Source organism: Tinamus guttatus, unplaced genomic scaffold, assembly GCF_059628265.1.
Source record: "Tinamus guttatus ecotype Peru unplaced genomic scaffold, ASM5962826v1 Tinamus_guttatus_pri_ptg000602l, whole genome shotgun sequence".
Classification (NCBI taxonomy): Eukaryota; Metazoa; Chordata; class Aves; order Tinamiformes; family Tinamidae; genus Tinamus; species Tinamus guttatus.
Window position 1 is genome coordinate 5961093 of NW_028289136.1, and position 72089 is coordinate 6033181.

A 72089-nucleotide genomic window follows, 5' to 3' on the forward strand; every position below is an offset into this window, starting at 1 on the left:
TCTATTCAGTATTTCAGGTATCCACAGTGATGCTTATCCAGATAAAGTCCTTGAAGAGCTTCGTGCTCTTTAAAACACAGAGAAAGGTATTCCAGGCTCCAACACCTTCTTGTATAAGACTCAACATGATCTGCTGCAGTAACAGTATGAGAAGGAAAATTGATGGAAGGAGACATTTCTGTGCCTCTCTTTCACAGCATGAAGCAGGAAACACTGGTAGGAAAAGGAAGATGACCCTATCCTTAGACTTGCCCTTCCTAAATCCATCTGCAAAGCGGGTAGTAGGAGGGTACCCCCACACTGCCCAGGACTTACAGTTACTTTTATTTTCCTGGGAGAGTAAAATGATGTCCTCTTGAATACTAAGGAGGAGATCAGATGTGAATAACACATGGCTGTTGTTTGCACCAGATCTTCTCATACCAAACCATATCTGTCATTTTGTGAAGAGAGACTGTAGCTCCTAACTCCCAAGAACTGTGCCACATGCAGTCTACTTTCTTGGGGCAGTGCCTGGATGATGGCATAGGGAAGATACTGTTTTAACTCCAAAGCTGTGACAGGTTTCTGTGAGGATGCCTTTGAGGAACACAGGGAAACGGTTTCTCGACAAATTATTCCATTTCATCCATCTCTCAGCACTGCAAGCCTCACAGAGATGTTTCAACACCAATTTGAAAGACCAAGTCAGAAAGTCAGAACTGGTCTGGCCACGGTGATGGTCTGGAGTCATATTTGGTGTGCAACTACTTGATCTCTGATGGGAATCAATGGCTGATGAAGCTGGAGCCATGGGAAGTCAAGATCAACCCATCAGAGCCAAGATCCTTGCAGACCTGCAGGGTTGATACTTCCAGGTTACTAATTTCTCAGAGTTTGAAAGACTTTTTTTTTTTTTTTTTTTTTTTGTGGGGGGATGAGAGGGTGCAATGGATGAGTTTTGGCCTTGAGTGATAGAAACCAGCATTTTGACCCACTCCACGCCAACCCAGACTGGCAAATGAATGCAGACCATATGCAAGGCGGGTACTTCACAGAGTAACAGGTACTGTGGTGAGGTGCAACAAAACCTGCTGCCCAGAGAAGATACCTCCTTCCAGTTGTCAGTACCATCATGCCCATGTAGCCCTCAGACCTGAAGTCAAGGAATCACCTGTAGTCCAAAACTGTGGACTAGACACTGCCCTTGTCTCTGACCCTGCTGGGTACCTACCTCTGCCCAGTCTCAGCATGGATCTGATCCAGATCCGACCACTGTTCGCTCAGTGCCCTACCAGCTGCTATTTTTCTATTATTGCTGCCCTTCTCAAAATTTTGGCCCACTAAGTGACACAGAGAGGGCCCTTAGCAAATCTAAGCCCAGGGGAATGGCTGACACAATGAATGGCAGAGCTTCCCTCTGGAAGGACTTCAAAGTTAGCTGAAATTTGGGCCAATAGAAACTTTAACAAGACAAAAAAATCAACAAAGAGAGGGGTAGGTTTCTGCACCAGGACCAGAAAAAGCCTGTGCATCAATGCTGGCTTGGAACTGACTCACTGAGTGGCAGATCTGACAAAAAAAAATTCCTGAGGCCATGGGGAGACCAGTTTGAATATGAGACAGCATAATGAGAGAAACAGCTACACTTAGGAGGTGAATGTCTGGAGGATCCAGGAAAAATGTAATATCGCTCTTTTTGCATTGTAAAGGCTATTCCTGCAATATTGTAAAATAATTGTTTTGAATCCCCCAGGCTAAAGAGGGATGCAAGGAATCTGGCTGTAGTCTTGGGGAGAACTACCAAGAACATGGCATGAGTGACGTGGGCTGATTTAGCCTGGTGAGGAAGGGACATCCATCCAGAAGCATACCAAAGTATCTGAGGGACAGCTGCAAAACTGACAGAGCCAAGCTCTTCTCAGGAGTGCCACAAGATATAATAAGGTCAATGACATAAATTGTGGTTAGGAGATGCAGGTTGCACAATAGGAGAAAGATTTATTCCCTGAGAAGGCAGTACAGTCCTGGCTGGGTCACTGGTGAGGAGCTGGAATCTCCATTGTTGAAGGATTTTAAGGCTCAGCCAAAACCTCAGCTGACCTGATCTAGTGCTGGCAGTAGCCTTGATTGGAGTGGGAGCTGCGGCTGGAAGACTTTCCTCTGCAACCACCCAGCCTCTTCCCCATCCAACATTTCCATGATTCCATGAAGCCCTGAAAAATTTCTTCCAGCCCCAGGCAGATGGATCTGGCTCCTCAGAAATTCACATGTTTGCCAGACCTGACTGTTGTTCTTCCCTTTTTCTCCAGTGATTCCGTGGCATCCAAGATTTCCATTTTGGTTTACAGGGCTCTCCACAATAACTACCAGCCTGTCCTGCCTGCTGCCCATCCACAACTGTTGGAGGCAACAACACAGCATGCAGTCAGTCTGAGAGACTTATTGTTATCAGCTTAGGAGATGTAGGTCTGCAGGGAATTTTATTCAGCAGTGAGACAGTTTCGCACCCAAAGAGACAAGATTTTTATCAATTCTCTTAAATGGTCACCAGAAGAGCTGAGCTGCAGCCCTTGGACCTCTTGTCTCTGGTCATCCCAGCTCATGTAAATCCCATCAGGGACTGCGGCAGTGCCATGCTGACCCCCATCAGCTAAGGCTCTGCTTCTTCAGCCACAGATATACCTGCAAAGCTTAATTTCTCTCATTTTCTCACATTCGTTTTCCGCATGGAACACGCTGTTGATTTCTCTTGTAGTTTTGAAATGGACCCTAGGTAAAGACCATCCCAAATGGTTGACAGGGCCACAGCTGGCTGCTGCTATCTGAAGATGACTCATGGTCTCCTGGGTCAGCACTTAGGTGTGTGAGCAGTTTTGATCTGTTTTTCCTTCCTCTCTTTGAGGGCATGCTGCTCTTGGCCTGCCGTAGCATATCACACTGTGCAGCAGCAGGTAATAGGGACTTAGCAAGGTGTTAGCCTGGATGTGCTTGTTGCAGAAGAAGGGATTAATATCTGAGGGCTTATCTGAGACTCCTGGAGACTCCCAGTTTGAAATGCAAGTGTATTTACCCTGGGTTTTATCCTTTGTTTTCCCTCTGTCGACATCTCCATTAGATCTGATTCCTTAAGAGAATCACATGGTTGATGTGAATCTAGCTAAGAGGTATTGACTTTTCTTTTTCCTTCTATAGTTAGATGAATTGTTGGTGTTGCTGGTTATTCCATAGCTATGGAACTGATTGTGCCAATACCCACTAGGAGGATAAGAAAAAGAGGTTTTACTTTCTTATTTCTGGACTTCACTGAAGAGGTAAAGCATGTGATTAGCAGAGGAGCTACTCTGGTTGGGTTAACTGAGTTTGAGCAAAACAGCTGCTCCATGTGGTTTAAATGATCATTGGAAACAGTCGTATTGAGGGTTATCGCTTTGAAAGATAATTAAAGGATATTAAAAAACTAGGCATGGGCTGAATCTGGCTACATTCAGCTTCAGTCTCCAGCAGTCTTGGGAAATGGAAGAACTGGAGGAAGAGATAACACCAGAACTATATGACCTGTGTTGTAGTTCACCATCCAAGTTGATGCTTCACTAGCAAATATTTGAGAGTTCAGCTGTTCAGATAAAGTTGTAAAACTTTTTTCAAATTGCCAAAGGTGTTAGCAGCTTGAAGAAAGAGAGAGCTATGGGTCAGAAGCTAAAAGAGAGCTATGGGTCAGAGAATGTTCTTGGACTGTTTTCAAGGATTTTGTGAAAACTTGTATAAAGAAAATAAAAGCTTTATTTTATGCTCAAGCTTTATTTTAGGGAGAAATGCCATTTTTCAGATCTGTCAGCAACAGAAAAAAAGCTCAAATGAGGTTATTTAGTTGAGGGCAAGTCTGCAAGATACCACAGAGTAACTCATCATGCAAAATAGCAGCCAACCATCATGAGTCAATTAGCGCATTTGAAAGCCAGGTTACCATTCACTGTGAACAGAGCTAGCCAAAACCCATCCTTCTTTGCCAAAAATTCAGTGTTTTTCCTTGTTAGTTTTCAGACACACTGGATTGATGCCTTTATCTTATTTTATCTTATTTTATTATTTTATTTTATTTTATTTTATTTTATTATTTCATTTCATTTCATTTCATTTCATTTTTCCCTAAGTATCTAAGGAATTGGAAGCTTCCTGAACTCTACCAATGCTGGTGGATTTACTGTTCTCCTCAAATCGAGGCCATCGATGAAACTTTCATTTTCATTGATCTGTCGTGGCTGGTTTCCAAACCCCTCTGTGAGGGCCAGAGTTAACAGAGTATGGATCAAACACGTGGCTTTCAGCTGGGATAGACCTGCCTGATGTCTTTATTCCTATTTAAGACATCTGGCAATTTCTAAGGCCTCCAGACATAAATTCAGACAAAGATGAAGTTTGTTGAACCCGAGATATTGCAAGAAAAACATTTTAGACTCGATGTGCAAGTGTTTTATTTGTTTATTTTAGTTGAAGTTGCATGAGATATTCATTCTGCCTCCTCTACAACCTAACCTTAACTTGTCTATTAAAAATTCAGCCTCACTAAGCCTCGTATAAAAAAAATCCTGAACAAGATTAAGTCAATTCATAACCAGATTCTAAAAAGCTTGGAAATGTCCCCTGGAAGAGCAGCAGGGGTCTATATACTGTATAATGACCTTCTGGGCATGAGGCTGTCAAATTAAACATGCAGTTTTAGGTGCCTAAATAAATATCCAGTATTATGAGACTCTTCCCTGCCAGTTCAAATATTGACTACCCAAACTGCCGGCAATGTCATGTATTCCACTGATGCCAGTGCATGAGACTTCAGATTTTACAGGCTACAAAATTAGCATTCAAGAATATCAAATAAATCAGGCCGTTTTGGGAAAGAGGTAAATGCATGTGAACCTGTCTCTATGGGATTCTTCAGGACTGATAAAGAGGTGCTCTGATGCAAAGTGGATAAGGTTTTTTTGGAGAAAAAAGGGATTCCACGTGGCAGACTGCATCTTGAGAACAGGATAATATGACATAATAGGACACTTCCTCGCACAAAACCCAGTACAGTCAAAAACATGGGACATCAAACTCTTCCAGTACTGTACAGCCAAGAAATTGATGTCAGATTGGGTTGGCATCAAGCTAACCCAAGGTGCTGCATAGGAGAAAAAAGGGAATTGTAAAGAATTAAAGGATGAAGGTTAACTAATGCTATTCATTGAGTTCTGAGAGATAATAAATCTGTCATTCTGGCTTTTGATAATTTTATTTGATGCAGTCACAAGTCATTTGACAAGGAAATCAAATCTGATTAATAGATACTTTAAAATAAAGTAGTAGAGGAGGATGCCTCATTTCATAGGTGTTTTCTAGGGGAGTCTTTTGGGATCTTATTTGTTCTAGTAATGTTCAATAACTCTCTCAGATTATCTGAGAGAATCAGGAAAATCATTATTCATGGTCCAGACCTCTCATTAAGAGGACACCATTGAAAGCATCTGCTAAACTATAGCTAAAAATGTTTGCATAAATCTGGAGACAACAAATTTATGTCACATTTCCAAGGCAGAGGTTTGCATTAAGGAAAGCAGAGATGGGGTTGAAAAAGAAAAAAGAATGTTGCAACTGAAAATTGTATTGCAGGAGGAAATAAAACAGGCGATAAAAGGTGATATCTCTTCATTCAGCATTAGAGGATGAGATTCACTAATGTGTCTTTTATCAGAGAGAGAAACAAGTAAAACTGGAAACGGGTATCAAAAGAGTTACGGGGTGAAATCCTGAAAGTATGCTCAATGGCAAGAGCCTCAAGGAGCTGTTTATTTGCTTTACTCTGAAGATGGCTAGGATGTGAGCTAATCATGGTGTGCAAATATCTCCAGGGTGGTGATATTTGTTTTGCTTCCTGGCTTTTTTGTTTCCCAGGCAAAGCTGGAACGAGAGCCCCTTGCAGGAAGCCGAAGCCAGACACACTACACTATATTAGTGGATATTTTTGATGCTGAGGGTAATTAATGGTTGAAATAACATACGTGAGACTGATGGGTCCTCCAAGGCTTGGAACTTTTAATTAAGGTTCAGAGACTAAAGGAATGCTGCTGTGCTGTTTTCCCTGGATTATCTCTGTAAGAGATAGCAAAACTTTTCTGGAGGAGCTAAGGTTTTCCCCAGTCTCTGCTGCATGTTGACGGCTTCTAGAGAGATCAGCTTTATTCCTCTGCATCTGTGGGAATAATCCACTAAAAAATGCGTTGTATTTCCAATATGCGTGAAGAGCGGGACCTGGGAGGTGCTTTGGCCAGGTTGATGCAGGAGGTTAGACGAAAGATTAGAGCACCCCCTTCTGCTCTGAAAAATTAAAGCAAAGCGATCCAGCTGTGGTTTGAATTCATGTGTTTTGAATGTGAATGCACGTGGTCTTCATGCAGGGTTTTGAATCCCTGCATCTGCCACTCATAAAGGCAGGTGTAAGGAACTGATCTCGTACTGGAGAAAAAAATACAAGGATCAGAGGCGTGCATTAACATTAAACTTTAATGTTAATTCCAGCTAGTTGGATTACCTTAACAATTTTTTGTCTCACCTCTTTAACTTGTTTCTCTTTTACTGAGACAGACCAGGCAGTGCCAGAACCTGAGTTTTTTTCTGCAAAGATGTGAGTGTTATCCCTAGTCCTGCACGGAACAAGTAGCGTAAGCATGGGATGGATGTGGCAGAGCTACCTGGGATAATCCGGCTTTTCACAGCTGATAACAGGAAGGCAGATTTCTGCCACTGCTATCTCTTCTATTACCTGAGGGTCCTTTCAAAGGCAAACAAGAATCAGAATACAAAGGAAAAAGTGATAAAGGTTTTTAACCCATTTGGTTATGGAAAAAATTTTTAATTGTTAAGGCTCAGAGAGATTATGTTAGTAAAAAGACTTCTGCATCGATTATTTTTTAAACTTTCATTGCTGAGTGGCTGACTCATATTTTTTTTCAACACAGGAGATTTTAATGCTATAAATATCTCCCAGAAATGAGTCACTGGTGTATTGCAGCTACCCTGGCAGGCCTTGATAATATTGACGACCCTGAGTGACACTGAGCCATGCAGAACTGAAAGCAATGAGACAACAGTTAGTGCATGATACAGAGATATAGGTATATAGAGATATCTTTGTGTATATATATATATGAATTAAACTTGCAAGTTCTATTTAAGAGAAAAAAGCAGTCTCTAAGCTTCAAAGACTTATTTAATTTTACGCTTTTATCAAAAGGCAGTGTCCACCGAATGTTCGTATATAAGAAAAAAAAAATCCCTCAGTCCCTCTTTGTAAATCAATGTAATTTTTTTCCTCTAACATGCTCGTAGTATCCAAAGAAGCATTCTGGATTTAAACCTGAAGTTAACACAGCCCTTAAGTGTCTTCTAAATGTTAAATACCTTGGCCATCAATCTTCAAAGAAGCACATATTGGGAACCTTCCTGAATTTGGGCCATGCAAGCAAATGAGTGAACCTGCAGAGAGCTGTATCTGAAAGACTTTGTGGCTTCCCATTGTCATTAGTCATGAAGAGGGAACTGCTGCTGGAAACTCCAAAGAGATGTGTATAAGTTATACAAAGTTAATACAGCTAAATGTTGAATTACAAATGTTTCCCTCTTTATCACAAGTGCTGGTCCTACAATACCAGCTAAATTATTGCAAGGAGCTTCTTAGGTAGGACAGTCATGGCAAAATTCAAGGTCTGTCCAAGATGACAGTTTTAGTGCAAGGTCCTCTGAGAAGGGGGTGTCCAGGAATGTGGAGAGTCTAGCCATAGAGAGAGATCCAAATGACCCAGGAAAAAAATAAATTAAGAAAAGTGTTTTGACTTAAATGTATGAAGTTCTGTATCTGTGGTTATGAGGACAAGAAAATATCAGGCTGGCTAAAAAACATCAGTAGGATGGTGAAGCTGGAACCAAAATATTCTGCTTATTCTAAACCTAAACTGTCCTTTGGCTCTGCTGCTTACAAGGCAGAACAGGAGCTATCCCTCCTGTGGGTGCACAGAGACATAAGGAGCTGTTCTGCAGGGGCAGATCTCAGGAGCTAAGTCCCACTAATCCAAGGGCAGAGCTTTAAGGTGCCATCCTCATAATTACTAAGTTAGACGTGAATAATTCTCCGCATTGAGACAGTTTGGAGGGAGGCAGCCTCGGAGCTCTGCAGGACCTTCATCAAGGGACACAGAGCTCAGGTAGAAGGAACTTTAGTGGTGATGGGTTTACAGTTTGACTTGATGATCTTAAAGGTCTTTTCCAACCACAATGATTCTATGATTCTAACTCAGGCTTTGAAACCCTAGAGAAGAAGGATGGTGCTCACCAAAGGGGGCATGGTAAGATTCTGACGTGGTGTGGAGGGTGTCAAAACGCTCACCTATTTGGGATGGCCCATGCAAACCACAAATTCAAGGAGGAGCAGGCATCACCTCTTCCTGCAGCAAGACCCACACGCCGCAAGAGTGACTGCCACCCATGAGAAGCTGCTCATCTGGTGGGTGGCTCCTTCTGGAGGACCCTCTCCATCACACTACAGTAGCTGCAGGTGCTTTGATAGCATGTGCTGTGCTCCAGGGCTCTGCATTTTGTGTCTCAGTGGCTGGTGATGACGGATCAAAATACTTCTTCGGTAACGGAGAGGTAAGCTGTTATGGGGTCTGCTACTTTCAGAGTGCAAATCTACTTGGATCAGCAAGTTTTTAAAGCCACAGAGTGACACTGGGTGGCATGGAGACTGTTGTGGGCTTGTGGTTTCAGCTCCTGGCTGTGAAGGGTGAAGTTGTTTCCAACAAATCCATGGCTGTTAGTCATTAACCAACAATGTTTTAGACCACAAGTGAACCCCAAACTTTTTCCACTAGATGAGAGTTAATGTTCCTCTATCTCAATTCGAAACCTTCAAATTCCTTCTTTTCCTTCATTTTGCAGTTGTATGTTTATCTACTTCTGTTCATTTTGCCAGGTATAAAAGGCTCTGTTAAGTGAGATAAATTTGTCCCGAAAAAGCTTCCCAAAACATTTTAGAATCATCTGTATACATATATATATGTAAATCTCTATGTATGTGTATAAATGTGTGCATAAATATTTGTATATTTGGCTTCTGATTCATGCTCACTGAGCGCGTTGGTTAGCAGAAGTTGCTGTCTTGGTGTATTTCCCCTTTTTATCTTCTTCTTTGTTGTTGTTCCATGCGGAGGTGTGTGCGGCTTGGGATTCATCCTTTTAAAGAACTAAAAATATCTTTTATCAATAGGTTGTGTTTACTGCTGTAAACAAAGAGGAGTCGCTTTTCACTCTCTGGCTTCAGAACATATTTAAAGGCACTTAAAAATGACTGTTTATCTGCGTCTGAATTTCAGGATTATTTTAAGTGGATATGAATAGTTATAACACTTGCCTATGTGGTGCAACAGTTGATATAGAGCCTATAGATGCGTTTATGCAGGTTCTTGGCACTGCATATGCTTGCACCTTGAGAAGGAAATTGTTGTGTAATTTGGGCTGACTCAGCTGTACCTGCATGTAGTGAACACATACATGCATTCAAATGTATATGTATGATTACAGGATGGCAAATGTAATCTGCTTTTCTCCCAGCAAGGGGTTGTGCACTGCTTGGCTTCCTGAAGAACTCAGCTTCTATCTACTCATCTGTAAAACAATGTCGTTCCTCCTACTGTGTCCTAAAACCTTGTTCTGCATTCTGTCAAGGCACATTGAATTACGTAAATGCAATGCTGGAGATCCATTCAAGACATTTCTCTGGGATCTCCGGTGGCTGCTGTTGGGAATAATCATACTTTGCTCTCCAGCTCATTGCTCTGTTTTCCAAATCGGACTGCTCGGGCCCTGGAGCTGTGACCCCTTCTTTTCCAAAGCCTTTCCGCATGAGGCTGCCAGGTTAGCAGTGGGACGGATAAGCAAAGATCCTTCACTAAATCTTGGCCAGAGGCTGGATTTTGTAATCCTGCAAGAAGAATGTGAGACACCTAGAGCTCTGACAAGATTCATGAAGCTTGGAAAGATTTCTTCAGCTTTCATAGGCCCTCTGAACCCTGGATTCTGTGAGGTGGCTACACTTTTAGGGGAAAACTGGAACAAACCTATCTTCTCATGGATGTGCATCAATTATAAACTGGATTCTACCATCCACCACCCTACATTTGCAAGGACCTTGCCCTCTCCAACCAGAGTTTTGTTCACAGTAATGAAATATTTTCACTGGGCCCATGTTGGCATTATTTCTTCCAATGAGGATATTTGGATGGACACGGCCAAAAAGTTAGCAAGTGCGCTCAGGAACCAGGGGCTTCCTGTTGGTATTGTAACTTCCATGGGTAAAGGGGAAAAAGACATTGAAGATGCTTGGCAAAAAATTGAAAAAGTTGGTGGCATCAAAGGTAAGTGTTTTGAATCTCATTCTCCTTTTTCCTCCTGAGTAGGCACTGCATCGTTATCCAAGGGGCAAAGCAGTAGCTGTTGTGGAAAGACCATTATATAGACATGAACCAGAATTAACCCAAGATGATGCCCAAGCTAAAATTTAATATGCAGAGGCAGGTCGAATAGGTGCAGCTCAGGCACTGAAAATGACTATGTGGAGACTGTTTGGGTCAGATCTTTCACTGGGGGATCAGTGACACTGTCTGTGGTCCTTGTGTTTCAGTTGTACTCCTGTGCATGCATTCCGTGCTCATTGGAGGAGAAGAACAGGCCGCCTTGCTCACAAAAGCTCAGGAAATGGGACTAACCGATGGAAGATACGTCCTCATTCCCTACGACACTTTACTTTACAGCCTTACATACCAAAACAATTCATTCTACACTTTTGATAACAATAGCAAGCTCCAAGAGGCGTATGATGCTGTGCTCACTATCACACTGGAATCTGGAGAAAGGACCTTTTATGATGCCTTCAGGGAAGCTAAAGAAAGTGGTGAAATATTCAGGGATTTGGAAGCCACCCAGGTAAAACCTCTTTCTTGTGGGCCTATTTGGGAGGTGGTAGTTGGAGACATGGGTCATTGTTTTATAAAGGTAGAAGTAATAGTAATACAAGTATAGTTAATTAGTAAATAGTAACAGAGAAAGCATAGGGGAGAAACAACTCAGACTGTGTTTGTACTTTGCAATAAATATGGTGAAGGTTGAATTTGGTCTGCATTCATCTGGAAAATATCTTTTTCCTGAATATCAGGTGATTTAACTTAGATTCACTTAAGCTGCAGAACCATTTGGAGGATTCAAGAGACTGAAATGGGGCTGTCACATTTTCCTTGCTAAGTGCTAACTGAATTAAGACCAAGCTAGAGAGGTCTGCTCTGCTGTGGATTAAGTTAGGGGATTTTTTTAAGCACCAGAATAAGAGGTCCACGTGCCTGAGAAACAGTGGGGAAGCTACAAACAAAATACTGTATGCTTCTAGAGAGAGATGCTTAGGAATATTACCATCTCATTCTTAGTGCTATAGTCAAAATTATTATTTCAAATGTGCCATCGCAATTGTCTAAATGTCACCAGTAGCCTATAAAAAGCACAGTCAACTTCTACTTTGTCAACATTACAAGAACTGGAGAATCTGTCACACCAGTGAGGGGTTGCAGGATTCAGCTGAGCTAAACTCATCACACTATTATCACTGAAAAATTATAAGTACTTTGAAAGTACAATTCATCAGATCTGCATTCAAAGTCTACTTTACAAGAGGATGAATCATACCTTAAAACACCTTTTTTTTTTTTTTTAACCCCTTCACTATAAAGAGAGCTCAGGTTAACTATACTGAACATAGAATTCAGTGTCTCAATCTGGTGATGAATCCAACCATAGAATTCAACAGTATAGAAAGAAGCAAAGCAAGGTGAAAAAGCTCTGAGACCCAAAGAGAAATTTCTCTGTTTCTGCTTCTCAAATTTTATGTTTTATGAATAAGCAACACCCTGACTGACCACATGGGCGTGACATTTTTTCCTACCTGGCAAGAGAAAGAAAGTCTCTTGTTGTGATCTTCTCTTCATGGAAGATTTTTTAGCCTATGGCTTTGGGGCAGAGTGTGATAAAGAGCAGCTCAACTACACAACCAGCTGTTGGCTCTTGCTATAAGAAAGTAAATTTGTATCTTTTTGAAAATATTTTGAGAGTGCATTTTTGACAGCAACCATAGGAAAAGATGGTTATTCAAGTTCACCCATGTATTTGGGTCCATTCAGAGCTACCTTCAATATAAGGTTCTCCAAACCCATTATTCCGTGAGCCTTAATGCCAGTGTTCAGATACCTTCATCTTGATATCTCCAATATTTAAGCCAACCGGCTTAAAGGTTCCACTCCTTGATTGAATGTATAAAGTGAAACCAAAATATCCAAGTACTCCAGCAAAACCTAGTATCAATGTATCAGCCTACCCTACTACAAGGTATTGTAGTCTGACAAGCTTGGAGAACAAAACCAGCATTTCAGTTCTTGAGTTTACAGCCTCCCAAGTGGTACAATCTTGGCCTCAGTTGACAAAGTAGAGGTTGGCAGCAGTACGTCATGGCCTCAATTTCTCTTATATTTTCAGGTTTCTCCACTTTTTGGAACCATCTATGATGCCATCTACTTCATGGCAATGGCTATTGACAGTGCTCGAAGGAAAGGGTCCTGGACGTCAGGAAGTAACATAGCCATGCACACAAAAAACTTCAGTTTCCCAGGATTTAGCCTTTGGATAGAGACAGATGACTCAGGAAACCGGCTGAGCAACTACGTGATACTGGACACAGAGGGCCAAGGGAACCAGATCTTCCCAACCCACTTGCTGGACATGTCCTCGGACTCTGTGAAGTCCTTAGGCCGGGCCATCCACTTTCCTAGCAGAGGTCCCCCCAAGGCAGATTCTGACTGTTGGTTTGACCCAGATGTTCTCTGCACTGGAGGTAAGAAAGACAAAAAAAAAAAAAAAAAAAAAAGGAGGGGGTTAAATGAAGTAGGACATAGACCTACCATTTGCTTTATCTCTTTTTTCTTACCTCAGACAATTGCCTCTTAAATTAGAGCTTCTCAAACAGAAAAACCTAAATCTGAGAAATTCATATAAAGATGACCTGTCCTCATGTTGTTCATTGTGGCAATCATTTACTGTGATCCCATTGTTGATCCACAAGACTGACATTGTTTTTTTACCTAATAACCCACTAAGACTGTTGGTAGCGTTGTGTTCGAGAAAGAACTTTCTCGTATACCAATGTATCCCTGTTTTTTTGAGAGAGAAGAGTAACAGGAAGATTTATGTTGAAGATACCTGAAGAGAACTGCACAACTACAGACATTTTCACCATCTCTGCTGCTTCTTCACACAGTTAATTAGGAAGCTTTAAGGACCATTTGGAAAAAAAAAAATGTTAACCAAAATAATTTCAGCTACAGTACTTCACAGAAGTCAAAAAACTAGGAGGAGTGATAGCTGTGTATGCTGAGTTTGTGAGAGCCCTGGTTTTACTTATGGCCTTTAATCTGAGGAAATTAGGTGCTCTTTTAAAGACATCAGAGAGGTCCAGATCTCAGGAGAGGACACTTAACCTCCACTTGATTTATTTACTTATAATACTACCAAATTACTCCTTCTGCTGTGGGATATTCCCTGAAGTTTCACAAATTCTCACATTCACCTTAAAATATTCCCTAATGAATTTAAAACAATCCCCAAGGCCCCTTAATTATGCCATAATAAGTTGAATATTTCCCATGATAATTGTCCCTCCTTGCTAGCTGTGAATTCTGGTCGAATTTTCTCAAGATTGTCCCTCCTTGCTAGCTGTGAATTCTGGTCGAATTTTCTCAAGGCTTTGAGTGATTCCTGCAATGACCCATCTATCAGTGACGAGTGCTCTGGTCTTAGTTATTGCCTTTATCTCCTATTTCCTTATGCTCGTGCATCTGAAAAGAATACCAATTTCTGAAAATTCCTACAGCTTTCACTGAAAAACTCTAGGTCTTGTGCTTGTGCAGCAGCATGTAATTTAAGAACAGGACTGACTGAGATTGATAAGCCCTTTATAAATCCAAATTTCCCCATACTTGTTTGTCTTTAAGGATTTCTGAAGGCAAAAAGAATTAAATAAAATAAACAGAAGAGACACAGGGCAGAGAAAGCTAACATTTCCCATCAGAACTGAGCCCATCCATCCATGTCAGCTTCCCTTATCTCTCTAGCAAAGAAACTCATGAGCAAAGTGTCCGTTCCCAGCACCTTCTGCCAGCGAGCGAGTGAGGAAGACATCAGCCTTCCCCTGCTACCCCTGGGTCTGCTCTTTTCAGTGTTAGAAAACTGTAACAGGGAATGAGAAATTCCAGATGGGCTGGTGACTCACACTGGCAGGCAGTAGGGTACCGCATGATTAACCTTTTTCAGTGTTTCATTTCCTTGAGAGGGTCAAATGTTCAAAAGTTATGAACTTTGCAGAAGCTGTCTCTACAGCTTAATTTTTCCTTGTAATCCAGTCCTTATTTACTTGATGAAAAACTATTTTTCCACAAGTCCAGGGTTCTGATTCTGTTGTACTAAAAAAGGGGCATGTAAATAAATAATTAAAATATTTGCTTTCTCACATAGATAAAAAGTCAGTAAGTAATGTCTATACACAAATTAATATTACATAGGAAGCAGCCTTCTACTGTCCTCATAGCTGCATGTTTGATTTTGCAGTCCAGTGTTCTATTAAAGAGATTTTTCAATATTATTGCCTAAATAAAAGGGACCTTCTAGTTCACTGATAATTTTTTCTCCTGCTTTGTACAGGGATTGAACCTACAGTCATGATCCTGGGGCTAATGCTGGTCTTTGCTCTGGTTCTATGTGCTGTGGGCCTGACTTACATTATCAGGTGAGAATTGCAGAATATATTTGATTTATTGCTATTTTTAGCTTCTGTGGGGGCCTTGCATTTTAACTGACATTTGGGCCATATAACTATAACAAGTTCGTTTGTGGGTTTTGCCCGTCAGCTCCCTTTATTTATAGAGGTGGCTTGAGCACTCTGGACGGACATCAGGCAATATCTCATTGAATCTAGCAATCCCTGAAGGAGTCAATTTACCCTTAAACATGTTCAAGTTTGGAAGGACATTGCAGTTAACTATTGAAAGGATTAACTGGATGATGACTGTGAAGTGTTAGGAAGGTGACTATCACTTTGGAAATGCTGAGTGTGCCAGGACAGGAATCTGCTTTGAGAACACAGGGATGGAGACTGAGTAGGCTGCCACATTATATGTCTATTTTGTTGCTCCAGATCATTCTTTTCCTGGATTTCTCTCTCACCTGTTGACTAGTATGATCATGCTTTCCATAGTGCACCTAGCTTGATCCTCCTTCATTTCCCCATGTATTGGAGAGAAGGAGAAAAAAAAATCTCTGGAGAGGGTTCAGAGCAGTTAATTAGGATGCCTCATTATTATCAAGTTGATTCACTCTCTGTTTTGCACCAAAGTCCAGGTGCTGGTCATCCATGTTGCAAATAAATTGTTCTGGACATGGGATCTGCTCTGGAGCAAAGGAAGCAGTCTCCTGGGGAGGGGACAGTTTGCATATGTCACACACATGTCCTGACTCTACACCTGAGGTAGGCATGAGCCAGTGTGCTCTGGTGGGCAAAGAGCTATGATGTGCAATTTGGCAAGGATGGCATAGCTGTTGCCTAAATTAGGCTTCTGCTCTGAGTGGTCCCCAGAGGATTTCTGCAGAGGAATCTCTCGCTCATTTTTACTTTAAGAAATTGGAAAGTGTCTTAATAATTCTCTCAGATACCTAAGACACATAACTACACCTAGGTGGAATATGTATGTGTCAGAGACAGAGCAGCTGTGTGGACCGTGCTGTCATCCAGAAGGGCAAATCCTCTTTCCCAACACCCAGGCATATAAAACACTGATTTTATCGGTTGTAGTGTCAGTATGTGAAAGCTGGGCTCCATTCTTTGCCATTCAGTGTGAGCCTGGTTATTCCGTGGAAACAGTCATCATCCACAGGTGGTGCTCAGGGCATATCAGCAGGCAAGAAGCTCAGTGTCCAGTCATCTCTAATCTTGATAGCCAAAGCAGTGTACATGCCTTGCTTGGATTATATGCCTAATTTTAAATGGCCACAGTAAAATGATATTAATCCTGTTTTAAATCAGATGAATGGTGCTTGAGAAATGCCCACTTCGCTGTCTGGAAAGGGGGCCAAGGTGTTTCCTAGTTCAGGAGATATCTACACAGTGCACAACTGAAATTATAAGGCATATTGATCCAGAAGCAGTATGTTCAATAGGGTAAGGTTTAAATTCTCCAAGTATCCTGAATCGTTCCATCCTATTCTGCCTGTGAAATCATCCCTAAATCTGTTTTATCTCCAATCCTGAATTATCCTTCAAAACCCAGATGATATAAGGCCACCCAGCATGCAACACCCCAACCATCTACCCGACTGAGACACAGCTGCTTCTGATGGTTTATAATTGTGTTTGTCTCCATTTATCAGTACTTTATACTTTGGACAACAGCCCCCCCAATTGCATAAATTAAAGAAAAATCTACTCTATGTGCAAGTTGTTTCACAAGTCCCAGATGCTTGGGAAGTTCCAGTTGTGAATAAAAATATCACTATCTGCAGGAACAACAACAACAACAAAGTCTAAAGTGACTCAGATAATGATTTATCTTAGGGAAGGACATATCTAGAACTAAATTTAAACCACAGTGTGGACTGACTTCTGATGTCAGATCTTTGGTCTTAGCTCTGCCAAGGATCTGCTGCATAACCCTAAATGAGTCACTTCTGCCCCTGTGATTCTCTTTTGGGAAGAGGAAACTTTCCTCTTCCTGGAGGAAGAGGATGGGATTGCCTAAGTAAGGTTTTTTCGGGAAGACAAGCAAAAGGGACAGAAGTGATGAATTTTGGCATGGAGCTGAGTTGGGTGCTTTGGGACAAAGTGATTAGGGCAATGAAGCTGGTGAAGGGACTGGAGCACAGACCTTGCAAGGAGTGGCTGAGGGGGCTGGGGTTACTTAGTTTGGAGAAGAGGAGATTCAAGGGAGACCTTATCGCTCTCTACAACTACCTGAAAGAAGATTGTAGTGAAGTGGGGGTCGGTCTCTTCACCAGAATAACTACAAGAGGAAATGACCTCAAGTTGCTCCAGGGGAAGTTCAGGTTAGACATTAGGAAGAACTTCTACATGGAAAGAGGAGTCAAGTATTGGAATAGGCTGCCCAGGGAGGTGGTGGAGTCACCGCCCCGGCAGCGTTCAAGAAGTGTGTAGATGAGGCACTTAAGGACATGGTTTAGCAGCCATAGTGTTGAAGGGCTTATGGTTGGACTTGATGGTCTTGAAGGTCTTTTCTAACCATATTGATTCTATGATTCTATGGTTAGAGAATGATTGTAGTCACCAATGGTGATTCTTGTAGGTATGTGCTCGGAGCTCCCTCTGATTTCTAGAGCTGTCCATGCCTTCTAAAATACCCAATGTGGAGCAGTATCTGCAATGGAAAAGTGAATCATTCTGACCTGTGGGCATTTTGCAAAATGAATTCATTCCACAATAAGGTTAGCAAAAGGAATCCAGTTGCCAACAGGATCAAATTTGTCTTTTGGGGGGATCTTATTGGCAAAAGTCTTATCTGTCTGCAGATCAGACCTTTTGTGGAGTGTACATAAGGGTTCATTGACCAAAGAAGTGACATCTGCATCTCTGGGCAGGGAGGGGAGTGGTGTTTCCTTTTCCGCTTCTGTTTCTTCCTAATGAATATTTGAGGTCCTGTGGGTACAGTGTGCATTGTGTTACAGCTTGGCATCATTGAAATAGAGTGGGTTTGAAAGGACAGTGTGTGACTTCTCTCTCTTCTCTGAGACATAAAATAGCCACTCAGTGTAGACTAGTTTAAAATGAGCCCAAACCAGAAAAAAAAAAAAGGCATCAAAAATAAGATTTAATGTCTGGGATGTTTCACAGTGATTTGAGCAAAGGGGGTGTAAGCCTGGCTGAACTAGCCCAACAACATGTGGTGACCTGTGTCCTGGCACATCCAATTTATGCTTGCAACCAGATTGACTCCGTGAGACCCCTTGAGATTATAGCTTTTGTTGTCTGTGAATTGGCTGAGATAACTCTTAGTTTTATGCAGAGGATATCAATCCAAGTAGGGCATCATGTCTATTCTACTGCTTTTACTCGTATCCAACTCTATTGCCTCGCCACTTGTGACATCTACTAATACCAGGTGGAAGACATATGTTGGGGATTCATATATGCTGTAAAAGCTGAAAATGATAACTTACACTCTATGAATCCTTCAGACATAGTATCCTGAACAGCCAGTTGTTCAAGGGGCCTAACAAGATATTGCTGACCCTAGATGACCTGGTCTTTATCAACCCAGAACTGAATAAAAAGGTAAGTCCTCTCACTCTTGCCATTAATCTGGTAGAAGCAGGACATTCAAAAGTGGAGTTGCTGTATGATAATTTCATATCCATGAAGGTCATTCACTTCTCCGTGCCTCAGTTTCCCTGTCTATCAGATAGTTCCCCATGTGCTGGGTGGTTCTGGGTCTTTGATTAGATGCACTCCCAGTGTCAGAGCTGTTACGCCGATGTAAAATGTTGTTCTTGGTTGTGTTTATTCTAAAACAGCCATGGCCTTTCTTTGTTCCTGAGGTTGGATGGCATAACATAGCTCGTGTCCACAGAGACAAGCTATCTTACCCTGTAAAACAAAGTGTCTGCATGTGAATCACTTACTGGTCACAGTTCCTGGCTTGTGCTAACTCCTGACCAGAACTGGAGATTGCTTGGGGGAGCATTAATTGGCACAAGCCAGGACCAGGCCCCAGATCATGCTAACAATAGGCCCTGCTGTGGGACAGTCCCACTGATGAAGATACAGATTTTCTCTCCATTTTAGAGGAGAGTCTTCCAAGTGCCTTGCTCAGGTCTGTATCTTCCGATGCCTGCCCTGAGCATTACATTTCCAGCATATAACGTATGGCTGTAGTGTTTCAAGATACTACACAGGATCAGAGTTACGAGCACTGCAGAGGCTTGATGCATTGAGAGAGGTGATATGGAGAGGCTGGGAGGTGTGGGAAACCCTTCTAGAGTGGGTGAAAACTACAGCCTGGAGCTGGTTTACATCCAGAGGTGCTGATTACCTTCCATGTGCTTTCCTTGCCTTCCAGAGGCTGACTTTGGATAGTCTGACTGATGCAAACAGCGTAGTCGAGGGCAGAAGCCTGAAATCTGTAAACCACTCCTTTTCCTTGAAAAGTGCAGCCGCCACTCACGAAACCTCCAACGTGGCTTTTTATGAGGTAGGCAGGAACCCAGTGCAGCCTCCCACTGCTCTGGGTGCTCGAAAAGAAAAATCTTGGGCTGCAGCACTGTAGGTCCCAGCGTCTGAATACTGTTGGTGGTCCCCATGGGTGGAAGTAGGTTATTCCCAAGCATGGATGTATCAGTATTTAAAGGGAGTCCTCATTATTTCAAGTCATATGAGGTGTGGGTATTCAACAGGTAGCACCTCCATCCATATGTGTTGTTCCCAACTCTGGTCATTGTTAGAAATGCCATCATCTAAAGGAATCATGAGGCGCATTTCTTACCAGACACAGTTTTTAGGTAATGACATCTCTAAAAATGACCTTTCTTACAAGACATGGTCAAAGTACTGCACAGAATTAGGGACATCGGATTTGGTTGCCTTTTGTGTCAATAGAGTTTATGGAGTTTAAGCAAAAGTAGTAGTTGAATCCCTCCCTTCCTCATTCCCTCTTCCCCACCCCATGCACACCTTTTTTTTTAAAAAAAAAAGCATGGAGATTTTTCCAAAAAGTTACAAATGAAACTGGATCATTAATGCCACAAAAAAATTTGAGAGAGACACTTTATCAATTTAGCACTGTTTGTCGGATATCAATAACCACCTTCCCATCATGATGTTTTGATCCAGCTGAAGGTCTTGCTTGACTCTATTATTGGAGGGTTTCCTGTTGGTGTTCTCATTTGGGTGCAATATGAAAAAAATCTACTGCCATGAACATTGCAAATTTCCAGTTGCTCTCAGAGTCGAGGATCTGCAAGTCAAATCTAGGTTCATAAGTTATCTGCTCTTCAAAGACCTGCTCTGTCATTCACCCACCTGTGTTGTGAACAGGGAGACTGGGTATGGCTGAAAAAATTTGAGACGGGAGCAATTCACACTCTGCGGCAAAGTTCCACCAGCATCTTGAGGAAGGTAGGAACAAGGGCTGACTGGGCATGCGGAGGGAAGGTAATTTTGGGGCTTGTGCGATTATAGGGGATTTTTATTCTCCTTGTCTCCTGTTTGTCCACTGAGTCATGCATCGTTGCTGTTAATAATTCCTGTCTGGTGAAATCTGATGGAATGGACCATGCGCATTTACGAACGACAAGCCTGCCAGTGACCAATGTTTCAAGTGCAGCAGTTTACAAAATCCTGCTGTGGACCTGATACTTCAAAGGTTGTGCAACACCAAATGTGCAGTGAACCCTCTAAGTGACTGTCCTCAAAAGCACAGTGGCTTGGAGCAAATAATCCTTGGTTGTACCAGAAAAGGATAATAGACGAGTAACTATTTTCATGCATTATTTGTTGATGGCTTAGCAGTGTCACAAAAACATGGCTGTGCCTTTCTCGGAATTTTACTTTGTTACCAGCTAAGATGCCTGTTGGAAGCTTGATTCTGTCTTACTGTTATTACTAAATGAGAAGTCAACACATTTATTTTCCAGATTCAAGAACCATTAGTAATTGGCAGCTATTGCTAACATTATAGTGGCATTTCTGCACATATAAATACAGGAGTTTGCCAGGGCATTTCTCCAAAGCCACCATTAAGAGATGGATCCATGCAGAGGTGGGGTTACTTTGCAGACTGGACCTAGAACAAGACTCTCTAGGAGTCTTGGAGCAAGACTTTACATGAACTGAGTCTTCCCCAGCTAAGCCATTTTGCCCCAGTCAAGGATCCAATCCAACTTGTCTAAAAAAATGCAATTTTCTGTTGAGCTTTCTTCTGCTATCTTGCTTTCTTTGTCTTACCAGTTAGAGTAAGGAGAGCAAAGCTTAAAAAAAAAAAAAGGCAGCAAAAGAGCATAGGAGAGCTAAATGGAAATGGTAAAGAGGTTGTTTATTTCTCCATCCTTGTGTCAACATGAAAGACTGTTGAGGAATAGAGAAATTATAAGAGCATCTGACGTATAAAGAAGCTGCCAAGCAGATGTCTGGCTGACTTGGTCTCCTATGATTCATTGTCTTGTTTCAGATGAAAGATCTGCGTCATGAAAATGTGAATCCATTCCTGGGCTTTTTCTCTGACTGTGGCCTCTTTGCCATAGTAACAGAGTACTGCTCCCGAGGAAGCCTGGAAGACTTACTGAGAAATGAAGATATGAAACTGGATTGGATGTTCAAGTCCTCTCTTCTGATGGATCTAATTAAAGTAAATCCATTGCTTATGATAAGGGCTGGCCTGCATGTGATTTTTGTATTGATACAGCTATTTCAGCTAAGGTGGTGGAATTTTTATAGTTATGCTGGAGTAACCAATGTGAATGTAATTATACTGGTGTACATGGGTCTTTAATCGAGATCTCTTATTCCTGTTCTGTTACTATCTGAGAGAAGCTCCATTTAGATGGTAAGACTACATCCATCTGGCAGGCTGAGAAGTGAAAATTATATATTGAGCTGGAAATGTCTGCCTGGAACAGTTAAAGTGGTGACAAATACCTATTTTCCAAAGACCCAGTTTAATCACAGTTTAAACTGGGTCCAAAGACCCAATTTTCCCACTGTAATCACACCCAGTGTGTTTTGATACTGTGATAGTGAATTGCCAGTCGGGGGACACAGGGGCAGGTGACTTGCAGAGGGTCTTCCAGAACCATTCCTACAAGCCATGAACCACCTCCTGCCCTTTCCTGAGTGAAGGAGATCAGGATCCAGCCATCAATAGCTCCGTGGCCTCTGTTTGCATTTGACATGGTGACAACACCATGTTTGCTGCCAAAGATGAAAATTTGGTGTTTCTGAATACTGGTGGTTAATATGCTTCCTAAAGAGCAGCATCAATCTTTTCTATATTTCACAGGGGATTAGATATTTGCATCATCGAGATTTCGCCCATGGACGCCTCAAGTCTCGCAACTGTGTTGTGGACGGCCGGTTTGTGCTGAAGATCACTGATTATGGGTACAATGAGCTCTTAGAAACACAGAGATGCCCATATGTTCAGCCACCCCCAGAAGGTAGGTCCCATGAGGAAGAATCTGTGGGAAGTACTTTTTCATGGATTAAAGATATTTGTCCTGATATAACTGTGGGCCAGTGACCATATGAGGAACTATGTGCTCAATCTTACAGCATCCAGTTACTGATATATATGTATTGTTATAAGAAAGGATACGCAAGGTTTTTTTTTCAGACTTCCTGCAAATGAAGCCAACAGCAGAGTGTCAGAATGATGGAAAGAGATTTTACTGTAAGCAGAAACAGAGCTTAAGACTGTCAGAGTTGGAGAAGGATTTAACTGTACCTTAAATCAAAACAAACCTGAATTTCTCTGATCAGTGGAATTGATTTGATATCCTTAGGTGAAGGTTTAGGTTAAGTTAAATGCAGAGAGTTGTGTTTTCTAAAGCTAATTGGTCTGCCTAAGAGGTGCAAGTCTCTTCGAAATACAGTCTCTGCTTGCTGTTCCCTAAAAGCTGCCACATGGCATTTCCACCATTTAGGGAAAAGATCTCATGGGAAAACATTTGGAGACTTTGCTGGATTTCTTTCACCTAGTCATTGTCTTGGGGTTACTCTGTTGTCCCAGCTCATCCTTGAAACCTCATTTTGTGATGGGAACAGAAGTTTGGTACTCTCATATTTTCACTGTGTCCCAACTATGGGAATTGCCAGAAGGCCTCGCTGCTTCTCCTTTACAAAAGATAGATATATTGTAGTACCTGAGAGGATCCTTATTTCCATGAGCCAGAATGCACAGTTACCAGGGTAACAATATTGTTGTCCCAAGAAATTCATTTCTTGATGATTCAGCATATGTTTTACAATTGCATTTTTCATCACTCGAGCTATTAGTATTATGAAGATTGATTGTACTTCAGACTGCTACATATTGCTGTTACAAAAGCTGCTTTAATCTGAAAGAAACTTAATGAAAAATATTTTATTAATTATTGCTTTGTAAAACAGCAACAATAAGAAACCCCTTTTAAGGCTAGCATTTTGTGTGGCTGGTGTCTTCAAACAAAATAGAAGTAAAAGTTCTGATGGTGGTGAGGTCTTATGTGAGTCTCAAAGTTCAGGGTTGGCATCACAATATACAATGTTTTGATATAACATTTGGTACAACATTTTAAAAAAATAAAGCGAAATTTGGAAAACTTAAATTTCTTGTCATGATAGAAGTTTAATATTTCTAACACATCCTAAGAGAAAAAAGACCTAATCCAGTAAACAGTGAAGTATGTTTTAGCCTTTATTCAAATGACTGAAATGAAGAACTAAGAGGATCTTTATGAATGGCAGTAGTTTGAGCCCAAGTGGAAGAAATGTAATGCTCATGAGTGTTTTAGAATTGCTCTGGACAGCTCCTGAGTTACTGAGGGACCCAGACATGCGCAGAAAAGGCACCTTCAAAGGAGACATCTACAGCTTTGCAATTATCCTGCAAGAAGTGGTTGTTCGGGGTCCACCATACTGCACGTCTGATCTCACAGCTGAAGGTAGGAAACTATTTTAGCTAATTTGTAAAGCTCTATACATGGTGTGCACGGAAGGACTTGTCTACTCCTTGGGTAAAATAATGGGATGGAAATGAGGTACCAAACACTTGACCTTTCTCAGTGAGAAAAAGCTGTTTTCAACAAAACTTCAATAATGACCGTTGAAAAGGGCAGTCCTGATCGCAGCCTCTGTATGTGACTCAATCACTGCTGTCAATGGGATTGCAATTCTGCATCCCTCCTGCCTCATTAGATGCTGTGAGTCTCAGCTGATTTGTCTCGTGCTTCTTCAGAGCTTGTCTGCAGTTAAGTTGCTGCAGTGCACCCAGTCCTGCCCCAAAATTTTGACTTTTCATCTCAGTATGGGGTGAAATCTGATGGCAGAATTTCCCACAGCTTGGAAATTCATTTGCTTCCTGTCCATCAACCCTTATTTGTATGTCATGATGTAGATGAGATTTTGGTGCTGGATTATGTACTGCTAGTGGCTTTTTCCTGCTTTTTCCATCTGTGTAGTCTGCATGCAGAGTCTTACTGCATTTGCAGCATTCATGTGTGGGCAAAGTTGCCTTGTCCATTTCTGCTTTTTGAAATTATTTCTAAATCCCTCTGTGACTCATTAAGTAAGATGGGCCTTCAGGGTACAAGCAAAGTGGTGTCTCCTTTCATTATTTGCTAATTGTTATTTTTGCATTAATTACTTAGCCATTTACAGAAGTTCACTCTCCTCAACACAGATCACAGTGGTACGTCATGGCTCTGGTGACTTTTGTGGCAGATGGCTTGTATCTGAAATAGCAAATAGCTAAACTGCTCAGGAACAGCTTGTGGTGGAACTCCTGTGAGGTCAAACCATGCTGTGATTGAGTAGGAAAACCAAACATGCTGCAGTCAGGGCAAAGACTCACTGAGTAGGGAGAGGGTGAGAAAAGTAAAAGAAAAGAGCTGGTTTCAGTGAATGCTCATTCACGCTTCAGACTGGGCAGTTCCTGGGTGCTGTTTGGCCATTCAGTATTTGCTGGTCCATCACCTGCAACCATGGGACTCTGACCCTGCTACTCTAGCAATAGGATAACAGTGATGATTATGATGTAGCCAGCTCTTTAATTTGGACCTGGTCCAGTGTGGATCCAGTGTGTTTTGGCAGATATCCTCCCACCTAGTCCCTCCAGAGAACCTCCCGCAGATGTTAAGTGCAGCATGCTCTAGTTTCCCGATGTGATTAAAATGATGAAATTTCTACTCATTGCTTCCTAATCCTCAAAGAGCTTTCACTCATGGTGTGAACTTTAAAACTGTCTGAGGAAGACATTTGCCTTTGGCTGCTTTTGGAAATATTTGGGCCGAATTCTTTGTATAATTCATTTGGTGGAGACTGGTAGGATGGGCCAAGGAGAGCTTTAAAGCAAACTGTCTGCACTGAAAACCTTTGGGTACTCAGAATAACAGCTGTGGAAATGCAGGCTTTGTGGAAGAAAAAAGGCAAAATTTGCTACTCGGCACTACACAGGATAAAACCTGTGAAAGAGAAAATCATGCCTTTTTTTTGAGAATAGAAATACATTTTTACTTTTTTTTTTCTCAGTGGCAGTTGACTCTTTAACCTTCTCTGCTCTCTGAAGGTAACTCTTCTCAGTCAAAATTGCAGTCACCCAGACTTAAAGGCAACAACAACACCCCACTACCTCTTTCAAAACATCCCCAAAGTTTCAGGCTCTGATATAACACAAGCTCTGACAGAGAATAACCTTAGCAGGGCAAAGGAAGTGGCAACCAGTAACTTGGGATATGAAAGGAAGTGCCAGGGCGTGGAAGATGGAAATTGCATGAGGGGCTATGGCAAAAAAGTCTCCTCCAGGATGTATTTCACAAAAATACTTAAACTGAAATCAGTGCTCAAGTCAGAGTACTGCATTTTCAGCAGAGGAGACTTTGATTGGTCAATAGCTCCAGCTAAGGAGATAGAAGTTGCCAGGAATTTGCAGGTGCTGGAGCTTGGGCTGGTTCCCAAATCTCTTTAGCCATCTCCTCCATAAGGTAGTCACTGTCCTGGCTCTGCTGCATGATAAATTTCAGCCTGTCATGGGCTCATGGGTTGGGGTCAGACATCACAATCCCCCATCCATGATTCAGCTGTTGAAGAAACCCTCAGCTCTTTTGCCAGAGGTCTGTTTTATCCAGAAACTGCAGATAAAAGGACTAACTTTTCAGTTCTCTGGGCCTGCCTAGTTCTTTATTAGTCTGCCTTCACCCGCGGGTAAGGAGTCACTTCCCAGACATTGTTTTGAATCTGTGTCCTCCCCTTTAAAATATTTTCCACAGTTTCCATTCCCTCAGCCTCCTACATAGTGGTTCCCATTTAGCAAAGGGTCAGTGGCCAGTATCCTTCCTGTCTGGGCACAGCCTTAACCCTCTCCTCTCTTAGAGGACCACACATCCTCAAATAGAGAGGCAGACGTGATTTTATTAATCTGCAATCTCACACATCCATCCATCATGCAAGCTTCCCCTATCCTGCCACATTGTTGCTCATAACTTTGCTTTCCAGGGAGAGGAAGGCAAATTGGTCTCTCTTTCTTAACTCCTTTGAGGCTCTTGGCAGATATGACTTTTGCAACGGTGGAAAGCAGAACCTGTCCAAGTTCATTGGACACAGATGCAAAAAATAGTCTATGGTGAACAGGGAAGAAAAAGTCCATGTCCTTTACCCTCAGTGAGAGCCCCATTTCTCAGCATGTTGTGCATTCTTCTTTTTGTCACAGAAATTATAAGGAAAGTGAAGAAACCCCCTCCCCTGTGCCGCCCAATCATAGCCCCTGAGATGGCCCCCATGGAGTGCATCCAGGTGATGAAGCAATGCTGGGGTGAAGCCCCTGAGCGACGGCCCAGCTTTGAGGAGATATTTCACAAGGTCAGTGAACAGACCAGCAGGTGCGACGCTGTGTTCCCACCTGGCAGCCAAATGCTAGGACAGTCTCAACAAACGGTTGGAGCAGGCGTCTCAGAGCTCTAGTTTTCTCCCTGCTGTTGGCACATTTTGTGCTCTTAGGTATCTAGATACCTGTCTTCATTGGCCAGCTCTAGCCTGTCACACGCTCTGTGCTGAATTTTTGGACTTCAGTGGCAATGCACCTGTCCCAATGGTATCACGGAGATCAAAAAGCTGCAAACTCTGATGGCACCTCTGGGGCAAAATATTGTTTGATCTTTTAACACCTGTCAGAAAAATGTTTTTATTTCCTCTTAGTCACATTGTCAGAGAGATTTGCAAAATCCCAAACTGACAGCAAACTGAATGAGATTAATGACCCTTGATGCGAAGGAGTGGCTGCTAGACCAGGGCTCTTTAGCCTGGAAAAGAGGTAGCTGAGGACAGATATGAAAAAACAATTTGAAATCATGAGTGCTACAGAGAAGGTGATTAGGGAACAATAGTTTATCATTTCTCATAAGACAGGAACTAGGGACATCAAATTAAACGAGCAAAATGAGTCAGAGGAAACAGAGGGGGATATTTCCTCACATGGTGCATATGTAAATTGCAGAACATGTTTGCCACAGGATGTTTCCAAGTGTTTAAAAGGCAATTAGACAAATTAATGAAAGGAAAATTCACCAAGGGCTGTTAAACACAAAATACAACATTTGGCTTAGGAAGCCTTTGAACTGCAAATTGGTGGAGGCTGGGAGCATATCCAAGGGAAATATGACTGTACATGAGGCCTGTTTGAACATCTTCCCTAGACATCTGTTACTGGCCACTCTTATGGACAGGAACTGGCAAAATAAACCATGGATGTGGTCCAGGAATGCTGTTTCTATGTTCTTAAAATGTCAAACTAGATAATCCACTTCTGCCCTTCAATTCAATTCAACTATAATTAATTGTACATCTATTCAGCTCCTTTGTTGAGTCTGAGGCAGCATCTGAAGCCACAATTTGTCCAAATGGCCCAGATTCAGCTAAAGAAGAGAGTGCATAACACAACATGGAGTCTGGGAGGAGGCGGGTAGCAGACACATATAGTCCTGCATACCAAGGTGGCTTTAAGACCAGTAAGACAAAAGCAGGTTGCAAATATTGCCTATGCCCTGCCCTGGTATTTATAGATCTAAATGCAATGGGTCTCTGGTCACAGATAATGAAGTTATCATGGGGTAAAAGAGGGTACAAACTACCAGCATTCTAACACTTCCTAACAGCTCCCACAGGTCATGTCATCCTATGGGAGATGGAGAGGTGATGTGTAGCTTAACACTCACTGGAAGGTCATAGAGGACTTCTGTAATCAGTGATGCAAATTCAGACTCTAGTATGCCTGTTTATTTATTATTGTAATTTTTTCCCTTGACAAAGGCAATCTTTAGTATTCTCCCTTTAAAATTAGTCTTTGCTTTTTGTTTCTTTCCAAATCCATAGTACTACAAGGGTTTAATGAGTTGGGGAAATAACTCTCCATTTTGATTTTCCAGTTCAAAACCATCAACAAAGGCAAAAAAACCAATATCATTGACTCAATGCTAAGAATGCTTGAGCAATACTCAAGCAACCTGGAAGATTTAATCAGAGAGCGGACTGAAGAGCTAGAGATTGAAAAACAGAAGACAGAGAAACTCCTGTCACAGATGCTTCCCCCGTAAGTACTGATACTTTAGATGGTAAAAAAAAAAAAAAAAAAAAAAAAAAACTTGTGTGATTGTGGAGCCAAATTGGAGACCAGATTTTCAATTTTTGGCAAGTACCTTCCAATCAAAGCGAGGACCTTTGCTTTCATTAACATTTCTTTGAGCCCTATAAACCCTTCCATTTACTGGAATGTCTTTTGGGCATAGTTGGAGGAGAGCATTTGAGCTCTTGAGTATTCTGTGACAAGAACCTTTGCCATATTGTCCTCACTTTCTTCACTTTGCCATTTCAGATCCGTGGCCGAAGCCCTCAAGACTGGTGGCACTGTGGAGCCAGAGTATTTTGACCAGGTCACCATCTACTTCAGTGACATTGTGGGCTTCACAACTATCTCTGCCCTCAGCGAACCCATTGAAGTGGTTGATCTCCTGAATGACCTTTACACTCTGTTTGATGCTGTTCTTGGCAACCATGATGTTTATAAGGTGAGAAGCACATAGCCATGGGGAACAAATCATCCCTGAGACAAAGACACCTGCAGCTTTATTTCACTACTCTTTCCCATATTTTTCTTTTTTTTTTTTCTCTTTTAACTTTTTTTGGTAATAAAGTCATGTTTTTTGCCAGGTGGAGACAATTGGCGATGCCTACATGGTTGCCTCAGGGCTCCCAAAACGAAATGGAAACAAACACGCTGCTGAAATAGCCAACATGTCCCTGGACATCCTCAGCTCAGTAGGAAGCTTCAAGATGAGGCATATGCCTGACATTCCCATCAGGATACGGATAGGGCTGCACACAGGTAAGCAACAGCACTCATCCATGCCTGAACATCAACAAACTTCACAACTGTTATTTCCATCTTCAAGTGCTTTCCCCCCACCAACCGCGAAAAAAGCACCCTTAGATGATGCTTAAAATCTTCTATAGCAACAAGAGCATTAGAATGGAAGCACAAACTTTAAACATGAAAATGGCTCCGTATCATTAGCAAGGGGAAATCACGTATTCTGTCAGAGTCAGAAGCTGCATCAGAAGCATTAGTCGTAAGGGTTAAGTTGTAAGAATAATTCTTTAATTTGCTATTAAAGGTTCACCTGGGTGATATGAAGACATCCAGTGATATAGATATGTCTTGAAATAGAAAAGCATAGAAAAACATTCATATAAATTGAGACAATGAGAAGGTTTGTTACAGGTAGGACATAACTAGAAGAATACATGGTACAGCTGTAAAAACAAACAAACAAAAACCTTGTGTATGTTATAAGGGAAGTAAACTTTCTCTTTTCTTAAACTGGAAATCAGAAGCTATTCAATGAGTGGCAATTGAAGAGGCAATTCTTTTTTTAGGCAAAGTATAATTAAACTCCAAAGGGGGAAAAAATTAGTAAGTAGTCACAAGTCATCATATAACTGAGTATATGACTGGGAATTTATGGTGCTATTATAGAGTCAATATTTTAAGGAAATATAAACTTTCATAATTTTAGATCACAATCACCCACTAATACATTTTTCCCAGACATTCATTACCAGACTTCTTGCATCTTCTTCTGAAGTATCAGGTATTGATCATTGCTGGAAGGTGGATGATTAAGAATACAGAGAAGTTTCATATGCTATTACAGCTTTTATTTTATTTTATTTATTTTATTTTATTTTGTTTTGTTTATTTTTTACTCCTACTGGTTGACTACAAATGCTCCCCTTTCTACAGAATTGGCACTTCACATACTTTAGAAGCAAAGTCAGTGTTCTGATCCCTACTGGCTATAGAGAAAGAAAAGTAGAGACAAGCCAGTGTCTCCCCCAGAAAGCCCCCAGAAGAGCTGTGACATGAGCAGGGCTAAAATCAATACTTTTATCTTCTAGACCACATGATTTCTTAGTTAGGGAGTTAGGTATGAAAAGTAACATTGCTACTATTTTATTTGCAATTTGGGGGTCTCAGCTGATGCTTCGCAGAAGTGTGAAGCTTAAAGAAGTGATTGCAGGAGCACTGTGAGTTTCATGCACTGGTAGCAAACAGACCAGGATGAGGCCCCAATTCATCTTACCCAGAGCAGGAGTCTCTAGAGCACCAGCCGTACATATTCAACATGGAAAGAGAAGAATTTGGCACACAACATCTACTGCCGCAGTTTGGAGTTCCCAGTGTAAGACGGACGTGGAGCTTCTAGAGAGGGTCCAGCGGAGAGTGACAAAGATAATTAAGGGACTGGAAAATCTATCGTATGAGGAAAGACTAAGCGAGCTGGGCCTGTTTAGCCTGGAGAAGATTGAAGGGGGATCTTATCGATATGTACAAACACCTGAGTGGAGAATGCAAAGACGATGGGGCCAAACTCTTCTCGGTGGTGGCCAGTGACAGGACAAGAGGTAACAGGTACAAGTTGAAACCCGGGCAGCTCCATGTCCATGTGAGGAAGAACTTCCTTGGTGTGAGGGTGCCGGAGCCCTGGCACAGGCTGCCCAGAGAGGCTGTGGAGTCTCCTGCTCTGGAGATCTCCAACCCGCCTGGATGCGCCCGGGTGCCCCGTGCTCTGGGTGTCCCTGCTGGAGCAGGGGGGTTGGAATAGATGATCTGTAGAGGTCCCTTCCAACCTCAACCATTCTGTGATTCTTCCTCCTGATAGCAGTTTTGCAACATGCCTTTCATTAGAGTTTAGTTATGTTTTTTTCTTCTTTTTATGAAGTCTGGGTGTCTGGAAAGCACTTTTTCTATTGGGCAGCTTGTGAGAGGAAGAGGGGGAGCAGTTGGTGTTATCTTTTTAAAAACCCAGAAGCCAGATCTTGTTTTGCACAGATCTGGCAACACTTCTTCTGTCACGGGAGCTGGAAGAAATATGTGTTCCAAGGCAAACTAGCTTTCTGAGCAAGTGCACTAAAAACAGAGTTCAATTAACCCTAAACCCCATTGCTCCTGGGGAAAGAAACCTGGAGAGGGAATCACCAGCACCATGGAGAAACACATGGTGAGAGGAGGTCTTGGCTAACATTTTCACTGGCTTGGGAAGGACAGAGAATGGGTGTGAACCGTCATTTTTGTGGTCCCGCTGCCTTCTGGAAGCCAGTGCTGAAGAAAATCTTGTGATCACCTTCTTGCACTCTCAGAAAATGCCCCTGTGATGTGGACTGCTCCACCCACATCTCTCCTGGGTCCTACCATCCACCCCAACCCAGAGCTGGAACCTTCTGCTCATGGGCCACTTGTGGCAATGCATGGGTAAGATCAGGGTAACAAGCAGGTCAGTTGTCTGTTTTCCCTTTTTTAAAAAATTTCTGGATTCTGGGCTCTCATTTCTTGGCTCGACTACCCATCCAGAGAAGCTCAGCTGACTCAGCTCCCTCCATGCTGGGCTGTAGCAGGACAGCAAGAGGACGAGCTTTTCTGCGGAGGCTTAGTTGGCCCAGCTTTTCGGTCAGGACCTTTGGCAGGATGCCTCATGCTCCGGTCGAGCTTATTAACCTCCTCAGCATCATCAATGGCTCTTTCTCCATCATGGCTCATTGACTGACCCCCTCAACCGCTGGCCAGAAGAACTTTAAAAACAAACTGGAGAACTTGTGCAATTAAACAACGAGGCCAACATGTTCTCATCGCAGAGTCTCTGATTTCCTCTGAAAAAAAAATGATACTGTGGGAGATTTATTGCTGGAAGTTTTTTGTTAGTCCTTGTGAAGGCTGTCTAGACGAGGGGGAACACACACAGGCAGTGCAGGCAGCAAATGAATTAACTCTCTGGCACATCTGATGAAGACCAATCCTTTGGCTGTCCTTAGGTTTTTAAAGGCTGCTTTTAGGCTGAAGAGGAGCTTTCTGCAACTGAAAGGCAAGCTAGGAAGCGATGCTCTAGGAAAACCTAAGGATGCCTTTCCAAGAACGGGAGCTTCAGGGAAATGATCATGTGGTTGATTGACTTGACTGATGAGGAAACTCAGATTTAGGTTTCCACTTGGAGGTGTTTGCAGGAGTGTTAGGGACCTGTACTCCCTGTGCAGTCAGCAGGGGGGTGGCATAGGGTAATAAACAGACCCTAGAGATCCATTTCGGTTGCAGGGACCTGCTTGAAGTCGAGCTGAATGTCTCTTATGGCTCCATTGACTGCGCTGACATGGTCTCCACTGGCTACAGTGGGAGCTCAGCTACCTGAATTTATGCTTCCTAAAACAGAATAAATTCCCTGTGTGTGGTGAGGGCTGATTTCTTTTAACAAGAACTATTTATTTATGTCTTTACAGCATATAGCCCAGAAGGAGCTTTGATCCTTACTGAGATTCCTGAGTGCTTGAATCATGTTATTGTCACAGGATAAAGCAAACCTATGCTATACTAATCAATACTGTTGCAGAGAAAGCTCTTGCTGAAGTATGCATTAAAAGGCCTGCAATGAGACCCTTTATTTATGCACGTCACACATTAATGATCAGTTAGGTAAGCCTTAGGTCCTTGACCTAGGAGTATCAACAGTGCCTTTAGGCTTGTGCTAGAGAGGTGCCTCTGGACTGCCAAAATTAGACCTTGCAAAAATTTCCTTTAATGCTTAGTTCCTCTTCTGAACTTGAACCAAAACAGAGTGTATTAAAAAGGTGGGAATGAAGTTAAAAGGGACATGGCCTTGCAGTGACTTAACCAAAATTGTACTCTGTGTTAGCAGCAGTGTTCCCACATGCTATGTTCAGATCACATAAGCTGTTTAAGTCCTTTCAATACTTTAGGTATTAGCATGGTAGTTTCTCTTTTTTCCCTAAGCTTTAAGCAAGTGAGGCCTCAACAGACAGGAGTTAAAACTGCTCTTTCCTCTCATTTCCATCCTCTATAAATTGGGTTAAAATAGTGCTACTTTGGCTTTCCAGAAATGACTTTTCAAGAATTACAGAAAAAGGAGCTCTTTCAAAGTTCTTCATGTTTTTCAACTTTGTAGGAATCACGCATTTTAAAGTGTTTTTTATTGAATGAATAGATGGGTTAGATTGAGAGCTTAAATTCATGTGTCTGTGTATGAGCCTTAATAGAGTTTTATTAACATTAAGATACCGAATCACCCCCATAGTCCAACCTCCCATCTGAAAATGCTCTGAAAAATCAATTCTGTGACTAGGTTAAAATCATAGCAAAATTATTGCTTTGTTACATTGTCATCAATACTCAGTAGCAAATGAGTAGCTGACTAAATTAGGTTGCAATTATTTTAAAAATAATAATATACACCATCTTGTATTACCAAAAATCTTATCTACTTTCAAATACTATTGATGATTTACTACATTCACATCTCCTGTAATCTTTCATGAGAAAAGATTTCCCTGAGATCAGTTTCATGATTCTCTGGGAGAATATTTAGCAAAACTGAAGAGTTGCATGCAGAGCCCAAAAGACTTAGGACATAAAAACATTCAATGAAAAACACAGAAGTCTGTCTTTCTGCAGGCAGCCTCACCTCTCCTTACATTTCTGAAAGCACTCTATTTTCTCTTTCTTTTTTTTTCATTATTTTGCAAGCTAGACTTTTTAATACGTACATGATGAAATATAGCATCTCATCTTTCAGAACACAGTCCAAAATTTCATTGATCCAAATGCCCTAGATGACAGTTGTTTGTGCTGCTTGGCTGTCACATGTTAAATTTGAGCCGTGCGTGTGCGTGTTCGTTGAATCCTGCGTGCGTACCTCTCCCTGAGAACTTGGCACGAGTTCTTCAGGAGCTACTTTGGAAGGGAGTGGATCTTGACTAAAGAATGAGAGAGAGGAAAAATAAACAATATTTGGCCAGTTTGTGGTGTCTTTCCCAGTGTGCTCCCAGCATCTTCTGACATTCAGTGCTGACTCTAAACCCTAGTTCACTGGGACATGGGGCACGTCACAGGATAAGAACTTCAATTTTTCTAGGTGCAAAAAGAATCACAGAATCATAGAATGCTTAAGGTTGGAAGGTACCTCTAGAGGTCATCTAGTCCAACCCCCTGCACATGCAGGGTCACCTAGAGCACGTGGCACAGGACTGCGTCCAAGCGGGTTTGGAAGATCTCCAGAGAAGGAGACTCCACAACCTCTCTGGGCAGCCTGTTCCAGGCCTCTGACACCCTCACTGAAGAGGTCAGAGCCGGCTGATTAAGATGACATTTCAAAAGTGCTTGAGCTTCTGATGACTGTGAATGAATTCCTCCCAGATGAGAAAGTCTCAGATATATAAGCCAGCAAAGTCTCTCCTTGTGTTAGGCATAAAACACCTCTGTGCCCTCCAGAGCAAAGTTAGTCTTTGGTGACTGTAACCAACACAAAAGTCAGGAATTTCTTTAAAGATCCTTCTTTTGTATTCTGAAGTAGTTTTTGAATATCAGAGGAGAGGATGAGATTTGCCTATCAGTGAACTCTTTGATTTGCATAGTGCTATTGGTTGGGTTATACAGACGGTGTCTCCTTCCAGGGCCTTGCGTGGCAGGCGTGGTAGGTCTCACCATGCCACGATACTGCCTCTTCGGAGACACGGTGAACACGGCATCTCGGATGGAGTCCACGGGCCTGCGTGAGTATCTGTGACAGCATGTGGGAGTGGGTTACAACAAACTTCTCCAGAATGGTGAAGAGCTGTCTTTAGTTACAGACATTGCAATGGAAAGAGCAGTGGTGAAAGGGCTTTTCTCCCACAGCGCAGTCTTTAAGACAGGGAGATCATTCCATTTTACTTCTCTTTTCCATGCAGTATCATCTCAAACAAACATTTGTTCTGATCCTGAGATGCAAATGGACTGACTTGATGTGATTCACATTCTGCATGCCAACCACAACCTCCTGATCTGGATCCCATTAATCACAATTAAGTTTGGAATATGTCTTCGATGTTCAAGCCTTCAGTATCAGGAGATTTCTAGAGGCATTATGTCTCATGTTTTAACACTTGCTCATCTCCGGCCTCCTACTTGACATTTTTAACAACCCTAAGAAGTGGGCCAATCTGTCTAGTTCACAAGTCACAGGAAGTCTACACTATTTAAAGTTCAAATCTTGACAGCTTGTCAGGCCAGAAATATGTTGTAGCATATAGACCATACCAGTATTTTTATCAATCTGTCATATAACTCTCACATTTCTAGTTCCAGTGACTTCAATTGGATACATTAGATTAACAATTAGGCTAATCATTAATCAAGAAATATTGTCTTTCTTGTGATTATAACTGACATTTTAGGAAACATGTATTGAGTTTAGAAAGCTATGGAAAGGAGTAAATGCTTTGATGGTGGGTTCCTAATGGCAGGCCAGATGCTTGAAGATTCTTTAGATTTAGATCTCTGGAAATGTGAAGTCCCACTGAAACTGGAAATATCAGGAGTATTGCAGACACAAAAACATCTTTTCATGTTAATAAAAATATAAATAGATATAGATATATAGAACTATACAGGTGCAACATTTATATAGATAAATGTTAATAGATATATAAATGGATCTCAGTAATAGGAAGATCAGGAAATGTAGTTCAAGACTGCGTGGTCCTCCTCTCCACATTCAAACTACTTTCTTCTTTCTGATCATTCTTCAAAATATATTTGGTTCATCAGAGAACCTTCAAGGGGAAAGAAAATGAAGATGTGATAAATCTGAAAGATCTATATACACAACCACAATCTTGTGTCCCTGTGCAAATTCTACCTCTCTCCTGTTTGTCTCAACACCTGCTTTCAGATGACTCCTCATGGGAAGCAGGACTGGACCATGATATTTGGAAGCCTGGAGCAGGAGTTTCACTGGATGCTTCTCCTTTCTTCCTCATGGCTTTGTTAAGCTGTGGCAATAGATATTAAAGATGACATCCTTGACTCCAGCCAGCGATGTTGCTCACTCTTTACTATCTTTATTAACACTGGACGTCCTATGCTCAGCACATTTACTCTATTTGTCATCTTTCTGCATAAAGTCTCCAGTGCAAACCTTGTCTCCTCTTGTGCTTTTTACAGATTTTTACAGATTTATCTGGGAGTCCCCCCCAAGCAGCACTATACATTTCATAGAGGAGCACCACACAGCTACAAGAGCTACGCTCCTGCATGCCTGCAGGCAGTTTTCTCCTTGCCAGTATGAAGCAGTGGGGAATTTGCTGCATGTGTACAGTATAATAACGCAACTGTTTTGCTTTCTACTCTCAGCTTACAGAATTCATGTCAGCCAAAATACAGTGGATACACTTCGGGCTCTAAACGAAGGCTATGAAATCATACCTAGGGGAAAAACAGAACTGAAGGTAAGAAGGGCTGTGAGAAATGTTTCATAGGGTGCTTTCTTGCTTAAGGAATTTTAATATTAAGCTCTTGTTTGGCCTTCATCCACCACTTTTCCATCTAGTCTTTCCCAAATTATCCCAATTCATAATTTGAGTATATGAAGTAATTCTTGAAGCACCATGGGAAAAAACATGGGATCAAACAGCCAGTTAGATCCAGCAGGTGCTGGATCTAGCAATAAATTCCCGGGATAGAAACAGAAAAAAACAGTTTTGACAAGTTTGATAAAGAAAGGAAGTTGTTCAACAAGCCACCATTATCTGAAACTCATTGTTGTGAGAAGCTCTTAAGGGAGTGGGTAAATGAAAAGAAAAAAAAAAAAAAGGCTTTTCCTGAGTTATTTTTTCTTTCGTGGTCATTGTTTCTGAAGTGTTTTCTGGGAGAGTTTAGTTGAATCTTGGATCACAGATAAAAGCACATCTTGAAACTCTTTCCAAGAAGTTTTCAGGCCTTCGAGGTCCTGCTTCCCATGAAAAGTTGTTGCTGCTTTGATTTTGCTCACTGGTGGGAGACCCCACCAGGAAGAAGTCCCCTGGGAAGGATTCTCAGCTAGGTCAAATTAACATCATCTCCTGATGCATCAGTTCATCCCAGCTGAAATTCATAGTTCTGACAGAGCAGACAGAGTTTTCCATGGCATTGATTTGGGACAATGAAACTCAAATCATCCCTGAAACATTCTAAAAAAGATGCCAAAATTTTCAGCTTTACTCTCTCTTGGGATATATAAGAAATCCTCAGAAACCCAGTGAAGTTACACATCTAGCAGAGAGTGGTCAACAAACTGCTTTTATCTGAACTTTCCCTTTTGTTTTAGGGTAAAGGAGTAGAAGACACATACTGGCTAGTTGGGAAAAAAGGCTTTCTGAAGCCCTTACCTAAACCTCCAGAGATAAAGCCAGGGTAAGTGTGTCTTCAATATATTCACTAAAATATCACTGTTGGATTTCACCAGTTGAATTGCTGTCTTTACAAGCTATCTATGTGCAAATCCACATCATTTTTCTAAGGTGGCTTATGTTTCTTCAGACATAGTACTGGGATTCAGAAATGGTACACCTTTCATCTTTTGTCCTTAAATACAATTCCCAAGAAGTATCATGGAAACTGTTTCCATCTCATACTTCCTTAGAGGTGGAAATTCCCTCTTGAATCCTTTTCCTACTCTGTGTGAATGTGGGAGGCATTTTTAGGCCTGTAGTATCATTATCATGTAGATGATACTCAGATTTTTCTCTCCTTTCATCAAGCTCCTCCAGGGAATACCACTTTCATTCACTGTACAAACCTGCATTTTCTCTGTAGTGTTGTTATCTGAATGGAAGGAAAAAGAGATTCTGTGTTTTAAATATGGCACATCTATATAATTGAAGACTTAATAATGTTGCATGCACACAAGTGGGTGTGAGCAAAGGTGGCACACGCACATGGATCCATTAAGCCCTTTTGTAGCTTTGTAATGTCTGGCTTTGCAAACTGAATATCCCTTGATGTAGTCCTTCTGCTGTCATATGCTCTATGCCTACAAAGGACAGGCTGAGGCCAGGACATAATACACAGGAGTGGGATTTGTTTGGCCAGTACAGTATCGTAACCCATATTAAAGCTAGTGAATCTTGATTCCCTTTATAGTTAGCAAACAGAAACACCTTCTTGTAAGGTGTAATTAGACTGGTCAACGTAGACCTCTACATAAGAGATGAATCACTCCTAAGATCTGTTTCATTGATTGTAAATAGAACCTACAATGACCATCTGTGAGATAGATACCTGATAGAAAACAGAGTCTTCTACCTTTTCTCTGACTTTCTGAGTAATCTTATTCTAACTTTTGCCTTGTTTGCGCTCAGTAAAAAAGAGGGTATTTAGCACCCTTTGCAGATAATAGTTAAGTGTATAGGACAGTTGAATATGTCCAGGAGCCCCCAGAGATTTGGTGGAGTAACATGAATATAACAGTATTTGGGGCAGTAATTTTCAAGGTATTGAAGTGTCAATCAGGGTGGAAGACAGAAGGCGTCTGGAAGATACTTATGAAAGACACATTGCATTGTTTAGGCTTGGAGGCATTTATTTTTGATGGAAAAGAGCTATTATTGAGTAATGTGTGTTGATACCAGTGATATATTTGTCAAGGGAAAAAAAAAGAAACTTTGAGGAGCTTTGCCAGATTAACAAGGTGAATTGTCTTGCCATAAACTCAAAGAAGCCCCCACACTGCTACCTTGAGAGCAAGCCCATTTCACTTGGGTTTAACCACTTAAAAGTTGCATCTTGGGCCCCTGATAACTGTTGATGTTTATTCTACAGTCCTCTAAAATTTGAGGTCCCTGGTAATATCTGTTTCACATTAATCAGATTTATACAGGTCAGAGTTGTTCCTCTGTTTGGACTGTAAATGATAGAAATGCTTGTGCTGGCTTCTTACTGACCCTGACACATGATCAGGGGTTGTTGAGTGTCATTGTGTAGCTCCAGGAGGGTCCATCAGTAATGTTGCAGAGAGGAAGGTGACCTTCTGTCCTCACCCCAAGGCCTTGGCTGGTTCTTTTGCAGTATTTCTCTCCCCACAGATCCTCACACATCAGTTGAATGAATGAAAAAGTAGTGACTGAAAAAAATCAAGCGTCTCTATGAGACCAAATTTGTCCTAACAAAGGACAGATTCATTCAAAATGAAAATGGGACTTTGTGGAAGTTAAATGGGAAAAAAATAAGTAATGACACTTTCCAGCAAACTGTTATTGGGTTGGTATCAGATAGGCATCCTATTTTTTCAGACTTTTTTTGATGGTTGAGTTTTATGCCAGTTTATGAGAGGCTGGAAATTGTTCTTCTGTTATGACCATATTTTTGGCCAGTAGTCTCCACCACTTGCCTGATATTCTGTGAGAATTTCCTCATCTATAGACTTTTGAGCTGGGGAAGGTGGTTCTGGAAGAATTTCTATTCATCTTTTCATTCTGTTCTGAAGCAACTCATCTCATGCTTTGCTTAGCTCTTCATAGGATTTAGTGTGGGGCCTCATATCTAGGGGGATCAGTGAGTAGCAGCAGATTTTTTCTTCCGATTTGTGAGGCTGTGGAACACATTATTTGCTGCCTCATTCCTCCTGACTTGCTGAAGCTCTCGGTTCTCCTCTGAGAGGTATGCTGGAGATTTTCAGCCCATAGTTTGGCTTCATATCCAAACTCTTGACTTTACCACAGGGAATTGCTCTTATTAAGTATTAAACAGCAAAGAAAAGGAATTTGATTTAATGAAGAAAGTTTCGACTCCCATGATAGGACATTCCCCTCACCTAAATGAGACCACTTAAGGATGTTTTTAGCATAATTTTGCTCAATCCCCCTGAGGGGCATTTTGCTCGAACATTTTCTCATTTGCGCTGAGGAGCTGTGAGGGTTTATTGCTCACGAAAGTCTGGATGCCCGCAAGGCTGGATGATGACATTTCCTGTGCTCTGAAGGACTTCTTCCACTTGCCACCATGAAATTTCCCTCCATGAGGGTCTAAGTATCACCTAAGAGAAAACAACTAAGCTATCTGGCTTCCCAGTTTCCCATCCGTCGAACAGATTGCCAAAAGGGATAAAATGGCATTTGTTTCAGTATCAGTAGCAGAGTCCATGTCTTAGTTCACAAGGAGTGTGGCCTGAACATCTACAGATGAGCAGTTGTAATGGTCCTGCTGTGGGATGGTACTTGATACTCTTGTTTTACATGGGAGCTTTAGGCCACCTCTGTATTACAGAAAACAGAGCAGGGAGTTCAATGGGCTTCTTAGTCCTTTCCTTGCTCCAAGGAAAGATACTATGCCTTCCCTGGCAGATGTCTCTCTCATAATAGAAATTATTTATCGTCCTTATTTGTAGCTTGTCAAGATTTATGTTGCTGCATCTCAAGATCCTGTGGATTGTGGCTCCATCTGTACTCATAGAAAACAAAGAAAAAGGCTTTTCCCCAAGAGCCTTTTTTACTGTACCACAAGAAGCAGTGGTGAATTGGCCTGGGCATTAGAGAAGATGTGGAAAGAACCTAAGGAAGAACATTTTTACTGTGAGGGTGATGGACTACTAGAAGAGGTTGCACAGAGCAGTTGTGGAGTATCTATCCTTGTTGATATTTAAAATCCATCTGGACTGGGGCTTGTGCAACCTGCTCTATGTGCACCTTTTTAAGCAGGGGATGTTGGACCAGATGATCTCAAAAGGTCCCTTCCAACCTCATCTGTTCAGTGATTCTGTGAAAATAAGAAAAGATGATAAGATTGCAAAGACAGCTGAGCAACAGCTTACCTATAGTCTAGACATTTGGAGCTATAGTCTGATAGCTTTGAAGGAAGACTGAAGTTTGTCTCAAGATATAACAGGGGACCAAATTTGGGGCTGGAGAACAGCCATTGAGAAGGCACAAAGTTATTAGTTTATAAAGACAGGTTACTAGAACTGGCATCATTCAATGCTCTGGGATGAACATCCATTTATCAGCAGTGGTGGGGAACTCCTTTTGTTCAAAACAGCAGAAAAGATATGTGGTTATACAAACCAAGCACCTAAAAGCCTAATATGGAATGAATTACAGATGCATAATCATGGATAAATTACCTAGTACCAGGAAATAGTCAACAGCCAATGAAATTCAAAAAAAAAAAAAAAAAAGGCAAGAGCCTGAGTCATGCTCATTTAATGCTTGAGATATGAGTGACCTAGCTTTCTAAAATCTGTGATCTAGGTTCTGAAAAAAATTAGCTTAAACACTACTGAACACAGTGCTTTCCAGCAGCAGGAACCCTCTATCTCCAGAGGTATTTAGATGTATATACTGTCTTTTACTACTATTTTAAATAAACTATGTAAAGTCATCTGGAAGAAGAAAAATAGAGAGTAAAATTAAGCAGAGAAAAATATGGACTAAAAGTCCTCCCGAAGGACTTTTAACCATAAGTTCACTGCCCAGGAAAGAAAATAAGAAAGTTTTGGACAGGTATCATCAAGCCCAGATCACTGCTCTTGTAGAAACCATGTAATAAGTGTTTAGTCCAGAAACTACCCAATCTACCACCACCAGTACAGAATAAAGTGAGAAATCACTAAAAATGGGGATTCGGCCAAGGATAGGAAGATGTTTTTCTAGCCATCCCTTCCTCCCGTATATGAGGGCCAATCTTTGAGAAAGCACCAAGATTCTTATTTTAAAATGAATTGGGCAAGAAGCAGTGAAGGATGCTCAAAGAAGCCATGTCCCAGCAGCAGATGAGAAGTATCCTGTGGCAAGCCAGGGAAAAGACACGTAGTAGGACAATGTGGTTTCCTGTTATACCCATCACGAAACAAGATGGTTACTGTGTCTATGTGGAGGCACCAGGCAGGATGGGAAAAAAATCACTGAAAAATCTCTACTGTTGCTGCTTACATACCTTCCTGGAGCATATTTCAAAGGATTTCTACTCATTTCCCCTTTTAAAATTTCTCAGTTGATACATTTTTTTTTTACTAAGAAATAAAGAGTTTGTAGAGCAAGCAACACTGGAAAACTTTTGCTGTCCTTGCATGGCTGAAATTCTACAATATCATCACAACATTTCACAAATGAACTTTGTATAACAAGCAAGAAGAGTTATTTGGAGAAATCAAAGCACATTCTGGCTCATAGTCTTGATCACAGCGTCAAGACAGATGTTTTTTTCTTTCGCAATCAATGCTTTATTTTCAAATGATTTCTGAAGTCCTAACACAACAGTGCAAAGAAGAAATAAGTGTTTTCTGGTCCTGGCTACATGAGAAGGAGAAAGAAGAATATTCTCTGAAATCTGATCGTTTGTGGGGGAAAAAGAATAAAGAAGCTAATGATTCATCTCCCTTTGAACAGGGCACTCTGACTTGGAAGGTGATAGCTACAGTTGATATATTTAAACATGATCTTTTTGAGGAAGCTGAGAATATTAGAATAGAAAAATAGAATATTAGATTAGAAAAATATTGCCTATACTAAGAAACATTAAATGCAGTGTTCAGAAAGGAAACCTAGCCAGCCAGTGACAGTTTGGAAGAGATATAAATAACTCTTTTTTATATAAAATGAGAGCTGCAAGGAGCTTTTTAAAATAAAGATGCACGAGACAGATGCAATCTTGAATGTGTTGAAGAGAAAGCGTTGGGATGAGCAGGCAGTGAAGGGACCCCTGGTCAGGATGGAGTAGACCATGGAGCTGAGATATCACGGGCTGTCCAGGAAGCCTGTGCCTTGGAATAGAGCACACATCGCTCCAGCATTGGGCTTATGTGAGGGGAGAAAGAGGCACAGAGGAGGACAGAGAGGAAAAAAAAGGAAAAAAAAAGAAAAAGAAAAAGAAAAAAAAATAGTCTGTGCTATCACCATAATACACCACATTCAGGAAAAGAAAGATGAATTCCTTGAGCTCCATTGGGTGACTCCTGTAGGATAGTCAATGAGATAGAGACTGGACTCACCAAAAGCTAACTCATATCTAGCTTTAGTTCCTCAGGGAAGGAAAATCTCATCCTGGGATAAGTAACTGAGATGTGTCAAGAGCCCTCTGGACATGCCTCCCTTTGTAGACTACAAAGGATATCTGTCTCAGAGGAGGCACCTAACTTTGAGACAATTAAAATTAAATTAGCTAACTTCATCCTCTGCAATAGTGGAGATGAAATGGAATAAAATGGGTGTAAATAAAATCAGAGCCAGGCCCAGAATTTGTTTCCTGTTTTAGCACCAGAGTTCACTCACATGTCACTTGGTCTCCGTGACTGTCTGTTCTTTACTGTAGATGACACTGAACTGGTTCTTTCTCTAATGGCCTACATGTTCACTACAGGTGTAGAGCTCATGGGTTACCCGCAGAAGAAATTGCAGAGTTCAAAAGGAGGAAAGCTGAAAAACTCCTTCCAAAAAAGGCCTAGATCTGAGGTAGTAGCTGTGGGACAGTCCCATTGTAGCTCTGCTGTTTAGTGTCTGCTTATGTGTTCTTTGTCTGCCCTTTGCTGGTTTTAGTGCCACATGTCTCTTTCTTACGCGCTTTTAAAAATATATATATATATAAAGTTTCTCATAGTAGTAACCTTGCTGGGAGATTTCTCTGCAGACAAATTTATGACCTATAGCCATGCTCACTTCTGGTATTATTATGTTTACCTGCAGTGTCAATGTATACTGTGCCGGGAGTCCAGTCCATGGTAAACACAGAGATATATCTGGAATTCAAGCCTGGAAAAATCCAAGTTGCCTATTGCTGCTATCCTTTAATGCATATTTCCTGCCTCACATAATTCCATATCTCATGGCATGCAACAGGATGCAGCTCTGTTATTCATCAGTATGGTACCTACTGATAAAGAGAAAACGTGTGGATTTAGGATGATCTAGCTGGAAGTCAAAATGTGGCGCATAATAATATGAACTGGACAGGGAAAGTGGAGGTCGTTGGCTCATTTTGATCCAAAACATGGATCATGTTTTGATGGAGCTTCTCTTCAGAGCACACTTTAGTGTCTGAAGCAGCGCTGGACAGCTGAACTTCTCCTCCAGCTTCAGGCCCTGGAGATACCTGATGAGTTACCAGCTCAAGGCTCGCATTTCCACACACACATCCGCACCTGCACATGGAGGATGTGATGCATCATAAGGATGCTCTATGGTTGCTTTTCTTTCTACCTCTGAAGGCAGCTATAATGCTTTTACTCAGTGCCTATGGTTTAAATTTCATTTGATAGAAAAGGCGAAGAACTGGAAAAAAAGCCCTAATTGCCTGGCTGTTATCATCGTCTGTCAAGGTGACAGATTTCATTAAAGTCTGAGGCTCCATCCAATTTTCTCACAAGGTTAAAACCCAGTGGAGCACTTTCAGCTGTGTTACTCTTTCCTAGCCATGACTTTTAAGGAGGCAGGAGGTGTTATTAGGCCATTTTCTCTCCCATAAGGGATTTGAAAAGTTTTGTCTGAGGCTTTCGCTGCTCTAAGAGCTGGACAAAAGTTTCATATGAAGTGATTTATATATGGGGTATATGGTGGAGAGCCCTGTACAAGCACTACCATATGTTAAATAGTAGCTCCAAGTCACAGAAGATCACTGTGCTGATCTTCATCTTATGAGCACAAGCTTCCAACGCCAGAGGCAAGGAAGAGTTCTCACTGGGGTTAGCACTGGTTGATGGAAACTGCACATCGACTAATACGAAAGCATTTAGCATATGTATCACCTGGAGACATGAACTTCTGCACCGGAGCAAAGCTGTTTAGCAATTCACTATGAAGAAGTCTAGCTGTAGAGAAGATTATCTTACTTGGCTGAAATCATGGGAAACAGCAGAAAAATCAACACAGCCTTTACACCTAGAGCTTTTCAACAGTCCTAATTCAATCCGTCTTGCAGGCATAAGGCTTTCGATCTGGACAACTATGCTTTTAACAGCCTTGTATTCCCATATGCCTACTTCATGGTTTACTGTTGTGAAATGAGTCACATTCCTAAGAAGGACATCCTAAGTGACTGAGTCTTGACCTTCTGTTACTATATATATTGTAGAATCCCTTTCAGTAGGTGATAACATGACATCTCAAAGCAACAAAGCTTTCTAGTTGGTCCAAGGGAGAAGATGGACCCAAGAGGAGGAGGTTGTGATCAACATCAGTTCCCCCAGAGATGCTGCACAAGCTGAACCTCATAACCCAATGAACCTATGGCAGCCAGGATGAATCTCTCTCCTCAAAGATGAAAGAGAAAAAGCCAATGTCATTACAATTTACCCCTTCTCATTCAATACCATTGCAATGGAATACCCAGGGATAATCTAAGGTGATTTTGCCTGCATGATCTCTCCAAAGAATAAAACCAGAATTGCAGAACCCAATCATTCACTTCTGTTAAGTGAATCATTCACTTCTATTATTTTTTTTCCATCACGCTCTTCTCCCTTTCTTCTACTTCTCATTACCTCTGCATCACCTATCTCTTTTATCTCTGTATAAAATCTCTTTTATCTCTGTGATGTCCCAGCATCACACTGGGAGGCATATCTTCTTTGTCCAACAGAAAGGCCCCCCAAAAGATCAAAATAAATGTATTTCTTTTGATTTCTTAGTGGTTTCAAGAAGGTCGTGATCATGTTTGATAAGTGGATTTGGTCGTTTGTGATAATGTTCAGTTAATGGTCGGGGTATCCTACAATGAATCCTGAATCTTACTTTTTAGGATTGATGCATTTGTAATTTCTCAAGCTTCAGAGATTTGCCTTTAGCTCACTTTTCTGTCTCTTGTCCTTGATCTTGGTCTCCAGCTGAGAGTGGGAGTGAAGATGACATGTGCTGAGTGTGGAGGTCCTGGCTCTTCCCTCCTGTATTGTCTCCAGATCTAACAGCCAGTCCTCAAGGGTAGATTAGATAACCAAGCACCCTCTGCAAAACCTCAAATCAAATAAAATAACAATTTTAACAAATAAAATACAATTCCCTTGAGTGATAATATACATAGTGCTACAGTGCAGGATATCAGAGTAATCAACCCTACGTATTTGGTTCTGGTTGCAGTGTTATTAGTTGCTTTATGGTTTTATCTGTACTCTAAAGACAGTTAATGCTTGTGTTGTCATTAAAACAGCTTCATCAAGTTCCTGCAGACTTTTCTATTAGTAATTTGTCATTTGTGAGAATAAGCCAAGTGCCTTTATAATCATCCTGCTCCTCTCCTTGCAAGGCCTCCTTTCTTATGCTTGTGGGAGCCCTGCAACAGTCTTCTCATGACTATTCACTTCTACATGTCTTATTTTAAAGTCATTCCTTGTTCCTTGTACACAGCGGTGGTGCATCAATTTAAAATCATATAATATGTATGGGTTATGTATAACCTATATAACCTGTATACAGCAATTTCTCAACTGCTTCTTACTAATATCTATATAATCACAACAATGTTATTGGTATGGGTTAGAATTTGTCCTCTTTTTTTTACTACATTACAGCCAGAATGTCTTTTCCTTCTCTTGTACACAATAAATTTGATTTAGTAATGCTTTATATAGGACAGGACAGATAGATAGAAAGTTGTCACCTACTTCAAGTCCTTCCACTCACTCAGCTCAGAAGAGTTGAACTTTCAGATATTCTAATGGTAGCAGTGAAAGGCCTGAAAACTAGAGAATTAGCTGATTAACAGGGAAGCTCTGTTATAAGCAGCTGGAGACTTTATCAGGCTAGTGACATACACTCAAGGAAGTTCTTCATAAGCCCCTCACCCTTTTTTTTTTGTCTGGTGAATGTAATTTGGTAAAGTAAATATTCTTGGATAAACAGTCTATATATACCCCACTGACCCATGCAAAAGCTTCAGTAGTTGTAGGGCCTATTGGGATCATCATGTCCCTGCAGCTCTGTATCAACATGCTCCTTGTCTGATGCTTCTTAATGATTTTGAGAACCTCTACTGGTTTTGCTGTTGTCTGATGTAAAATGAAAGGCTGGTCCTTAGTGAGCAGGGTCTCCTAACACCTTCTGTCTTGTCCCTTTTGCAGACACAACTGGCAAGACACACTGACCAGGAAATTCAAGTCTGTTCTGAGGGACACAAGGAGGACACTGAAAAAAGCAACCTTCAAGGAGATGGGGAGCACAAAGGACATTGGAATGGGTATTGCAGAGGATGCAACCTAACAGGACCACAGCAAAAAACTAGTAAGACCAGGCCTGACACTTTGAATTCCACCCAAGAGAGGAGCCAACTCCACACTCTTACAACTCCACCAACCCCTACAGTCTAAGGCAATATAAGCTATAGCTCATAGCCTCTTAACTCTTATAGGGGGATGAAACTGAGTAGGCAGAGGAATCCTAATAGTCATTCCTTGTTGAAAATCAGTCACCAGCTCAGAGCTGTGGTCATCACAGCTTCGTCTGTGCATTTTTGGCAGAGGTCTGTTAGTGAGGAGGTGATGGTGAGTGCAGTGAAACATCTTCATCAACGTCTCAGTCATAAGGATGAGGAAAAAATATTTTAGGTAGGTGTGTGTGGCAGCTTAAACACATTTGGTTGCATTTGGGATTAGATTCCAACCACAATGCCAAGTGCTAATGGTTTGGTTAACCATTTCCCAATAATTTGTTGTTGTAGGAAACTCTAGTTTCATAAAAATCAGGGAAGTCTACAATCTGTCAATCTGTTGACAACAACAGACATTTTTTCACTCCTTCTCAAGGGGAAGTTTTGAATCAAAATATTTTGTTCCTCTATGTCAATTCAAATTGAAAGATTTTCTTTCAAATTGACATTTCATGTGCAAATGCCATTTTAATGCTATTTGCAAACTAAAATGACAATTTTGAAATTTAGCAGTTTGGTTGGAATCAATATTTGCTTCCAAATGTCAAATGTGATCAAAGTGTTAAAATATGTCATCTTTGCAATTCTAGATCTAAACTGGAAGAACATTTTGTTTTGCTTTATAGACATACATATATCTAAAACAGTTTGTGCTTTTCATTCCAAAGCAAGATGTGAACAGAAAGACAAGATACTGGAAAGCTGAGATCCACAGAAGGATAATCTGCAGTTCCTTTAACTGAACAATACTGATACTAATAAGATTAGTACCAATACAAATAACGTAAGATTTTTTTTTTCCTGGAAAAGTGGGGCTCAGGGATGAAAAACGCACCAGTAATAAAGCAGTGCAAATCCTAAAGTATGCCACTCTCTTATTCCCAATCTCTTAGTAGTCTCAAGGACACTTGTCTTCAAACAAATCTCCCAGTGGACAAAAATCCCTTTCTGCAAAGGGCCAGCATTCAGCCTTTAGGCAGTACTTCCCACAGAGCCCACTTCATCACTGTCAAATAAATATTTTTTGGACTTGGCCACTTCTTACTCCAGGCTTTTTCCTTTTCAGCATCTGGCTTCTAACAATCTCCTGGGAATTATTGTTCTTTCTCTTGCAAAACTAAAGAAAGCTGCAGATATGGTAGTTTAATTAATAGTATCACCAAAAGGTGCTCACTGAAAACACCAAGACCTTTCTCAAACCTTCTTTGAACTCTTCTCAATAGAGTACCCAGGGCAGGTTTTCAGGCAGATACTTAAAAAGTACAACAACTGCTTGCTGAAACTCTTCTGGTTATGGCAGATATCTTTATAGAATGAGACAAGCTAGACTCTACAAAGTTAAGGAAGGTACCATATGAAGAACTAACACACCATGGCATGTATTGTAAAAGCTGCTTAGAGAATAAAGATGTGAAGAGTGAAAATGGGAGGAAAACTCATTCACGTTTTTTGATCCTGAGATTCTACTCTACGGCACCTGTATTTATGATACGAGTTTTTGGCTACAGTGTGATGAAAGTTGGTATTTGATGTGAGAGAAGTTGCTCTTTGAAAGACGCCTGTCAAAAGTCTCATACAACACTTCAGCTGTCCCAACAGGGCTTAGGTAAGCACCTTATGTGCTGCGTTCATTCCCCATTCACAAATTCATGCAAAGAAATAAAGTGCTGTGAAAGACATTTGAGTCAGGCAATTTTGGAATTGTGGAATTTTGGAATTCCTTTTTGGAATAATTCCAGGGAAGAATGTAATGTAGATTAGTCTCTGCAGATGCGAGTTTAAAGTCGAACGACTTCTGCATAACTTTTATCTTTTTCAGTATTTTCCCATGTTAAAAAAAAAGAAAAAAAAAGAAAAAAAAAGTAGTCTCATCACAGAGTATGAATCAGAGATTTTTACATAATGTGAAGGATTGTGTCATTTTATTCCTCGTTCTACAATCCTCAAAGCAAGTATTACATGCCAGGCTTCATAAAGAGGATACGCAGAGCCTAGGAACGTGCCAGGGAGCTGCCTCTGCTCTCGTTGTACTTCCTCATAGCAGAGAATTTCTTGAATGGTTTTTACTTTGGAAAGGCCAAAGTGTTGTCAAGACTGGCCTCCAAACTGGGAGGAACACCATAAATACATACAAGGGGAGAGCAATCAGAAAAAAAATATATATAGGTATGTATAGAGCATTTTGAGGTGATACCCAAATGGAGACATATGCAATACAATTCAACTGCCTAAACAATGGGGTTCAGTGCCATTTAGGCTGTCATAACATATCTACAACATCCAAATGGAAGTGACACATATGATTAAGGACCTACAGGAGGCCAAAACTTTTTGCAGTGGCAGCTGGAGTCCGGGCAGGAGACTTTAAGATCTAATATAATACTAGATGTGCTTAATGAGATGCTCCTTTAAAGTTGGGTGTCTTTAAAATAAGGGTGTTGAATCCCATCCCAGACATGTGCATTCAGATGGGATGAATCATGCCCCAAAATGCCTGTCATCAACTGACAGGAGCTGCACTGATCAGCTCAGGTGGAGAGATCTGGTCAAGCTGCATGGACCTCACTGCCATGTGGGCAGCATCACTGATTCAGAGGAGATGCTGGACTCCCTGGCTCTTTCCCTGTGTCTGGAAAGTGCCATTTGGCTCATGTGCATGGTGGGTGCGTGCTAATCCCCTTTGAAATGCATGTGCTTCCCAGTACTTGGGTAAGAATGAAGTAAAAGATAATGCATATTAGCAGAAAACATATAAAAATAGTGAAGTGTCTCATCCCAGTCACACAAGAAATCTCTGGCAACTGCAAGAAATTCTTCTATCATCTCTTTGTTAACGTCCCACTAATCCATTTAACCCATAGTGTGACAGTGAACAGGAGGGAGAGTGAAGTTCTGTTTCTATTAAATACCAACGTAAACATTTGTAAGGGCATGAGAGAGGAAAAAGAGGAAAATAAAGTCCTATCACTATGTATATTTTCCTTCTTTCAATATCTACATGCATATTTCGCCTAGGGGGTCTCCAGCTTTAGATTTGCTATTTCCTTGCTAAAAAAATAAGCCTCTGAGAGTGTGTTTATGTTTATGCAGAAAAATACAATTATTAGGGAAAAAAAATGTTGGCTAGTTGTTAACCAAATTTTCCATCTGAAAACTATTTAAACAAAAAGATTTTAGCCAGCCCTACTGCATACAGTTTTGGGATTCTTTCTTCACCCTGCTGTCTTCAAAAATAAACAACATTCTTTGAATTTATTAATAAGAAAAATAGTAAATCTGTGGGAAAGGGGAGCAGAGAAGCAAAGTTCTGATCACTGACGACTTCAGTAATCCCAGGATAATTCTTAATCTCTTTGAAGCCAGTGGTATTTTTCTGTCTTAATTTCAACAGGAAGAGGCCAAGGACTCATCTCTAAGAGTGATAACCTCTGCTGTTAAAAAGCTATAAAATATATTTATATTTTCCTGGCATTGTTCTGTTTAGATAGGTTTAGGTTTTCTCTTGGGAGTTTTTTCCTATTAAATGTACTTATTCCATCAGGCTCTTTTTTTTTTCTTTTTTTCTTTTTTTTTTTTTTTTCGTGTTTCTCCTAAAACTATTGTGTAGTGGTTCTGCTGAGCAAGATATGGCCTAGAACCAGCAAATGCAAATTTTCTAGCTCTGCAGAAGAATTCTCAAGGGATTCTGGACAAATTGCTTGGCTGATTTATGGATAGTGAAGCGCGCACACTAGAAAACTGTATCAACAGAAAAACTATAGTGTAATTGCTTGAGGTTTGCTGCTAGTATTGCATGTAGTTATGAAGACCCTCTGAGAGCTGTAGATGTATTTATGCTCAATATACCCTGCCTGAATGTAGTTTATGTTTCTTACTGGATCTACAGTATCTTTAATAATGAGTTAAAAACAAATGCCAATAAAGATTCCGCCCCTCCTACCTGAAAGTCATGTTATTGCTTCAGTCTTCACCTTCATCTCTACTTATCTTTCAGCTGTCTTTCAGCAGATGAGATGCCTGTGGAGAGCCCTGTTCACACATTCTGCAGTAATTTGCCCTCTTTACACATTCTGCAATAATTTTCCCTGTTCACACATTCTGTAGTAATTTAGTGGAAGGCCCCAAACCAGGTCTCACAACACATAAACCAACAGCTGGAGAGCCAGGCAGTGGAGGTATGTGAAGATGCAGAAGGACCTAGGAAGGTGTGGATGGCCATAGCATTTATGGGGTATCACAACAGCTGCAGATATGTGTGTTTGGAAAAGTTTCCGAAGCTAGGGGATATTAAGGTGGGAAGGAAAAATATGCCTCCCCAGAGTCCATTTCTCATTGGAAGATATCAAGATGTTTGGGACTGCAGCTTGATGAAGGCAGGAGTCAGGTCAAGGATAAGTCTTATGCAGCGTTACCCCTCTTTGAACTCATGGAGCAATGCTGTCTTTGTCCTGACACTCTCCTGCAGGGACATCAGAATTATCTCTTTGCCAAAGCTCTGGTTATTTACCTTGGCATTAGAGAGACACATTGGGGTGAAATGAGGGACAGCACCAGGTCATTGAAGTAGGAGCCCTCCCTTCCTTCCCCCACAGCCTTTTGTCCTTGCACCAGCAATGGGTTTCTCCCTTTGAGGAATGCATGGGAGACCTCAGAGCACCCCTTCTATCTGTGCAATTTAAGACACGCTTCTGCAAGGTCCTACACATGGGCAAATCCTTGCACCTTTCTCATCTCTACTCCAAAATAGCTGTGGCCATCAGCTGGGTGCAAGTCCGGGGACATCTTGGGCAGATTTTATTCACCATCCTTGCCTTGTTCATCGTATTCCTCACAGTCCTCCTCAAGCCTGAATTGGTGTCTACAAATCTCAGTCCATCATTGTTCTTTCTTTGCTGACGAGCATTTATGAGTGACCAAATAAATTATTTTAACCATCACAAGACCCACTAGGGAACTGCAAGGACCATGTGGATGAATTTTGGCATGATGAATCCTGGTCAATTTAATCCTCCTCTTTGCTTTCTGCCTGCACATCATTTTTGGTCCATTTCATTTGCCCTTCATTCTGTGAGTTCGCTACTCAACAGTCTCCTTTCCTGCATAGAACCTGCATCGAATCTCCTGAAAGTCAATAAAAATCATATAACCTGGCTCTCCTTTACTGACTGCTTTCACTGATGCATTAAGAGAATTTGATTAAAAGGAGTTAAATCCTTTTTTTGCCATACTGTCTCCTCTACTCGGGGTAACCATTGGCCAAACTAGTTAACACAGACCGCAGGCACAACAAAAAAGCCTGTGCAACATATTCCAAAAATAAGTGCACTCACTCAGAATGAGCAGATATAGAGCAAAGGGCCAGCACTGAGGTATGTTATATCCATGTAGGCCTGATGTCCAAAAGAAAACCGCATTATGATGCATGAAATTCCAGTCGGTCTTGGACAGAAGGCATTTATTAGCATTGAAATTTTTGTTACCATTGTTAGAATTTGCCAAGTTGCAAATGATAGGCAGTTTTCAAATGGAAATGGGTCTGCTTTTCTAACATTTTGCCTGCCAGACATCTCAGCTGCCCATCTGTCGGACTATTTCAGTTACTGATCCCAGTATCCCCCTGGAAGCAGATGTCTTGGATCCAGTCTCCATTTCCAATTCCCTTTATTTATTTATTTAGTTTTGTTCAGAAATCTGGAACTGACATAGCATTTCAAAATGTTGAAATCCTTCAGGAAACCAATTGACCTTTCTCCATGCTAGTCTGAAAAATGTGGGCAGAAAGAGGAGACAGCAAGCAGACTGCACAGCTCAAGTCCTCATCTTCAGGGCTTTGCTCACCAGGAACAGTGCTCTGTCCATGCAGCCTATAGCCCGAATTTCATGGCTCATTGCATATTTGTTGTAGAGCAATACCAGAGGGCTCTGACCAAGGCTTGAGAGTCTTTTGAACCTGGTGCTGTGCAAGTGGGAAACAAACAGCTTACACTTCTCTGCAGCAAGCTTTTAATGTCTCAAGACATTGTTTGCTTTAAGGTACAAGCCTGCAAATTGCTAATCTGAGCACTTGCGAGTTTAAATGAAGTTCAAGTTTGGCTCTCAACATGCATACTGGGACTCGGGGCTGTTTGTAATGAATAAGCATCACAGGAGCAAAGTGCTCCTTGCCAATCCTTGTGATCCACAGATCCGTCTGTGAAATCTTGGCACGGTGTCCCAGGAATACTGTGTGGAAATGAAGCTGTTGTTTAACCTACATGTGTGGGCTCCCTGCAGAGGGAGGGTGATTATCTCCCTGGCCAAATCTGTAGCTCTAGTTCCCCAAACACCATCATCACAAAGAAAGTGCTGGAGGGAATAAATCATAGGTTGTTATCCAAATAAAGTGCCAAAGCTTATTCACTAAGACATGTCATCAGGTTTGCTTTGGTTCACTGCACGTGCCAGCACAGCAATGTGGTTAGGACTAAAAGGAAGTATGACCCAATACTCGCGGTGGGTCCAGATCTCAGGCTACAGGCGAACCCAGCAAACACCTCCAGTCTGGCTATAGAAACATGAAGATCACCCTGAAAAACCTTATTTTCTTCTCTGCTATTGCTTTGTATGGTAGTGGGTGTTGGGAAGGGTGCAAACAAACCATCCACCACTGGTCTGTGTAGAGAGGTACAGGATAATGAGGGTGATGAAGTCCTGACAAGATGGGGTTAGATTTAACCAACAAAAAGCGACTTTATTTATGATGTGGGCTGAATGTGCCACGGTTGTCCTTATGTGACCAGCCGTGACCAATAGAAAAGGGGCAGATGGAAACATACTGAGTGAAGAAATTCCTCAGCTGGTGAATTCTCTGGCTGTGGTGGGTTCAGTAAGTTTCACGTCCTGGGAGGTCTCTAGGCCAGAGTCTCTAGACCAGAGAGACGTGCATGGTTTTCAAGCCTTATCCTCACAAGCTTGTATGTAGGTGTTGGACATGTTCCTTTCAAGACCCGTTTCTTTCTCCTTCACTACAGGAAGGTGAAGCCTTGCGCCTTATACTATCAGCATGCAGCAGGGCAGAGGAATCGCTCCAGATCTTGATGTCCTGGAGTATCGCATCTCATCTCATCTCATCTCCTCTTTCCTATTTATGATGGGCCAGAAGAAATAGAGTCCACAGAGGAAAATTAAATTGGTGAGATGATACGGGAGAAGAAACAGATTCTGCAGCTACCTCGATAGGAGAGGATGAGCCTGCTGCTATTTAAGTCCTTCTTTTCTTTCTGAAAAGACACCAAGATTTTGATGAACCTTTCGCTTTCACTCATTGCCTTGCCAGTGACACATTGCCTTTCCCTAACACATAGTCCGGGAAGCTGAGAGGCATGGAAGGCTGCAAGGAAATCCCTGCGTCATTTGCAGCTCCAAGGGAAAGGAGTGGAAATATGCTGCTGATCCCACTCTGGATTGAAAATAAATCCTACAGAGGCACTGAAGGAATACATCTCCTCCAAGCAATCTCATAAACTCTGCTTTCAACCCAAAATTCAGGTTTCTTTTTGCCTGGCAACCCAGACTAGCACTGTGTAGGGTAAAAACATATTCATGCTGCTGCATTTATTTTTATGCTCCCTTGCCTTTGCCATAAGAGCTGGGTCTGGAAAAATATATTGTTCTTGATTTTGTACAGCTCGCCCAGTATCAGCAAAGTTTATTTATAGAGACAGAAGAACACTTAAACATCTCACAGCTCTCCCCAAGATGGAGTGAATATTTAAGTAAACTTCTACTATTCTCACACTGAATTACTTTAACTGAACTAAATGTAAATAATGTCACAGTGAGATGAAATAATTTCTGGATTAAAAAAAAGCAGTTACAGTCAATGACAATAATAAACTACTACTCATATCTGCAGATTTCAGGTGCAATTTAGATGGTAGAATTTTCTGTGTCAATGCTGATGCATATACACATATATATGTATAAAACTAACCAGCACCATTCACCACTAGAGGGCAGACAAAGTATATGTAAATGAATTGTCATATGTGTTGCCTGCATACATCAACCAGGAAGTTTTTCAGTGTCCAAAAAGTTATCACCAATGTTTTCTTTGAGCATTTCCAATGACTTTTTTTATCCCAAATCTTGAGCCACGTGGCAAATTCCCATGTTGCACAATGCACTGGGCATTTTATTTTATTTAGAAATTCTCAGCATTTTCTAGGGATGAAATGGACTGAGCTGGAAATGACACACAAATTCGTGAAGTGTTCCATATTTTTTGGAGCCCAGAGGGTGGTGATAAATGGGGCCGAGTCTGGTTGGAGGCCTGTGGGTAGCCGTGTCCCCAGGGGTCAGTACTGGGCCCGCTGCTCTTCACCTTGTTCCCAGAGGGCACCCTCAGCAAGTTTGCAGGTGACACCAAACTGGGAGGAGTGGCCGACACTCCCGAGGGCTGCGGTGCCATTCAGAGAGACCTGGACAGGGTGGAGAGTTGGGCAGAGAGGAACCTCCTGAGGTTCAACAAGGACAAGTGCAGGGTCCTGCCCTGGGAGGAATAACCCCAGGCACCAGCACGGATTAGGGGTTGACCTGCTGGAAAGCAACTCCGTGGAGAGGGATTTGGGAGTCCTGGGTGACACCAGGTTGCCCATGAGGCAGCAACGTGCCCTGGTGGCCAAGAAGGCCAATGGGCTCCTGGCTGCAGCAGGAGCGTTGCCAGCGGGCGAGGGAGGGATCCTGCCCCTCTGCTCAGCTCTGGGGAGGCTGCACCTGGAGTATGAAGACAGAGAGGGGATCTAAGCAACACGTCTAAGTACCTGAGAGGAGAATGTAGGGAAGATGGGGCCAAACTCTTCTCTGTGGTGGCCAGTGACAGGACAAGGGGTCACGGGGCCAAGCTGAAGCCCAGGCAGCTCCATGTCCATGTGAGGAAGAACTTCTTTGGTGTGAGGGTGCCGGAGCCCTGGCACAGGCTGCCCAGAGAGGCTGTGGAGTCTCCTGCTCTGGAGATCTTCCAAACCCACCTGGATGCGCCCGGGTGCCCTGTGCTCTGGGTGGGCCTGCTTGAACAGGGAGGTTGGACTAGATGATCTCTAGAGGTCCCTTCCAACCTCAACTATCCTGTGATTCTGTGGAAGAAGTACATCACAGAGTGACAAGAGGGGTATCACATGTGAATTGTGAGAAATCATTTCAGTGCTATGTCTGAAACAGTAATAATGGCATACATGTCAGGAGAAAGTAATAGTTGGTGAGAGCTTTACCTTGCCACTTTTCAACTGACATACATAAGCTAATATTACTCCTTTGCAGCCAGTGAATGTCCACTGATTTACGGTAGATAAAAAGACCGGTCGTTTCTGTGATGCACTGCAAATTAATCAAAATTGTATTACCTGAAAACAAGTGAATCTAGGTTTTAACAATGTTGATATGGAAATGTCCATAAACATGTCCATTCCCATAACCCTGAAAGGAAGGAATATCTATTTAATCCATTAGGATGTTTCATCAAGCAAGGTGTCCTCGCAGAAACATGGACCTTCTAGACACATGCAATTAGTAAAAAATACTTTCCTTCCTTTTTGATCTTGATAAAGGGAGGATAGAAGTACAAGTGTCTTATCACTAGAAAGTATAGCCTAAAAAGCACACACTCCTCCAGTCATGGATTGCATATGATACAGCATAGACAGACTGTTTATGAGGAATGACCTTCTAGATATGACAGTCCATGATGTCTCTAAGAATTGGTGTCTAAAACCTAGTGCCTTTGATCTGAGGAGGGAGAAAGGATATAGGATCAAACCCGAGAAGCTGGGTCCCAATTTGCTGGCAAAAGTCTTTGCATTCCTGCATAGGGAATGCTTTGCAGGGGTAAAGATGTTTGTCAGGCAGGAATCCCGCACAGGACCTAGTCCAGTGGGATGATGGATGTCATAGGCTCAAAAGCAAGAGCTGAGTAGCAGCATTACTTTTAATGTTTGCACCACCTCCAGAAATGCCTCTCCCACTCTCTCCCCGCCAAAAACGTGTTGTTTCTGCCATGGAAATCTGAAAGAAAGTGACTGTGATATATCCAACTTGAGATAGATAGGATTTGTGCCAGCAGCAAGTATACCCTAAACCAGCAGTAAGTCTAAGCTATCTTCTGTTCTCCTGGCTGTGAGAAGGATTAATTCTGAATCTGTGTCTGGGTTAGTCACTCTCCACACCCTTCATGTTCACAGGAGAAAGTAGAAGCTCATTGCAGTTGACTCATCTGCCTCATTCTTGATGACTGCTGGAGAATGAAATGAATCATGACCAAGGGCTTCCATTTCCCACCATGAGCTGTGAAGGAAATTGGAATTGAGGATCTCTCTGATAGACATATACAAAGTATATTTGATCAGAGAAATCTTATCTCTTACGTCTACAGCATCATTGTGGAGTTGCAAATTTGTATATGGAGAAGGAGACCAAGAGGTCATATATTACCCAGATCTTCAGTGCTGCTGCCATGGGTCTTTCTATCTGTATCTGACTGGGGACATGAAATGAAGAAATGAAGTCTGCGCAGTGGCTCCAAAGCTTTTCGTAAGTACAGCTTTTCTCCTCCAAGAATATTACCCTGACCTACTGTGCCTAAGGACTCCCATGATGTCCTGTGACAACATGACAAGAAGCACACTTAGGGATTAAAATAAGTTTTCAACAAATAGAGTTTTTCCTTCACACAATATATATGTATATATGTGTATATGTATACACACACGCGCGCGCGCGCGCACACACACACACACACACACACATATATGTAACTTGAGGGGTGCTAGATAATTAAAGAAAACCCAACATCTTTCAGAGGAAGTTGACATTTTGGAAATTATCCAGAATCCAACTGTTTGTTGGGAAGAAAAAAAAAAAAAAAGGCATTCAATAAGTGATGACGTAGGAATGGATCAAGGGTCTATGGGAAGGATCAAAGGGTTTAAATAACATAACAAAAATAGAGCATTTTTAAGTCACTTTTTCTCTCCTAGGATTATGGTTGCCAACTTCTGCCTTTCAGTGGTTGCCTGAATAACCAGTGTAATGGGAGGAAAGAAGGTGGCAGTTCATGTTTTTGACCAACGGTGGTGAAATCCTTTCCACAAGAACTAATCCTTTCCACAAGAACTGACTATTGCCTGTTTCACGGTCAGGTTTAAGGCCTTGCAAATAGAATGCCAGCAATCCTTTCACTACAGCTTCACTGCAGTAAGGCATCACCTGACCAAAGCAACATGGTTGCAGGTAGAAAGAGAAGGGACAACGAAGAAGTTGCTTATCTGCATGTTGGCTGATAAAGTCATTCATGAGGTCTTAGTCAAAAGCAAGGACTAAGTATGGGAAAGACCATTCTTCCCATTCACTACCCACTTCAAAGGAAAATGAAATGAAGGAAGAAGTCAGGATGATATTTCACATATTGAATTGACTAGGACATCTGAAGGGAGAAATATGATGTTTAAACCCATTAGCACAACTGACAGAGCAAAATCCTGCAGCTTGTTTGGCACCACTTGATTCATAGTGCTGCTTGTTAGTTCAGTGGCAGGCAGAGATATGAGAAATATTTGCAAGAGAAACCACATCAGTCTTGTCTGTTTTGCCATGTCAAGATAAACCAGATTTGTCACATGGAACACAGTTTCCTGAATTTTTGATAAAGCTTGTGATATTTCACATGCAGGCTAGAAGACACCCCTGGAGATGATAGCACCCAAATCTCAGAGATTCTTCAAAAAGCATAGATTGAATGCTTATAGATAGATGCAGGTAGTCTTCAATGGTCAGAGCTGCGAGAGCAAGTGCAAGACAGAAGCTCTCTGCCCAAATTTTTGCCTTCTTGAGACAGTCACCTGACCGTTTTTCCTGTATTCAAGCCACACATAAAAATCTCTGTCTGGTGGGAGTCTCCAGGCCACAACCATTAGAAAATAAAACCAAAAGGCCATGAAGACACTTTTGGGACTCCAAAATACAAAGACAAATGGCACGTTGCCCCACTCACCCTTCAATAATTATTAGACTCTCTGCAACTCTGGGGTAATACTTTTTGTTTTCTGGGTGTTTTGCCCACGTTTATTTTCCTGTTCTTTTTCTCTTCTTGATATTGCCACATATCCCAGCACTGTCCACATGTGGCTATTCCCTCCACAACTGTATTTAGATATCCTTCCATGTTGAGGTATCCATGGGTGTCCTTCTGTGTTCTCTCGCTCTGTAGACGTGAGTCTTTTGCCAAAGCCACCTCATCTAAATCCTGAAGTGGCGTTGGGAGTTTCAACAACATCTGCCACTCCATGTGGTGTACAATGTTCCTCCAACACTCCACAAATGTGTCAACCACTGTTATGTGTGGATTGCTTTCTTGTTCATTTTGGAAGCTCTACTTGCCTCAATATCAAGCAGTGCATGGAGAAAAGCTGTCAGAAAACAGGGACAAATGAGCCAGGAACATGCCCATCTAACAAATCATTGCGTGGTAGCATGGGCACAGCCAACCTCGTTTGGATGGGTGAGTGAGGAGTGCCACTGACCATGTATTCATAATGCTTTTCAGGTGTATTTTGCATTCTGCAGTGGTTACCAGGTTATGGAAAGCTCATTTAGAGACAGCTCAAGTATGTGCCCTGCAGATGTTGGGTTGGTTGTGGAGGCATTCCTTTGCTTTCAAAGGAAGACTTAAGGTAACAGTGTCTGATCATCCCTATGGGTGAATCAAGGGATGGCGGGGCCTGTGTGCAGGAATTCTACCCAAAGATAAGCTTGGAGTCAAAGAGACTTTGAGTTTTTTTTTTAAAAAAGAGTTGTTATGAGTGTATATGAGGAACTCATGAGAGAAGAGCAGAACAGGCTCACCCACCACCCAGACTGAAAGAGAAACATATAGACCAATGTGTTCCTGGGACTAGAGAAAACACTGTTTGGGGAGAGGGGCAAACACTACTCAGTCATGCAGATCTTGAAAGTGCCACATTCAAGCCTGTAAGCACAGAATGTTGCTGGACACTGAGCAAAAAAACATTGTTTGGAGTCACTGGTTCTGCCTCACTGGACACCGGTGATGTCTACAGCTTGCAATAGGAACATCTTCGTGGTCCAAAGCCACGTGGACCATAGAGAGATTGTGCTTAGCATCCCAGGGAATGAAGCCAGGCTTAGATCAGGGGGAGGACAAGAGGAACATGTGTTTCCAGGGCAGCTAAAAGCCTGGTGCCTAAGACCTGCAAGCACTGTAAGATGAAGTTGAGATGGGACTGGAAACACAGCTAACCTGGTGACCAGGACAACACCCTTGTCCTGCTGTTCATAAATGTCATCATCAAGGGAAGCCAGGATCCTGTAAAGCATCTTCATGGGCCCAACAGCAAGCTTCACTGAACAGCAGCTGGAACAGAAAGGACGTAGTGGACAGAGTGGAGCTGTTGGCTTTCTGGTTCTTCGTGCATTTTTTTTTTTTTTTAAAAAAAGAACATGCTATAACGGGACCTGGAGGAAACAGAGGAGAAATATAAAAGTTCAAACTTTGTTTAGTCTGGGGAAATATCATTTATAATTAGAGATGGGCATCCTGTTGACATGATACAACCTATTTTAAGCGTGAGGTGAACACGTGGTCAGCTGCTAATCTTTTGCAAGAGATTAAAAACTGACAGTTCATCTCTGACTTGCTGCTTTTTCTTTTCTTTTTTTTTTTTCTTCAGCGTAATTTCTGAAAAGCAGCTGAACTAACGTCATCTCAAGATAATGATGCTTATACTGGCAGTGATGTCCTGGCGTATCTAAGTAGCTGAGAGTTTTGGTTTCTGTTTATGCTCTTTTGCTCATTTCCATGCCAGCCCCATTTGCTTTCCTCTAGGCTCTCTCCCTCATTAAACCAGTTCATTCCCTCTGAGCCAGGTTGTTCTGGGAGTGTTTTGCTGCAAGGACTGTATCGTCTTATTGCCCCACCTTATTAAAGACATTTTGAACTAAATTTAAGAGTGAAATAACAATTTTAGGGTTGCGAGGATGCTATCCAGGGACAGAGATCTGAATGCCATGTAACTGGACATAGACAACTTGCTCTAGAGGGGGCTAGGTCTGTGTGGTTCATGCCAATGGTCACTCCCTGGGACACACATTTCTAATGGGAGAGTTGTAACCCTGGAAGCGTCAGCCCTCAGGCATCAAAGGGAATCAACCATAGGTTGGCCTGTGTCAGCTCGTGTCTGCAGCTCACACCAGAGCTGGAGGTCTAACAGCAACAAGATCTGTGGGAATAATTCCTACAGCTTCTATGTGAAGTTGAAATATGTTGTTTTCAGGAGGTTCACTTAGGCTTTCTGCAGTGGCTCTCTGCCATGCACCGCTTGAAAATACTCTTGGACCAACTTCTTTAAGTAGTTAGTCCACAATTCTCCACCAGCCTTGGTTACTGTGACAACAAGCAGGTCATCAGGTGGGCATGGTGACAAGGGGTGACATAATACATCCTTGTGCCTTGGTGAACTCTTCCTGTGTCCTAGCCAAGTAAGCTAGCATGAAATAGGGACAAGTTTCAACCTGGGTGGAGGTTTACATCAACAGGAGAACACCAAACTCGTGCCAAACCAAGCAGTTGGGCCACATTCGCTAGGCATGGTGCCATACAATGAAAAGATGAAGGACAGTTAGTTCAGGTGCTGCACAAGACTGCCTTCGCCTTATAACTTTCAGAGCCTAAAGCTTACATCTTGGTACTGCCCTGTTTTTCTAAGGGGTTATATACATTGGAGGAAAAAACATTTCTGACATGAATTGTTACTCTTAAGATGCTCTTGGAACATCAGCATTGGCTGTCAAAGGCCCAAGCGGAGGCCCATCCTTCAACTTGCTGTCAGAGGTAACATTTATTTGGTGGGGGTGGCTTTACTTTCTGTAAAATAGGAGCTCCAGTACATGGAGACCTATAAAATAGGTGACATTCATCTCGGTACTGAGGGAGAATTCAAGGTACACGATGTCCCGTGAAAGTGCTATTCTAAGGATATGAATAAGAGTTTGTGAATGCTGCAAACAAGGAAGCTTCTCCATAGGACCTGCTTTAGTTGCCAAGGAAAATCAGTGAAAAATCTTTCCATTATTAATTGTTAAGTGATTTGCTTTTTGATGATTCAGTAAGTATGCATATATATATATATGTACACTTATGTACAGAGACAAATATGTCTAACTATTGCAATAACAAAATTCGTACTGATTTTTATTATATGCTTGCTACTATTAAATTTATTACTCTTGTTATATACTTATTGCAGCAACACGTGAAAAATATATTTACTGTGATATTTAACCAACCACATCTTGCACATCTGTAGATATTTTCATCTAAAGCCTCCAAGCATGTTACAGATCTGGAATAGCTCTGACTCACCAAAGCTTGTGTGCTGCATAAAATGATCAGTAACCTGTTGCAGAGAAGCAAAGGCCTCTGGAAGGGAACACGGCATATGTTTAGCAGAACTCACTAAGCTGCCTGGCCTATGGAAGGAGAAAGACATGACATTTTTCTGATTTTACTGAGAGGATCCAGGAAAACAGGAGAGAATGGAGGCTCTCCAGGGCAGGGGAGTCAACATCCCTTTCCTAATAAAATGTATACTTAGGGCATCCTGGATCCAGGCAGGAGAAATGACACCACATTAGAGGTGTTACTCCTACAAAATAAAGAGAAGGAACCTGTGGACACCTGCCTAGATATCAGGGCACTTCTAAGCAGAAGAAGACAACACAGATGATGCTCAGGTCTTCTACCACTTTACACAAGAGCAATGTTTCTGAAGTGAAATGGAGTTTTGCACCCAGAAAGAAATCAAATCTGACCCAACACTGATTTTCAGATGTTTATGCGATCACCCATTCAAGCATTAAATTGAATTAATCCTCTCCCCCAAGGGTACATCTGGGCATCACTGTGGTGTCACACGGAGACCCCTGAGCTACCTGGCATACCCAAAGCAGTGCATTTACCCAACTTCAGGGAGATTCACCATCTTTCTTCATGCCCCATCCTGCACAGCCCTTGAGAGCTGGAGTTCATTGCTCACACTTTCATGGAGGTGCTAGAGTTCACCCTTCTTCACCCCTCCAACCTCAGCTATTCCATGCTCATTCTGTAGGAGATGAGACTGTCGGTCTTCGGAAGGAACCGATTTTGCTTTCGTGTCTGTATCAGCTGGGATTAACCCCATCCTTAGCATCATCCTGCACCGACCCAGTGCACCTGGGAGCACGTAGAGCTTGAAACACACGCTCACATCTGTAGGGCAGACCCAGAGAGCTTCAGAGACTGCATATGTCACCAGAGGCGGCAGAGGGGATTTTTGCGGTATTCACAGAATGTTTCATGTGTCAATGCGAGAGGAGCGTAATCACCAGCTGAGACACTGCAGGAAATAAGCCAAGGTTGAGTGAACGAAATGGAAAATAAAGAGAAGAGCAGAGGACACACACATTTTAAAACTATTACGGAGGTATGCATTCACGTGCTCATGGGAGCTTGGGAATATATAAGAGCTCATGACGGCGAGGGAATGAATTCAAGGACCAGTCTATGGGGAGCATTTTTTTTCTCTGTGACTCCAAACTTCTCTCTGAGCTCGCAGAGTTTTAGTCAGCTGGCATGCAACAGAGGTACAACTTCCCCAAGGAAACTCTTCCTCTGCTTTCGCGGGAAAGGCTGCTGGGAGAGTCCGGGAAGCAGAAGGCTGCAAGCAGAGGCAAACCCTCCTCCTCCTCCTCCTCCTCCTCCTCCAGCCACAGAGCAGGTACGTGGAGCAAGGCGCGAGAGCGGGAGCCTGCTGGAAAGTTGAGCCGGCTGCTTTTTGCCTGCAAGAGGGAACGGGGCTCCGGTGACTAAAGAGCTGCAGCCTGTAAAAATAGCACAGATGAGGAAGGTACTGTATAAATAAAATATATTGTGTTTATGAATAGGCTGAGGCACAGGCTGAGCGTGCTCTGTGAATGGCTCTATCTGCATGGCTGTGTATTTAATTCATCTGGGACTCGCACTAGAGTGATTTAGATCCTTTAAGTTAAGGAGGCTCCAGTCAGTTTAGAATAATGCTGTTATCATATTCCTTCTTCGTTATTATTCCTGGTGCAGATGGGCAGACTTTTTTTTTCCCCCTCTTTCGCAGGACTTTAGTCTATTTATGGTGTTACTGAATTGAATTGCAGAGCTCTGAACTGAGTGTGCTGCAGAAATATCAGTATCGTGCACTGATTCAATACTGCTAACCAAGCTCTCCAACACTGACTCCTAATATAGCCTTGGGCAAATCATGCAGCCTATATAAAATAAACAGGGACCTACTAAGATCATTTGGTCTTCTCACTATTAGAGCTGTCATTGAACTCCCCTTGCTGGAGCACGAGATGTGAGACAGGAGAGTTATTTTTTTTCCGACCCTTAAGATCCTTGGATCTCACCTTGGTGAATGACGACTTGCTGGTAGTAGCTCTCTTTCTGCATCTGCACTGTTGTCACGAGGAATTAGTGTTTACACAATATTTGGGGATTCTGATGTCCTAGAAAATGCCAACTCATAGAAGAGCAAAAGATAAGCTTGTTAAGCCAAATCCCACTGTGCTATCCATAAAAGTACAAGTGTGTCCCCTTAAATAAAAGCCAAAGCTAAACAACAGTGGAAATTTGATTTTTTTAAATCATTAAAATGTAATGCAAATCATTTCCACTTAAAACAACATTATTATTCTAAAATACTGAAAAGCTTTTCCTTTTAATAGCAAAGAATCAAAAGACTGTTCGTCTTCTCTCTTTTTAAAGCAGATAGCTACAGCTTACTGAATAGATCAGTGGTTGGTCTTTTATTAACAAAATGATGGATAATTCGCAGGAGGGATATTCAGTATCATTCAAATCAAATATATCAGAAATAAATCTCCTCGTTTCATTTTATCCCCTGTTGAATCATACAAATAAAATACATCTTTTCTTAAAGACTGAATACACCTGTGGTTAAAAGAAAAAAAAATGCAGATTTAAAGACCATTTTTTTGCTTTGCATAGATTAAGCTGGTGATAAAAGGTTCTTGTTCCTTCCCAGATTTGAATTTCCTCTAGGAATTTTGTTTCCCAGGGTAAATATTTCATTTAGTTTCATCTTAAAATGCCAGTTCATTTCTGGTCTGGTGCACTGAAGTATTTTCTTTTTCCTGTCTATTGCTGTCCCTTGCCCAGTTGTTCTCTCATAAAGTCTCCAGGGTATGGACTTTTGAAGGATTCTCATTCATTTTCAGTTTCTCTCTTGGAGAAGAAATAGAAAAGAGGTAAATGAAGTCAGTGAAGTGGTTAAACTGTATGGTCTTTTGTTTTATTTTATTTTATTTTTTTGTCCAAATGGATTAGAAAGGTTAATTTCCTCTGGTTCATTTTTTAATTGGGTGGAAATGCTGTTGGTTACCTGTCCTGATAGAAGAGCATGCAGACAGGCTTGTATGAAAGGGAAGGAAGGCAGTAGCTTGAAAAGACAGCAGGAAAGGCCGGATTTGGGTAAAACTGATGATATGTGACGTGTGGGAGTTACAGTTTTGATGTGTGGTCATGACACCAGAGAGGTAGGAGACTGGATCTGCTCATCACACTGGTTTGATGGGACCATGAGAAAACACTGGGCAGAGAACCCCAATGAACTGAGCTGGGAGGGGAAACTCCTGGAGATGCTGGGAGGTCCCAGATGTGCCTCTTTCCTGATGGCATTGCCTGAGGATGGCATGGATTGTTTATTTATTTTTGATGGGGCTAATATTAATGTTTCCTGGTGGGATGAATCACCAGGGAGCTATTCCAGCCCAAGGGAGCAAGACTCGCCCTCTCTCCTGCCCCTGCGGTTCAGACCTATTTCTAGGCAGGGAGTTTGTTTTGTTTATTCCTCTCAAGAGTTTGATTCATGTGGCTCGACACAGCACTCAGCCCCAAAGCTATGCCTTAGAAAGCAGCAACATTAGGGATGGACAGACTCCAAAAGGTCTGGAGGTTCGAGTCATATAATAGTCAAGACATATTCTTGTTTATCTGAAACCCTTGGGAATCTGCAGTAGATGACAGGCAGTCTCACGAGAACCAGCTGCTGGGTTTTGCTTTTCCTTCCTACCCTAGATTGTTGTGGGGAGACACCAAGAGCTAGTGGTGGCAGAGGGACCTGCTGCTGCACCTCACAGTGCAGCTGACTGCCCAGAGCTGGTGTCAACTCCGGCTGGCTTCAGCAGGAATCAAGCAGTCTATGATACCTGGGAAAAACCAGAAATAGGCTGATTTCAGAGTTGCAGGTGCTCCAAAAACCCTTTGATGTGACGTCAAGAAGGCTGGGAAAGCCCTTGTTGCCTGATGGAAGCGCACGAGGGGACCAAGCTGTCTGATGGAGATGGCTTTGCACTCTAGTCTTAGTACCAAACATGCGCCGTGCTAACATTTCAGCAACACTTTACAGTGTAAATTGTCGTGGCCCAGTCTAGAAGAGCAATCAAGAAAATACTGAAAATGGGAAGTCAGCCAAAGGTCAGGGTCTTTGAAACTTTCTCCCTTCAGACTTTTTGAGGGAAAGGGCAGAAGCAGTGAGGAGTAGCTTGCCTTTCCCAGCATGGTTAATGCATCTCCGAGGTCACAGTTTCAATGGGGCAAAGTCCTGAGCAGCAGGATGGGTGGATGTCCTTCCCTCCCATGCTGATATTCTTTCTGTCCAGGCTCACACACAGCTCAGCTGGAATGGCTCCTGGGCAGTTCTGTAAATCAGCGCAAGGACCTGAAAGAGCTTTTTGAAAAATAAAAAAGAACCACCAACAAAAGCCTGGCTATTTTTCCCCCACTGTGAATCCAAACTTCCCATTGACCTCACAAAGCAAATTGCTCTGAACATCCAGGTGCAGGAAAATGTGACACTGCAGTCACCTGAGACATTCATTACTCTTCATTATAGGCATCATATTTGCATTCCAAATCCAAATTTAAATCAAATCAAAATGTCCTTTCACCCAAGATGATGTGTTTTTTGTTTTCTGTTTTTTTTCTCAGAGACCTCAAATATTTGAGGTTTTCCTTGCGAAAGCTCCCCAACAAGAGTAGCCCTGCGTTGCAAGCAATACCATGTGTTGCTGACAAGCTGAGCTACGAATCCAGAGCATCCAAAAGGCATTTAAACCTCTAGACTCCACAGCAGTCCTAGGGGCTAAGCACAGCTGCAATGTGAGTTTCCTGCTCCCATCAAGGAAATAGCAGATGGAGGGTTGTGACTAGGGTGCATGCCAAAGTGATGGAGTAAAGAAACAGAGCTGTAGCCAGCTCCCACCAACTTAAAGACCATACAAGCGAGGGGAAGCTGATCAAAACTAGTATGATGAGAGTCGAGCCAGGGGGAACCTATCCAGATTGTGCTAATCTTGTTGACAAGCAGTTCATTTGGGAGTGAAACACGGGTTTTTGTATCCCTTGCACCTCACACCCTCTCCCACCCACATGGCCGCCCCTTTGCAGCACTTGCACCTCGCACGTTGAGGGCACATTGCAAAGCTCTTTGGCACATTAGCTTAACCACAGAACTGCATGGCAGCAATTCAGGCTTGTGAAGTTGGGAAACAGCAGTGGCGAAAGCAGGTCAATGGCAAGTTTTCCAGAGGCAAATCTTAATTAATTAGGAAAACGATCCGAAGGAACTCACAACTAAGCAGCTGCTCCAGCCCTAGAGGGCAGCACAAAATAATAAATAGTTGAACTCGCAGACAATCTGAAATCATCAAAAGTATCCCTTTTGCAATGGGAATTTTTACTAGTGGGTCTGGTATGTGTGCGCTAAATACTGGGTACTCAATGCCCAAAATCAGCAATCTCATCTAGATGTTTGGACACCTCTTTCTTTGTTCATATCAGACTCCCTTTTTTCTGCATGGCCCCAGAAAAGTCCTCACAGGTATTTTAAGTCAGATGCATGGTAACCGATACCAAATCCCTATCCTCCCATCTGACTGATATCACACTCCAGAACTGGTAGGAGTGTTACTCAAAAAAAAAAAAAGAAGGCAGGGGCTTCATGTCTTCCAGGAAAGATTTCAAGACTGTGGTCCTTCAATTTATCAACAGCAAATATAAAACCTGGATTCCCCTAATTCCGTTTCCATAAGGATGCAGATAGCGATTTATGTCAAGGGGCGGGAAGGCTGCAACGCTACGGGAATGTGACTCGCGGAGCCGAAACCCTAAAGTAAACACGCTGCCTGCACCGTGTGTGGGGTTAAACAATGCAAACCGGCCAAAATAAGTCACTTATTTCTCTGACAGCCCAATCCCGGCCGTCTCTGTTGTCAAAATCTCCTTGTTTTCCCATGCGAGGGCTGCAGGATGTTGTACAGTAGCTGGCTTTGTTCAGAGCGCAGCGGTGCCTAGGACCCAGCACGAGCCCGCGGAGGACTCGGAGGGGAGACAAGCGGCATAACTTAAAGCAGACACTGTCCCAAATAAGGTTATTTCCCTCAAACATGCCTTAGATCTGAAGTTGTGAGTAAGCCGTTTGTGCATCCTGAAGGGGTGAGTGGGAAGCTGAAGAAGAGCTTTCGTCGGTGCCAGGACTGAACCCTTTCTGAAGACCTGGATATGCTTTTCAAAGACATGATAAGCAGTGCACGGGGACTCAAGGAGCCCTTGAAACAAGGTAAATGTGAAATGATTTGCTCTTTTTAACAGCGAAGGCACTAACACAGAAGCCAAGTTTGTTGTCTGGAGAAGGATCAGACTCTGGGGAGTTTGGTTTGCATTTTGTGTATTCGCTTTTATTTAACCTCTGTTTGGCACAGAATAACTTCACTGTAAGTTGTCTTAGCAGTTAAAAATTCTTTAGGGGAAAAATTGGAAGCTAGTGCTGGCGTTAGCTACAAATGTCATCTGCTATTTTTTTTCAAGTTTAATATTATAATAGAAATATGGGCAAATCTTGTTCTAGTGTGGGAACTGCACAAACTGAGATTAAATTCTAGCTCTACCACAGTTTTCAAATGTGTCTTGCGGCAAATCACTGCTCTCCTCTGCTTGTGCCCTCCCATCTGTTAAAGGGGCATAGTGATGCTGCCTGGGTACCATGCTTCTTCTAAGTAACAGCATATTTTTCCCATTTGCTGAGACTCCTTGGTGGTGACACTGAAACCACCTGTATTTTTCAACTGTGAATGGAGGTGGGTGATTTTCCCAAACTGTGATGGAAAGCTGTGACATTAAATATGGCTCATAGCTCAGTTCTGCTCTGAGAAATGCTCGTATTTTTATCACAGTTGACTGGCACCATGAATGAAGTTGCTTCAACTTGGTAGAAGCCTCACAGCAGCAAAATCTCCCTTAGATGGAGTTACTGCTTTTGCTGCTCCCAGGTTGATGTTGAAAGCCAATGAGATGTCCCAGATGAACCAAGTCCCAATGCAAGTGGGAAGATGCTGTGCTTGGCAGGCTTCTTTATCTTGTCTAGCATTTGCTCTTTAAAATCCATCACTGTAACGTGCCACATATTGGGATGCACCTCTCACGTGAGGACCTGTGACAGCAAAGGGTCCATGATGCTAAATTACAGGAGGTCAGTGGGCTCCTTTGAGCTCTTTGTGGTGCCCTGGCCATGGGTCATGTGTGGCTGAGACCTGCTGAGAGGGGACAGGAGAAGGGGATATGGTACTGAATACAGAAGATATTGCCAACCAGGGTGCATGGTCAAAAGAGCTATTTGGAGAAAATCCAAACAGGAAAAGATCTGCATGTGCAGGAGGGTCGGACTAGATGATCTCTAAAGGTCCCTTCCAACCTTAAGAATTCTATGATTTGCAGTTGGGCAGCTAAGCTGAAAATGACGCTGGGAAGGGAATCTCCATAGGTGAGAATGTAGGACAACAGCATAAGGAGCATGCTCCTGCTCTGCTCTGGGTTGAGTCCATGTGGTCTAATATTTTGGGGAAGACACCATCATATTCTAGTACTTGGGGTACCTCAAGGTGACAGCTACCTTAAAAATGCTCTGAGGGACAGATCCTTTGCTTATTATGGATCTGCCTTGCACAGCAGCCATCAAGTCATTTTATTGGTTGGAAATATATCCATTTTCCAGTTGCATATGAATTTATGAAGTTTCAAAGTATGTTAAGACCCTGGATTGTGCCAAGGTTATAATTTAAGAAAAAAAAAAAAAAAAGGATTGTATTTTTTGCAGTAGTAGCATGATAGAGCTTGCAGAGCATGGGTGTCCATTATGGTCGTGCCCTGTTGTGGGTAATAGCCAAGGAGAATTTTTCATCTTATTTCATTGGATTTAAACGCAAGCAGTTTCCTTCTGAATATTCTGAGGAATGCCTTCAAAATTGTACATCATGATCAATATATTTTCTTAGTCATCCTCTCTTTCACTCCCCAGACAAATTTCCTTGTTCAGATTCTAAAAGCATTGACTCCCTGTAGGTCTCAGGCAGCAGAAGAGAGAACAGCAAAGATATTGTAGATCGTGGTACCAGCAGTTTCTTCCTCCTCAGGAAGAGTATGGAAGAACAATTTGAAAGAACAATTAAAGGGCTTGAGAATAAACTAAAAGGCTCATGAATGAGTATCTTTAGGCTTGTTTCAGGGAGGGGGAAACTGATCTTGCTGTTGAACCTCAAGGAAAAACTCACAACCTGACAGATCTTGGGGACCTTGTGGATAGAGGAAGGATGTGAGCAGCCTGCTCCAAAGCACATGGTTGTGTCTCCCCTGGCAGAAATGGATATCTCATGGTGTCAGGTTCTCTAACCCAGACTGGTGCTGAGCTGCAGGAGCCCTATAGACACTTCATCCCCGGGTGAACTTCTTCATCAGTCATCATGCTCTGTGGAAGCACACAGCTTCAGATGCATCCCTCAAGTAGTGACTAAAGGGAGGAATCCCCACCAGCTGGAAACTATATCTTCTCTTCTATTTTTCACTTCCAGCCTCATGATGCTCTGTGGGTGGAAGCCACTGGATAATGGTACATTGACACAGCCTTTTGGAGGCACATGCAAAGGAGATTGGCTTTGGGGCTAGCCAGATGCAGGCTTGCTCCTGAAAAGGCTCAAGAGCAGTGCTAACAAAGCCCTGCTGCATGGAATTCTGTTGAGACCTGGCATGTATCTCACTGGCTTGGGATGTGGGCAGGAACAAACATGTGGGCAGTGTACAAACAGAAGTTGACGTACTTATAACTGTGGCTGTAATAAACAGGTGATCTCTAGATCTTGTATTGGCAGTGTTCAAGTACCATCTCTGCACCTCTGGTTTCCCCATCTGTAAAATAGCACGGATAGTCCTTCATCAGGGTGCTGCCTACCTGTCTGAACTTCCCCTTGTTGATCATTTCAGCTTGAAAGTTTTGCCACCTCCAGCTGCACAAGGCTGTGCTTTGTATGTCTTAAACATTATATTGCTAAACTTTCTCCTCTACAAGAATTTTTTGTTAGAAGGTAAATGACCCTTCAAGGGCCATGGGGCTAAAACTCAGTAGTTCGAAC

General features: G+C 42.0%; 2 protein-coding genes across 2 annotated transcripts in view; both read left to right on the plus strand.

Annotated features, from left to right (window-relative positions):
• The first annotated feature begins 9688 nt into the window (after positions 1 to 9688).
• On the plus strand, positions 9689 to 47383 carry GUCY2F (guanylate cyclase 2F, retinal). Its single transcript, XM_010221726.2, has 18 exons — positions 9689 to 10427; positions 10694 to 10995; positions 12589 to 12943; positions 14806 to 14890; positions 18346 to 18442; positions 19227 to 19358; positions 20201 to 20281; positions 21333 to 21509; positions 22161 to 22317; positions 23653 to 23802; positions 26565 to 26713; positions 28276 to 28439; positions 28722 to 28914; positions 29057 to 29231; positions 34862 to 34960; positions 36582 to 36676; positions 37534 to 37619; positions 47245 to 47383. Exons 1-18 carry the CDS (start codon positions 9689 to 9691, stop codon positions 47381 to 47383), a joined length of 3375 nt encoding a protein of 1124 aa, XP_010220028.2.
• A 21545-nt stretch (positions 47384 to 68928) lies between these two features.
• The window catches only part of LRRC32 (leucine rich repeat containing 32), an 11107-nt gene continuing 7946 nt past the window's right edge, over positions 68929 to 72089 (plus strand). The window contains 1 exon segment of the mRNA XM_088534950.1: positions 68929 to 69247. The gene's annotated coding sequence lies outside the window, so the exon portion shown is untranslated.

What these genes read in the sequence shown, in the direction of transcription:
- GUCY2F (XM_010221726.2), top strand. Translation starts at nt 9,689, where the DNA reads ATGTCGTTCCTCCTACTGTGTCCTAAAACCTTGTTCTGCATTCTGTCA. An exon ending in GGCCTGACTTACATTATCAG is followed by an intron (nt 14,891 to 18,345) that starts GTGAGAATTGCA and finishes TGAATCCTTCAG; the next exon opens with ACATAGTATCCTGAACAGCC. An exon ending in CCTCCAGAGATAAAGCCAGG is followed by an intron (nt 37,620 to 47,244) that starts GTAAGTGTGTCT and finishes TCCCTTTTGCAG; the next exon opens with ACACAACTGGCAAGACACAC.